This window comes from Haemorhous mexicanus, chromosome 31, assembly GCF_027477595.1.
Source record: "Haemorhous mexicanus isolate bHaeMex1 chromosome 31, bHaeMex1.pri, whole genome shotgun sequence".
NCBI classification, from domain to species: Eukaryota; Metazoa; Chordata; class Aves; order Passeriformes; family Fringillidae; genus Haemorhous; species Haemorhous mexicanus.
The window spans coordinates 1,246,280-1,307,227 of NC_082371.1; the positions used below are offsets into that span (position 1 = coordinate 1,246,280).

At 58.2% G+C, this 60,948-nt stretch overlaps 8 protein-coding genes across 10 annotated transcripts; 3 read left to right on the top strand and 5 right to left on the bottom strand.

Annotated features, from left to right (window-relative positions):
* Positions 1-2,002: 2,002 nt before the first annotated feature.
* On the bottom strand, positions 2,003-8,729 carry LOC132340289 (ras-related protein Rab-11A-like). Its single transcript, XM_059871169.1, has 5 exons — positions 8,624-8,729; positions 4,197-4,392; positions 3,921-4,114; positions 3,558-3,638; positions 2,003-3,322 (listed from the first exon to the last, which is right to left on the bottom strand). Exons 1-5 carry the CDS (start codon positions 8,661-8,663, stop codon positions 3,183-3,185), a joined length of 651 nt encoding a protein of 216 aa, XP_059727152.1. The 5' UTR covers positions 8,664-8,729; the 3' UTR covers positions 2,003-3,182.
* Positions 8,730-9,468: 739 nt separating this feature from the next.
* On the bottom strand, positions 9,469-13,122 carry RAB25 (RAB25, member RAS oncogene family). Its single transcript, XM_059871282.1, has 5 exons — positions 12,823-13,122; positions 11,729-11,924; positions 11,427-11,620; positions 11,186-11,266; positions 9,469-10,167 (listed from the first exon to the last, which is right to left on the bottom strand). The coding sequence occupies exons 1-5, from the start codon at positions 12,860-12,862 to the stop codon at positions 10,037-10,039; spliced, it is 642 nt and encodes a 213-aa protein (XP_059727265.1). The 5' UTR covers positions 12,863-13,122; the 3' UTR covers positions 9,469-10,036.
* A 1,049-nt stretch (positions 13,123-14,171) lies between these two features.
* On the bottom strand, positions 14,172-16,111 carry LAMTOR2 (late endosomal/lysosomal adaptor, MAPK and MTOR activator 2). The gene is made up of 4 exons (XM_059871283.1): positions 15,958-16,111; positions 14,870-15,032; positions 14,666-14,755; positions 14,172-14,398 (listed from the first exon to the last, which is right to left on the bottom strand). The coding sequence occupies exons 1-4, from the start codon at positions 16,023-16,025 to the stop codon at positions 14,342-14,344; spliced, it is 378 nt and encodes a 125-aa protein (XP_059727266.1). The 5' UTR covers positions 16,026-16,111; the 3' UTR covers positions 14,172-14,341.
* A 334-nt stretch (positions 16,112-16,445) lies between these two features.
* Positions 16,446-29,260, top strand: UBQLN4 (ubiquilin 4). 2 transcript variants are annotated; one of them, XM_059871276.1, is made up of 11 exons: positions 16,446-16,632; positions 18,488-18,639; positions 20,788-20,993; positions 21,310-21,572; positions 22,668-22,826; positions 23,494-23,719; positions 24,087-24,226; positions 24,675-24,758; positions 25,361-25,476; positions 26,084-26,261; positions 28,059-29,260. In XM_059871276.1, exons 1-11 carry the CDS (start codon positions 16,477-16,479, stop codon positions 28,209-28,211), a joined length of 1,833 nt encoding a protein of 610 aa, XP_059727259.1. In that variant the 5' UTR covers positions 16,446-16,476; the 3' UTR covers positions 28,212-29,260. The 2 variants fall into 2 exon arrangements, with proteins under 2 accessions (XP_059727259.1, XP_059727260.1); XM_059871277.1 differs by lacking the exon at positions 24,675-24,758.
* Positions 29,261-33,349: 4,089 nt separating this feature from the next.
* LOC132340347 (G patch domain-containing protein 4) lies at positions 33,350-35,849 on the top strand. Its single transcript, XM_059871278.1, has 7 exons — positions 33,350-33,522; positions 33,923-33,996; positions 34,079-34,171; positions 34,375-34,482; positions 34,590-34,687; positions 34,797-34,847; positions 34,949-35,849. Exons 1-7 carry the CDS (start codon positions 33,447-33,449, stop codon positions 35,541-35,543), a joined length of 1,095 nt encoding a protein of 364 aa, XP_059727261.1. The 5' UTR covers positions 33,350-33,446; the 3' UTR covers positions 35,544-35,849.
* On the bottom strand, positions 35,841-38,035 carry NAXE (NAD(P)HX epimerase). Of its 2 annotated transcripts, XM_059871279.1 has the most exons (6): positions 37,766-38,032; positions 37,419-37,527; positions 36,919-37,029; positions 36,661-36,774; positions 36,428-36,575; positions 35,841-36,347 (listed from the first exon to the last, which is right to left on the bottom strand). In XM_059871279.1, the coding sequence occupies exons 1-6, from the start codon at positions 37,951-37,953 to the stop codon at positions 36,145-36,147; spliced, it is 873 nt and encodes a 290-aa protein (XP_059727262.1). In that variant the 5' UTR covers positions 37,954-38,032; the 3' UTR covers positions 35,841-36,144. The 2 variants fall into 2 exon arrangements, with proteins under 2 accessions (XP_059727262.1, XP_059727264.1); XM_059871281.1 differs by lacking the exon at positions 36,919-37,029 and having other exon boundaries at positions 37,766-38,035.
* Positions 38,036-38,314: 279 nt separating this feature from the next.
* On the bottom strand, positions 38,315-43,973 carry TTC24 (tetratricopeptide repeat domain 24). Its single transcript, XM_059870912.1, has 8 exons — positions 43,941-43,973; positions 40,997-41,630; positions 40,702-40,914; positions 40,496-40,624; positions 40,251-40,372; positions 40,017-40,133; positions 39,167-39,225; positions 38,315-38,414 (listed from the first exon to the last, which is right to left on the bottom strand). Exons 1-8 carry the CDS (start codon positions 43,971-43,973, stop codon positions 38,315-38,317), a joined length of 1,407 nt encoding a protein of 468 aa, XP_059726895.1.
* IQGAP3 (IQ motif containing GTPase activating protein 3) lies at positions 43,653-60,048 on the top strand. Its single transcript, XM_059871224.1, has 38 exons — positions 43,653-43,996; positions 44,934-45,021; positions 45,361-45,517; positions 45,786-45,863; positions 46,046-46,122; positions 46,261-46,328; positions 46,569-46,682; positions 47,504-47,682; positions 47,950-48,037; positions 48,298-48,461; positions 48,648-48,735; positions 48,869-49,032; positions 49,187-49,347; positions 49,595-49,719; positions 49,886-50,046; positions 50,220-50,310; positions 50,390-50,557; positions 50,668-50,810; positions 50,879-51,049; positions 51,352-51,435; positions 51,931-52,002; positions 52,557-52,626; positions 52,948-53,156; positions 53,351-53,503; positions 53,616-53,779; positions 53,917-54,141; positions 54,226-54,366; positions 54,830-54,914; positions 55,193-55,425; positions 55,519-55,651; positions 55,932-56,034; positions 56,180-56,321; positions 56,485-56,572; positions 57,202-57,417; positions 57,528-57,694; positions 57,850-57,951; positions 58,314-58,422; positions 58,652-60,048. Exons 1-38 carry the CDS (start codon positions 43,972-43,974, stop codon positions 58,763-58,765), a joined length of 4,920 nt encoding a protein of 1,639 aa, XP_059727207.1. The 5' UTR covers positions 43,653-43,971; the 3' UTR covers positions 58,766-60,048.
* The last annotated feature ends 900 nt before the right edge of the window (positions 60,049-60,948 follow it).

Sequence of the window (60,948 nt, forward strand, 5' to 3'; positions counted from 1 at the left end):
CAGTATGGGATTTGCTCCTGAGTTAAAAAGCAGCGTTAAGCAAACATGAAAGGCAATGGGCATGAGGGCTGGCAGCTCTGGCAGAGATGGCTCTGTTCCCAGCCCCAGGCAAGCCAAGGAAATCCCCAGGGATGCCCAGAGCATCCCCCTGCTGCTGCAGAGGACTTCCTCTGGCTCTGCCCTGGTATCAAAGACACCCAGGCTCCAGTTGCTGCCTCGGGACTCTGGCAGAGCAGCTCCAGTGGGATTTCCCACTAAAATGAGCCCCAGGGCACGGGGTCCCTGCAGAGCTGATCTCCCCCAGGGCAGCACAGCCCTCCCCAGCCCTTCATGGCTTTGCTTGCACAGCACCACGTTGGCTTCCTCTCCTCAGACTGCTGCACAAGTGGGTGTGTGCCCGCTCTCCCTGGGCTCTGGGGCTGGCACAGCTCCTGCCCCACGCTTCTCCCACCTCATGCTGAGCCAGCTGGGCATGGAGTCCCCTGGCATTGCCACGCCGACTCCGCGGCCCTTCCATTCCAAGTCCATTCCCTAGGATTTTTATTTTGTGTTTGCCTTTTTTTTTTTTTCCTCTTTTCTTTTAACATCATAGGAAACCTGTAGTCGGGATTGTTACTATTGGAAACCGATCACATGTTTCATCCAGGTATTTTCATCTCTCTGGCATTACACAAAAATAAAAGGCCTGAGAGAGAGATATAACCGAACATAGAAGTAGAGTTAGGCTTGTTGTCTGAGTTTTGAGGCATATAGTATAATGGGAGAAGGAAAAAAAATTAAAATAAAATAAAATTAAAATAATGATGTTGCACAACTTGTAGAAAACAAAGAAGGGAAAGGGTTAATGTATTAAATGTGCTAAATTACATTAAGAACTTAATTTTATTAAAGTATTATTACTTAAGAAACTTGGTATCTGCTCTTGATTTGTGTCCACACTTCAGGAAGGGCCAGGAGCAGTGGTTGGGAACAAGGCTCTGCTGGGCTGAGTTCCAGGGCAGTGGGGCTGGACCTCCCTCTGCCACCCCTCCTGCATCTCCCACCAGTCCCACGCTTTTGGCAGCACTTCTTGGGGTTCATTAAAGCCCTTGTGAGATGAGGAGCCTCCCGAGGCAGCTGCTTCTCCCAGAGCTGGGGCTAGCAGGTCCCACATCTGTGAGCCACCCCTGTGCCACATTTCACCCTTCCCACTTCTTCATCCCAGCAGAAAACACCCAAAAACTGCAAAGCCTGGAACAAAACTGAGTTGCCGAGCTCAAAGGTGCCTCCGTGAGTCTAAATGAACTCACCAGCCCTGTGTCCCTGCCAGTGCCTGGCTGATGGCACATCCCATGGCAGCGGGGCCCGAGGGACACTTGGCACAGCCCTGTCCCTTTGTGGAGCAGCATCCCTCCCCCCGTGCCCACCTCTCCAGCCCCTGGGGCTGACATCACCTCTTGGCACCGTGCTTTGCTGTGGGCAGATGGTGTGGGAGGAGGTGCTGCTTGGCACTTCCTGCACGTTCCCAGGGCTTTTCCAGCTGAGGTGGGCATGGGGTAAAGCACAGCCTGTGGGGCAGTGGCCACCATCCATCTGGGGACAGCCCCCAGCTGCTGTCAGAGCCAGGGGATTACACCAGAGCCAGCTCAGGGATCAGGCAGTGCCATGGGGTAGGAACACGGTGCCAGGGGGCTGGAACCAAGGTCAAGGTGCTGCCAGGGCTGGGGTGGCTGCAGTGGGTGGATAAAAAGGGGCACCCATAAGGTGTGGCAGCTTCTGCCCCCTGTTTGTGTATCCCCACACTGCCCCTGTGCTGGCAGCAGGATCCCACCTGTTCTAATCCTGAATTTCAAGCTCTCCCCTCTGGCCTCCCAGCAGGACACCCCCGTGCCCAGGGTACAGTCATATCTGCCTCCCAGCCCTCCTCCTCCTCCTCACCCTCCATTGCCTGTGGATGGTTCCCAGCTGCCCCACGTGAGGCTGGCACTGCTCTTGCCTCAAGGAGAGACCTGGCAGAGAGAGAAAAGGTTTCAACAGCAGCTTTATTTGGGGATTTTGCCTCAATTTCTGTTTCATTGACAAATCATGCCCCAGGGGGGAACCATGGCCCGGATCCTACTGGCACAGCCAAGAGAGATGCAGAGACTGGGGGCAGCTGTGGAGAGAAAGATCCCCCAAAACCCCCCTGACAGGGGACCCCAAAACCCCACCGACAAGGGCCACACTCCCAGTACTGGGTCAATGGGGCAGGCCTTCCCACCTGCACCCCTTGATTGACACCTGCCAATCACCCCGACAGCAGCACAGGGCTCAGCAGAGTGTGTCCCAGTACCCTGGGGGGTGGCTGCTGTCCCCCAGGCAGGGGACAATGCCACTGCCAGCCTGCTGCTGCAGCAGGCACTCCATGCAGTGGTGGCCTGTCCCCAGGCTGGGCCATGCAGCCACCAGCCACAGTGGCCAGACACGGGAGCAGGGCAGGGCCAAGCTATGCCAGGGGCACCTGGAGGGGGTCCCCAGTGCTGACCCTGGCTCCCCCACAGGGAGCTGTGCAGAGGGACCATGTACCTACCCTCAGCACATCATCCCTGAAATCCCTGGTGTCCCCTGTCCCCTCCTCGGGGCTTCCCAAAGGCCAGACCCCCCCAGCCCCTGCTCCCATCTCTTTCCATGGAAGAGTCACAGCTTTTCCCTTGGCTGGGGTCACAACACAGAAACAGTGTCACCCCCACACCCCTCCCTGGGTGCCCCAGCAGTGCCCAGAGGCACTCCCAGCTCTCGGTGCTGCAGGGACAGGGCTGGGCACTACAGGACACATCACTGCTGGCTTCACCAGGCAGCAGAAGGATGCACCCAGTGTCCCCTCCACACCCATCCCACAGGGCAGCACACAGGGTGTCACCAAACAGGAACTCACCACATTTGGGCTTGTTCAGGGCCACCCAGTGACTGTGCCTGCAGGGCTAAAGGGAGCAGGGACACAGGGGACGGCATGCCCCCAGCCTTGGGGACAGAGGGAGACTCCCTGCTGCTCTGCCTCCCCCTGTTTTTGCTGGTCCTACCTAAAGCCAGGCAGAGCAGCACCAGGGCAGGGCGATGGTGCACACAGCAGCAGGCAGAGCTCGCTGCCCTGCCCAGGGCTGCAGGCTGAGCGAGACACGGCACCACCATGTGCTGGGGGGGCACGCTGGGGGCAGCCCAGGGGCTCAGATGTTCTGGCAGCAGGGTGCCTGCCGGCCCTCCTGCTGCGTGGGCAGCACCTGGATGGGTTCAATGGAGGTGGAGGGGCCGAACTCAGACTCTGGCTGTCCTGTGATCTGCCTCTGCGACACTATGCGGTAGATCTCTGCCAGAGAGAAGGCAAGGGGAAAAGCTCTTTAGGTAAGTATTTCAGTGGGGGATCTGCTCCCTCCACAAACACACAGCTCCAGAGGTGCAAATTCCCATCTCTCCCCATGCAGGGGAGCAGATTCCAACCCAGACCCCACCCGGTACATCCAGGCCCCCAGAGGTGTCCTGAGAGGACACGATGTCCAAAGCCATCCCTACTCCTGTCCCTCCCTTTCCTGGCTGCCCCTTACCCGAGAGGATGTTGTGGAAAGCTGTCTCCACATTGGTGGAATCCAGGGCAGACGTCTCAAGGAAGGACAGCCCATTCTTCTCTGCAAGAACAGCGTGAGCTCAGGTGGTTGCCAGGATCTCCAGCCAGATGGGACTGAAGCAGGGCAGGGCCAGACTATGCCAGGGGCACCTGGAGGGGGTCCCCAGTGCTGACCCTGGCTCCCCCACAGGGAGCTGTGCAGAGGGACCATGTACCTACCCTCAGCACCTCATCCCTGAAATCCCTGGTGTCCCCTGTCCCCTCCTCGGGGCTTCCCAAAGAGTCACAGCTTTTCCCTTGGCTGGGGTCACAGGGAGGGGCTGCACAGGATGGGGGAAGATACCTGCAAAGCTCCTGGCCTCGTCGGTGGGCACAGCCCGGAGGTGCCTCAGGTCACTCTTGTTGCCCACCAGCATGATGACAATGTTGGCGTCAGCGTGGTCCTGCAGCTCCTTCAGCCAGCGCTCTGCATTCTCATACGTCAGGTACTTGGCAATGTCATAGACCAGCAGAGCTCCCACTGCCCCTCGGTAGTACCTGGGGACAGGGAGGGGACAGGGAGGGGACGGGGTCACGGCAGGGCCCAGGTAAGGCCCTGGGCTGGGAGAAGGAAACTCACGCAGAGGTGATGGCGCGGTAGCGCTCCTGCCCGGCCGTGTCCCAGATCTGAGCCTTCACTGTCTTGTTGTCCACCTGGATGCTCCTGGTGGCAAACTCCACCCCGATGGTGCTCTTGCTCTCCAGGTTGAACTCGTTGCGGGTGAAGCGGGACAGCAGGTTGCTCTTGCCCACCCCCGAGTCCCCGATGAGCACAACTGGGGGGGCACAAACACGGGGTCAGCTCCCCCAGGCAGGGCACCCACCCAGAGCCTGGCAGGGATGGGAATCCCCCCCATCTACCCCCCCACCAGCCAGACCCCACCTCCATCTCAGCCAGGAGGAGCTGACAGGTGAGGGGTGAAGGTGCCTCCACCCCTCCCAGCAGCACCACTGCTGCCTGTAAATACCCCTGGAGAAAATCCCTGCCATTGCTGGGAAGTGACCAGAAGTTTCTGTCCCTGGAGGATGGGAAGCACCATATGCACTGATGTACCCAAAATGGGCCAAAAAGCGGGCCAGGACTGTGCAGGGAGAGCCAGGCCAGAGGCCAGGCAGAGCTGGGGCTCCTCTTGCCCACCCTGTGTGCCCTGCAGCACTGAGGGCACACTGGAGGACTCAGAGACAGGGTTTGAAAGGAAGCACCCTCCTCCTCTGCTGCTGCTGCTCCAGCCCATGAGCTGGGAAGTCCCTGGGTGTGGGTTAAATGCATTTTGTGCCTGTCCCAGATCAGGCTGGTTCCTGTAAAACCTGGTGAAACAGGCTCTGGGGAGCTTTATCACACACCTCCCCAGTCAAGTTTGTTGAGTTTATGACTCAACAGGTTTTGGTTTTATTTTTTAAGTTATATTTCATTCCTTCATTGCCTATCCTGCTCATTCCCCAGGTGCACTCAGACACTTCACCCACCCGTGGGAGTTGTCTCCCCAGCAGGGCTGAGGTCACAACCATCCAGTGCCCAGGCTGGGGAGGACACAGGAGCAGCAGCACCAGCAAGGGGCCCCGGGGATGCCCCACACTGCAGGAGCCTCAGCAAGGCACTGAGCCCAGGCTCAGCAGCCACCATCCTGCAAGGATGCTGTTGCAAAGCACAATGCACATTGCAGCTGTGCAAGGCCCCCCCTGTGCTGCTGGAGGGGCTCAGGATGCCTGAGGAGCAGCTCTGGGCATGGCTGCTCCTCAGACCCTTCCCTGGGGCCCTGTGAGGAGCTCCAGGCCATTTCCATCCCTGCAGTGAGACTGGAGGATGGCAGTGAGGACAGAAAGTGCCAAATGCTTTTGTGCCTGGGCTAGGGGGTGCTGCTCCAGCTCCTGCAGCCATTCAAGCTCAGAGATGGGGGGCTGCTCACCCCTACAGGCTGCAGCACCCACCCTGCATCCCTGGTGTGGCCCAAAGCCCTCTGGAGCCTGCCTTGGAGCATGGCACTGCCAGGATGGGGATTGTGGCAGTTGGGCTGGGGAAGTAGCTGCTCCATGGCCTGGGTAACTCCTTCCCTGCAGCTCATAGATGTGGCTCCCCTGCATGGTGCAAAGCCTCCACCAGTGCAGCCTCTGACAAAACCCTCAGTGCAGGGCAGCCACCAAACAGGCTGGTGCCAGGAAACCCAGCAGGAAGTGGAGCAGCTCTCTGGGATCACTGGGGGAAGCTGGAAGAGCCCTGCAGGCAACCACTGTGTCAGAACAGCCAGTGAAGGAGGCAAGGGCAGCTCCTCCACACAATGGTTGGGGTGGATGGGACTGTAAAGCCCATCTTGTTCCTCCCCTTGATCCACTATCCCAGGCTGCTCCAAGCCCTGTCCAGGTTGGCCTTGAACACTTCCAGGGGTGGGGCAGCCACAGCTGCTCTGGGCACCTGTGCCAGGGCCTCACAGGGGAAAATTCCCTCCCAGTATCCCATCTAACCCTGCCCCCTGGCAGTGGGAAGCCATCCCCCCTGTCCTGTCTCTTCAGGCCCTTGTCCAAAGTCCCTCTTCAGCTCCCTTGGAGCCCCTTTAGGCCCTGGAAGGGGCTCTGAGGTTTTCCCAGAACCTTCTCTTCTGCAGGCTGAATGACCCCAGCTCCCCCAGCCTGGCTCCAGCCCTTGGAGCATCTCTGTGGCCTCCTCAACTTCTTCAAGGAGCTCCACACCTTTCCTGTGCTGGGGGGTCTCACCAAAGTGGAGCGGAGGGGCAGAATCTCCCCCTCACCCTTTTCCCAGCTGCTGGGGAGAATTCTCAGCTGCTGCCCACTGCAGGGAGGTCTGAGAGGACCATAGCAGCCTGGACTACCCTGGCCAAGGCAGCAGGAAATGCAGGCCAGGCTTGTTGGCACTTTCCCAGCTTCGAAGTTTTGATCTGAGCTCGGTTTTTTTTACCAACAGGAAATTGCTGCTTCCCCAGCCCAACTGCCACAATCCCCATCCTGGCAGTGCCATGCTCCAAGGCAGGCTCCAGAGGGCTTTGGGCCACACCAGGGATGCAGGGTGGGTGCTGCAGCCTGTAGGGGTGAGCAGCCCCCCATCTCTGAGCTTGAATGGCTGCAGGAGCTGGAGCAGCACCCCCTAGCCCAGGCACAAAAGCATTTGGCACTTTCTGTCCTCACTGCCATCCTCCAGTCTCACTGCAGGGATGGAAATGGCCTGGAGCTCCTCACAGGGCCCCAGGGAAGGGTCTGAGGAGCAGCCATGCCCAGAGCTGCTCCTCAGGCATCCTGAGCCCCTCCAGCAGCACAGGGGGGGCCTTGCACAGCTGCAATGTGCATTGTGCTTTGCAACAGCTGATGCTCCCATTTCAGTGGATAATGCTGCTTCCAGCTGTGACAATCTCCCTTTTCTCATGGGGGAGAGCTGCTGGACCCTGGGAGCACTGGCCCCTGAGCACTGCATTCCCCTTTGACTTTGCTCCTGCTTTGCAAGGGATGAGCTGCCCTTGCATTGAAATCTGAGTTCTCCTACTCTTTTAAGGACTCCAGAGACCACCCTGAGATGCAGGAGGGGAATGAAGAATGTGTGGTGAGCTGCTCCCAGCCCTGGCTCCTGTAGAATGACAGGGCATGGACAGACACAGGAGCACCACGTGCTGAAGGCCCCTCAGAGCCACGCAGCTCACACAGCACCGGCTGGGAAATGCAGAACAAAGCGGCTGGGAGAGCTGGGAGAGCCCCTGCCTGGGCATCCCACTCCAGGCACCACTCAGCATCAGAGTTTCCCCCACACCAGGTGCCAGAGTCACTCCAGGCAGGAGGATTTTCCTGGGCAGCAGCCAGGGGAGGTGAGCAAGGAGCCAGGGGCTACCAGAGCATGGCTGGCTGGAATTACGTCCTGTCGGTGGCTGGAATTACTTGGGGCCTTGCGGGCAGGCCTGTGTGGGTAGGCTGACTCACAGCCACCCACCGGTGAGCTCACACCCTGGGTTTTACGGCTCAGGAGGCCATGGCATTGCCAAGATGTCCCTTTGCTTCCCCAGCACCTGCTTTGGCCACAGCAGATTGCAGGGAAGCCTGGCACGCACAGGGATGGGGGTGCTCAGAAATGCCAACGTCGTGTCTCCAAGAGCTTGTCCCTGTCCCCCACCCTCCCTGGGCACAGCAGTGAGGTCAGAGCACAACCAGCACCAGGAAGGATCCCTGGATCCTCTCCCTGCACTGCAGCTGGGGAGCAGCCCGGCTTTCTCTCCTGGGGGAGATCACTCAGCTCTCAGCTGTGCTCCCTTCACCCAGCACCACAGAGCAGGGCACCCATGGGTGCTCAGGGGCTGACACGGCACCCACAGAGTCCCACAGACCAGCCCTCCCCAGCACCCTGCCCAGCCCACAGTCACACTGCCACGGCCACAGCTACATTGCCATGGCCACAGTCACCCTGCCACAGCCACGGCAAACCCACCATGGCCACAGCTACACTGCCATGGCCACAGCCACCCTCCAGGGCACTGCACACTCTGGCTGGGGCTGCAGCCCCTACCGCAGGAGTCAAGAGCTGCTTAATGAGCATCGGGACCACAAACCAGGGGAGCAGCTCTAGCAAACCCTCCGACCACCTCAGCCTCACCAGCACCCACTCTCCTTCACAGCACAGTGGAACACCACAACAAGCCCCCCATCCCATCCTGTGAACTGGGAGCTGAGTGTTCTATCCCAGTCCAAGCCCCAGCTCCCCATCCCCTGGACTGGGAGCTGAGTGTTCTATCCCGGTACAAGCCCCAGCTCTCTGTCCCATGAACTGGGAATTGAGTGTTCTATCCCAGTACAACCCCCTCTCCCCCAATCCATGAACTGGGAGCTGAGTGTTCTATCCCAGTCCAAGCCCCCCTCTGTGAACTGGGAATTGAGTGTTCTATCCCAGTACAGCCCCCTCTCCCCCCATCCCCTGGACTGGGAGCTGAGTGTTCATCCCAGTCCAAGCCCCAGCTCCCGTCCCACGCCGGGGGGTGCCGGCAGCGGGCTCAGACCGGGCACGGGCAGCAGACGCACCTTTGAAGAGATAATCGTACTCATCGTCCTTGCCTCGCATCTCGCCCAGCACCACAGCCCCGCTCCCACTGGGCCAACTGGGATTTCCGGGCCTTACCCAGCCCTGCCAGGGGATGTCCCCAGCCACCCATTGGTGGCCACAGCCTTTCCTGCTCCGCACCCATTGGCGGCCGGGGCTGCCCGTCACACTCAGGTGTGCTCACCTGGGCCAGGTAAGGGCGGCAGGGACACGCCACCACCTGTGTGCGCTCCTGATGGGGACAGTGCGCCCCGCACAGAACCGTGGGTGTGACACGGAGCCGGGCTGGCACGCCGGCTGTGGTGCAAAGGGAAATCGAGTGAAGACGCGGAGAATCCAGCAGGAATTATCCCGATTCCGAGGGGTTTCAGATAACCGGCAGAGGCTGCGTCATCGTCTGAACTCATGAAGTTCAAACAGGGGACCTAAACTTGGAAAGGCTGATGGGGAGGGGGCACAGGGGGCATGGCTTTAGGGTGGGAGGGGGCACAGGAGGCATGGCTATAGGGTGGGAGGGGGCACAGGGGGCATGGCTTTAGGGTGGGAGGGGGCACAGGGGGCATGGCTATAGGGTGGGAGGGGGCACAGGGGGCATGGCTTTAGGGTGGGAGGGGGCACAGGGGGCATGGCTTTAAGGTGGGAGGGGGCACAGGATGAGTCCAGCTTCAGGGTGGGAGGGAGTGCAGGGGCGCCATGGCATCGGGATAGGAGGGGGCACAGGGGAGCCGTGGAATCTGGCTAGGCTGCTTTGGATCTTCAGCACATTATGAAGGTGGGGACCCAGGGCGTCGACCACAAACACGCAGGAATTCCAGCTCAGTAAATCTGCATTTCACAAGTCCTTTAATGATTTCGTCACGCCCCTGCTGGACACAGAGCTGCTCCCTGCCCCATGGCACCGGGCCCTGCTGGGACAGCCAAGGGCTGAGTGCTGCCACTTCACACCTGAGAGCAGTCCCTGCTGGACAGACACCTGTAGTCAGCCTCATCCTCAGTGCACGGCACAGGGTGGCCCTACAGGAGCAACCCCAGGGCCAGAGGTACTCAGAGAGGCTCCTGTTGCTGGCATCATCCCTCCCAGAAACTACTGGCTTCTTCCCCAGAGGTGCTTCAGGGATGTCCTGGTCATTTTGCCCTGCAGGTCCAGAAGGGCTGAAACGGTGCGTGACAGTGGCGATGCTAATGAGGGCCCAGCAAAAAATGCAACAGAGAGAGAAGAGCTCCTGGAACTGGTGCCTCTCACTGTTTATGGCACAATTTGGCCCCTGTCCAGGCTGCTGGACCCCACTGCACCAGGACAGGGGTGGCACTGCAGGCAGGGTGACACCAGCTTGTGCTGGTGGCCACTGGTGTGTCCCGGGGTTGTGGGGTTCCCTGGGGACTTCCTGGGGTGCTCAGAGGGCCACGCAGCACGGGCGCCTCTCTGCCTGTGCCGGGGCTGTGCTTGCAGGGTTCTCACTTGCAAGTGACACCGTGTTGCTTTGGCTGCTCCTCTGCTTCTGCTTCTGCACTTTGTAGAAGATTTCTGCAAAAGAAAAAGTGCTGGGGGGGTCTGTGTGTCAGCCAAAGCCCCCTGGGTATGCAGGGACAGCTTCAAGCCTGCAGCCCCCACTGCTCAGTGTGCTGGTGGCTCTCCTTCACCTCTACACAGTACAGGGGTGACTTGAGGGGTGGCAAGGTGTGGAGGGATAGAATGTAAGAGAAGGGTGCAGAAGGCAATCTCAGCCCTGAGGAGTCGTAATCATACTAATTACCAAAGATCAGGAGCAGGCCTGCCCTTAATAAGCCACAGCTGTGCCCAATAAGGATGAGTGCTATAAAAGAGTGGGTTAGATGGTCAAGAAGACAGCTGGAGTTTGTTGGCTGTGCTGTGAGTAGCTGTCCATGAGAAATCACCAAGAACGTATGGAACTTTTGCAATAAGATAAAAACAACAAGGGACAAGGCGTGCATCCCTGTGGTGCTTGGGGAGCACCCTGTGCTTGGGCCATTTCCTCTTGCCCAACCTGGGATTAGTGCTTCACCCTATGCTGGGGCTGGCAGCTCACAGAGCCAGGCTGGCTCAGCACGGCATGGCATGGAATAGTACTGCATGGCTTGGCATGGCACAGCATGGCATGGCACACCTCACTGCTTGGATGCTGCTGGCTGCCATTCCTGGAGAGCTGCTCTTGGACTCCATCCCTGGCCCCCTGGGTCCCCACAGCCGGTTTGGCAGGATGCTGGAGACACTAAGTAATGAGCCCAGGACAACAGGAAGGAGACTGGAGATTACGGGGGAGAAGAAGCTCCTGGGGCTTCAGGGACGCCCAGGGGCCGTGAGAACAAAGCTTTGGGTGTGGGGAGTGAAACGCCCAGCACCAAAGGCTGAAAGCCAAAGCAGACAGAAAGACAACACCAAAAGGGCTCATGAAAATAGCCCCAAATAGCTCAAGTAGAGCAGGGAGAGAAGTGATGCACATCATCTGCCCAGCCCTGCATCCTTGAGAAAGGGACCCTGCAATGCCCTGGGACCTGGAGCACCACGGCACCAGTGCCTGTACCTTTCAGGATGGTCTCGAATGCCTCCTCAACATTGGTGGAGTCCAGCGCCGAGGTCTCAACGAACAGCAGCCCGTTGTTGTCTGCAAGGAGAGGAGACCCCTGAGATGATGCAGACCCCAGTGAGGACATGGCTCCAACCTGGAGCACCTTTAGAAGTGTTCAGGTGCCTGCACTGGTGCAGGTCCATGCTGTTGGGGAGGTTCTCAAGCCCCCAGCCCCGTAGGGGGTGCCAGCCTGTACCTGCAAACATTTTTGCCTCCTCCATGGGCACCTCTCGAGCCTGTGCAAGGTCGGTCTTGTTCCCCACCAGCATGACAACGATGCTGGCCTCGGCATGGTCATAGAGCTCCTTCAGCCAGCGGTCCACCACATCGTACGTCTGGTGCTTGGTGATATCAAACACCACCAGGGCACCCACAGCCCCCCGGTAATACCTGTGGCAGAACCTCACCATCATTCCCTGCTCCAGATCCCCCCCAGCATCCATCCTCACCCGTGGGGCTGCAGCCCAGCCCTAGGAGAGGCAGGCTCAGAGTCCTTACGCGGAGGTGATGGCGCGGTAGCGCTCCAGCCCGGCCGTGTCCCAGATCTGAGCCTTCACCGCGGCGTCCCCCACCAGGATGGTGCGCGTGGAGAACTCCACGCCGATGGTGGTACGGCTGTCGTGGTTGAACTCGTTGCGGGTAAAACGAGACAGCAGGTTTGTTTTTCCCACCCCAGACTCCCCAATCAGCACAACTGTGGAAGGAAGGAAGAAATCTCACTGCCCTGCCCCAGCTACCAGCACTGGTTGCACGGGCATCACTTGCTGTCTGGTGACCCCAGACTGGTGGCAGAGGCTGGGCAGCTGCATGGGTTTAACCCCTGGTGGGGTCACTCCTTCAGCAAACAGGGTCCCCGTGAGAGCCCAGCTGTGCTCCCTAGTGCTGGTCAGGGGGGGTCATGGCTACTGGCCTCTGGACAGTAGGAGCAGGGAAAGGATATTGTGAGCCCTGGGTCACCCTGCTGCAGTGGACACCCAGGACAGGTGGCACACCAGAGCCTGCCTGTCCCCACTTGCCCAAAGGGAGCACTGAGCCCCAGCAGAGTCCAGCCAATAGTACCTGGCAGTGACCAGGAGGGCCCAAGGCGCTCAGCACGGGAGGTGTGAGGCTGTGCCCCCATTTCTGCAGCTCAGCTTTGACCCCCATGTTCTCTGCACGTGCCACTGCCCAGGTCACTGCAGCAAATGACTTTTCAATACCCACTTCTCTCGGGGCTTACAGGTTCTCGGGGCATTTGTCTCACACACTCAGCCCCAGCTTTCACAGCCCCCCTATCCCATAAGAGCAATTTGCCTGGCGCTGCACACCTTCAGCCTTGGGGTGAGTGTGGATCTCCCCAGGTCTCTGCGGACTTTGCTGCCACTCACCAGCCCTGGCTGGCCTCGCTGCTCTCAGCAGACCGTGCCTGCCCCCAGTCCCCTGACCCTCCGTAGCTCCCGGTGCCCACCACAGCTGCGGGGATAGTCAACAACGCCCCAGCTCAGGACACAGCCGCCCTGCGGAAAGAGCACCCTCATTCCCTCCCCGCAGCCCCTGGATTTCTGCTCCCCTCCCTTTGGGGAAGGAGGGGTCGCATGGAGCGCAGGACTCACCCTTGAAGACAAAGTTATAATCCTCCTCGGCGCTGCCCATGTCGCCCCGGCCGCCGCCCGCCCTGCAGGGCCGCCCTGCCTTTCCTCCTTCCCGCTGCCAAGCCCCGAGCACACGGCGGGGCGGGCCGGGCTCCCGGAGGCACCGAGGGAGGGCACGGAGCGACCGAAGGTTCCTCTCTGCCGGGAGCGAGGGGGGTCCGGGACAGCGGGGGGTCCGCGACAGCGGGGCGAGAGAGGCCGAGCTGGCGACAGCGCGGCCGCTTGACTCAAGGGGTGGGACTGGGTGTCGCAGCGCAGGTTGGGCAGGTAGTGTCACCCATGGGACCGTCACGGGGCGGCTGGAGGAGGAGCCAGGGCACGATCCGGAGTGCGGGCAGGCTGGGGCGGCGAGGGCAGCACCGACAGCACGGGCAGGGTGGGCACGGAGGGTGCGAGGGCAGCACCGACAACACGGGCAGAGTGGGCACGGAGGGTGCGAGGGCAGCACCGACAGCACGGGCAGGGTGGGCACGGAGGGTGCGAGGGCAGCACCGACAACACGGGCAGAGTGGGCACGGAGGGTGCGAGGGCAGCACCGACAGGACACGGAGGCATCATGGAGAGCACTGCAGGGACGGTGTCACCCTGATTTCTTAAGCCTTCTGATGTTTACATTCTTGTAACGAACTTTTTCACACACTTTCTGTAAATAACTTATTGTTTTGCGTTCTTTTATTAAGGAGGAGAAATTTGATGGATTCTTGCATTGTCCAGTGTCATCGGAGAGGTGGCACTGTCACCCTCCAATCCACTGTCACTTTTGGAAATCTATAAATGTTGGAGTCAGAAAATAAACGTCCCTTTTTTGCCCTGAGAACAGCGGTGTGTGCGCGTCGTGTTATTTGGTGTCCTATAGTGACAGGGAGGGTGCGAGGGCAGCACGCACAGGACATGGGGGGCATCACAGGAGGGTGGCACACCGGGACGGCAGCGTGGGGAGGGGACAGGTGCGATGGCATCGGGGGCAGCGATGGCAGCAAAGGCAGAGCCGGGCACTATGGGGTGCGGTGGGATGGCAGCGAGGGCAGCTGTGCCAGGAGCAGAACCCTCGCTCAGCCCAGCTCCCGCCGCTCTGAACGTTCCCTCGCCTCTGCTGCCATCGTGTGAAAGCCAAGGAAATAGGGAGGGGAAGGAGCCCCCACCACCCCCAGCTATCCCAGTGTGACCAGCAGGGCTGTGCCAAGCTCGGCTCCCTCTCCTTTGACAACAGCCCCTTGCAACTTCTTGTCTTTCCCCAGGGCAATGGGCACCCCCCAAACACTGCCCAGCCCGGCTGTTACCCCTCAGCTCCCCCAAACAGACACAATGGACACAAGCATCAAACACACTTTATTCATCCCAGCTTCTGGATTCCTGCCACCTTATTTTCCAGACCACACTGGAGCTCTGGGATGCCTGTGGGGCCACTCACGCCCAACCCATGGAGCTGATGGTGATGCTGTCAGAGCCCAGTGGCACCTCAGGGCCCTCCACTGCCTGCTCACGATGCAGCCACCTGTGTGAGAGGCTCCTCCAGGTACTGGACCAGAGCCTGTGCCTGCAAGCAGAGAATGGCACGAGCCACGCTCAGGTGGGTTTTGCAACACGTGTGCCCACTGCCCGCTTGCTTATTGCAATTTATATTTCAGTTTAGAACCTTAAAAAGGTGTCATGCGGTGCCTGGGCAGGCATGAGGGACAGAGGAGTCTCTGCATGGTGCAAAGAGTGTCCCAGGCACTGCAGCTGCCTCCAGCCCTTCCATCCCAATGCTCCTCCTCCCCACACCAAAGGAGGGATGCAGCTCTGCAGACTCCCCAGTCCTTACCTTGGCTTTCAGCATCCCAAATCCGACTGTCTCCTTGGCGTACATGCAGAGCAGCAGGTTTGCCACCCGTGTGATGGCCACTCGCCCCTCCTGCCCAGGGAGAAACAGCACCTTTGCACCCCTGCTTGGCCTGGACCCCCAGCAGGGTCCTGGCACCACAGGCACATCCCCAGGGAGGGCAGGGCAGGCTCCAGGCCCACATACCATGCAGTCCATGAGGATGAATTTGAGGTTGTCCTCATTGAACGCCTGGTGCCCGTTTTTGTCGTAGGCCACCCAGATGTTGCTGGCGATGGCCGCGGTGACCCTGGCATCAGTGTCCCCATAGCCCGAGTAAGCAAGCAAGGAGCCCTCGTTGTTCAGCAGCCTGGCAAGGACATGGTAGAGCAAACTGATGCCTCTAACACCAGACCTCCTTTCAGCACCAGGGGAAGAACAAACCCCCCCCACCAGTCCCAAGCACTGCTCCCAACACACTCCCACTGTGCAGGGGTTTGGCAAGGGTGGGGGCTTCAAAGACAGAAAGCTCTGCAGTGTCCCCAGGCTCGAGCAGGGCAGTGCAGGGCTGTGGTGGATCTGTCTGTTGAAGCAGTAGGACCTGCCACAGGCTGGCATGAGCCTGGGGGACAAAGACTGTGCACAGCCCCAGCTCTGTGCATGGCCCTTGCACTGTGCACGAGGCATCCCAGCACCAGACATCAGGAGCCCCACACACTGGGCACAATGCCAGCACCATCTGTAGCCCAGCTCCATGCAGGGTGCGTGGTCTCAGTCCCACACCTGCCTCTGGAAGGGCCCAGCCCCTCGCCTTCCTCGGGCAGGGACAGGGAGCATCCCCGGGCAGGGGAAGGAGCATTCCTGGGCAGGGGCAAGGGAAAGGAGCAATTCCCGGGCAGAGGCAAGGGAAACGAGCATTCCCGGGCAGGGGCAGGGACTGGGGAAAGGCGGGCAGCATCCTTGAGCAGGGGCAGCATTCCCAGGGCAGGAGCAGGGAGCATCCCCCGGTGCAGGGAAAGGGGCAGCACGGCCGAGGCAGGCTCAGGGACATGGGCAGGAGCAGGGAGAGGGTCTGGAGCAGGAGCAGGGGCAGGGACGGGGGAATGGCAGGCAGCATCTCCGGGCAGGGGCAGCATCCCCTGGGGCACGGACAGCGGCAGTACCTGCAGGGGTAGGTACGAGGGAAACAGTCCCGGGCAGGCAAAGCATCTCCCCGCAGCGGCGTCACCCCGCAACACGGAGCGCCCGGTCCCCGCTCGGGGAAAGCCGCCCCCCACCCGGCCCCCCGCACTCACAGCGTGCTCTGGACGCCGCCGGTGTTGGCCTGGCTGAGCACCTGCGTCAGGGCCTTGGGCCGCAGCATGGCCGCCGCCGGCACCGCGGGGCGGGGGTGCGGCCGCACCGGGCGGGGCCGTCACGGGCCGCGCCGGGCCCAGAGCATTCTGGGGGCTGTAGTCCCGCCCGGGCCCCGCCGCCGTCCCCGCAGGCGCCGGGACTCTAGAGGGGCCCCGGCAGCAGAAGGGAGCGCGGGGCAGGCGCGGGCCCTCGGTGACCGCGGGGATCGGGGATGGGGCCGGTGAAAGAGCGGTCGGTGGGGGCACCGGCGGGTCCTGCAGGCTGCACCCTCTCCCCAGGCTCTGGCCGCCTCTTTCCGCTCCCGTTCCGCCTTCGCGCCGCGCTCCGTCCGCCCGCCCCCCCGCTGCCGCTGTTCCTCCGGCCGCCTGGAGGCGCTGTCTCGAGGCTGAGGAGGCGCTGTGGCGCCGCTCCCGGCTCTCTGTGGTGGCGGTGGCCCGGGCTGGCGGCGGGCGGCGAAGATGGCGGAGCCGAGTGGCGGCGGCGGCGGCGGCCCCGGCCCCGGGTCTGGCGGGGAGGGCCAGGCAGGGCCCGGCGGGGCGCTCATCCGCGTAACCGTGAAGACCCCCAAGGACAAGGAGGAGATCGTCATCGCGGATGGCGCCTCTGTGCGCGAGGTGGGGGCGGGGGCAGGCCGGGGAGGTGGAGAGGCCTGGGGGGCGCTGCCGCGGGTGCTGAGGGGCGGGGGCGGCTGGTCTGCGGGGGCTGAGGGATCGAGGGGTGCGCTGAAGGGTTTTTGAGAAGGGACCTGAGTTTGGGGCCGGGGAGGAATTTCGGGCGCGCGTGAGGAGCGGGGGAAGGGTGCTGTGGGCTGGGGGGCGGTCAGAGGGTCCGAGGAGCGTCTTGGAGACCCGGATCAGGGCTGGGGCTGCGTTCGGGGGCTTTTCGAGGCAGCCCGGGCCTTTGGGCCTTGCTGGAGCCAGGGTGGGAGGGAGCGGGGAGATCTGAAGGAGGGCGGGTGCTAGAGGCCTTTGGAGGGGTCTGGAGGTGGTCTGGGGGGGGCTCACCTGCGGGAGGGGTCGTAGGTGTCGAAACCACAGTAGTTGAGGGACTCGGAGAGCGGCTTTGGGGGTGGTGGCAGTGGGAGGGATGTGAAGGACCGGGTGGGGTCTGGGGGCTCGGCCCGTGGGCTGGGCTGCGGGGGAGAGTGTTCCCTGAGCGGAGGGGTGGGAAAGGTGCTGGGATTGTGGGCAGAGGCGCATGGGTGCGGGGGGCTGCCGGGCGGACATCTGGGGGTCCTGGCGTACATCTGGACTGCTCTGGAGGCAGGTTCCGCGGGCGAGGGGCCGGGCAGGTGTTTGGGGCCGACGTTGGACGAGGTGGAGGAAAGGAAACATCGGATGGGCTGGGGGGGGTTGTGGGGATGGGGCTGTGCACCTGCTAGGGAGCGGGAAAGGACTGGGATTGCCAAGAGCTGCGTTTAGCAAAGGCTGGGATTGGCAGGGGCGGGCTCTAGGGCTGGTCCTGGCATTGAGGAAGTGGCAATGCCCACTGGGACAAGGTGTCATGGGCTCTGCGTTGGGCTGGCTGCACACTTTGGTTGGGCGTAGGGCACGAGGTCGGCGTGTGAAGGGCCTGGCAGGGATCTCTGGGCAGCAGTTCATGCTGTGGGCAGGAGCTGTGCACGTGTGGCCCTCCTGATCCTTTCCCTCGGGGGGAGCCCCTTGGTAAGGGGGGTGTGGAGTGATGGCTTTGTGCAGGGAGGGCACAGACAGGGTGATCTGGGGCCAGGGCTGTCTGTGCTCTGCCTTGCTTTTAGAGTTCTGCTGCAAAGGCTGAGAGCTCTGAAACCAGCATGTGTTTCACTCTCCATCCTGGCCTTCCCCTCTGAATTCCCTTTAGTTTGTGTTTTTCAAGTGCAGGGCTTTATTTCCTCCAAATCAATCTGGAATGCCCCAGCAGGGCCAGCAGTGAGAGTCTTGCTTGCAGGTGTAAATCCCAGCACAGCACTCAGTAAGAAAGAGGTGTCCATGCCCTGTGACATGCTCACAGGGAATTCAGTTGCAGAAATAGGAATTGGAGAAGACCTAGTTTATTTCCATTGGCTGATAAAGGATTATTGCCTTTTCCATAGAGCTCTGTCCTGTATTAAATCAGAGTCTGGCTTTCCTTAGGAGAAAAAAAGGCTCAAATGAGCAGATGAAACCAGTTCAATCATTCAGCATTAATGGTGTGTTTGGGTTAGGCCTGAAACACAACTGGTCTGGCTTTGGAAGCCTTCAGCTCTTCTAAGGGAATGGCTCAGTTTTTTCTGAGATTTACACCATAGTTTGTGATTTCAGAGCTTGTCTTTGCTTTGGTTTGGTTTTCATTAACAGCTCAGACATCATCAGCACCTGGTGACTGTGTGGTACCTTCATGGGCTCTGAGGGCTGGCCAGTTCCTTGGGCTGCTCCCAGAGTGGATGTGAGCCCTGGAGCTTTATGCTGCTGGTACCAGTCCTTTGCCTGAAAAATGCTGTTTGTTTTTCAGTTCAAAGAAGAGATTTCTAGACGGTTTAAAGCCAAACAGGATCAGCTGGTTCTGATCTTTGCTGGGAAGATCCTGAAGGATGGAGACACGTTGAATCAACATGGGATCAAAGATGGGCTCACTGTTCACTTGGTCATTAAGACTCCGCAGAAGTAAGAGCTTGGTCTTGGGGGGGCTGGGGTCAAATGGGGGTGGGAATAACTGATTGTGATGATCCTGGTGAGCTTTCCCTGCCCCAGCTGTGACACACAGCAGTGGGGTTTGTCACTAACCTGTCCATGGATGACACAGCTGTGATGGTGTATGGCAGGTATCTGGAGGGGCTGCTCCTTCAACATTACTCGTGTGTGTGTGTGTGTGCCTTGGAAGAACCCATCAGAAATGGATGCTGGTTCTAGCAAACCAGCAAAAGTTCTAGGAAAAGTTGCTGATACAAGAAATTACTTTCGCAGTGAATTTGTGTTAATACCTGGGTTTTCTGTCACCTCCTCAGGCTCTCTGAGGTGCCACAGGAGGCACACATGCCCTGTGTGGCCCCTGCAGGCACAGCTGCCCAGGCTGGGGCAGGCAGTGGATGCTGTACAGGCCCGGGGCACTGTGGGGTTCACTCATGGGTGCACCTGGGCAGTTCCCTGTGGGGATGTGGCTCAGGAGCTTCAGGCCTACAGACCTCGGGGTCCTGCAGGTTTAGCTTTTCCCAGCACTTTCCAGAAGGGTGGTGGGCATGGAAGGGTTTTGGGAACAGCTGCTGTGCTTTAGTTGCAGCCACATTTCATTGATCTTGGAAGGCCTTTCACAGCCTCAGGCTCTGGGCACAGTGAGCCCCAGCTCCCAGGAGCTCCAGGGCTGTGTCTCTGTGCAGTTCTGCTGTCCCTGGAGGAGCTGCATTAATCAAGATAGGTTCTCCCCCCCTTTTTTTTTCCCACCTGTTCTTTTACAAACACAAGGAAGTTTGCTGCCAGATTCTGCAGCCTCTCCTTGGATTCTGCCTCTCCAGATAGCATGAGAGCCTGGTGCAGTTTCTGCTGTCTCCACTATAAATGTGCTATCGGTGAACCATTTCAAAGAGGGAGTCAGAGCTGTCCTGGGCTGCTCATTTTTCTCCTGCTAATAGTCCTAGAAGAATGTTTACTGAAGACATTACATTCCTGTGGGAAGAGGCTGAGTGAAACCAAGTGCCCTTTCTCTGGCTTCCTTCTTCCTTTCTTGTTCAGCTTCCCATTTGCTTTGTTTCCCCACTCTTTGCTTCTCTCAGTGACCAGTGATTTTCAGCAGCAGTCAGGTTAGTCTTGACAGTGGACAGGGGCCTTCAGGGTTGATTTTTCAGGTTCTAGAAGAGTGAAAAAGGAAAGGAAGATAGAGAAAAAGAACAATTATTGGTTTGGGGGAAAAAAAATCAGGAAATAATTATTCTTACTGTCAGAGGGATAATAGCATTATTGAGGTGAGTAGAGTGAATTTTGTGGTCTAATTTAATGAAAGCTCTTCAACACTAGTCCAGGGCTCACTGTCGTGACTGCAGAGGCTTCAGAAAATCTTTAAATGTTCTCCTCCAAATTCCTGTAACACTCTTGAGGAGAAACTGTGGTAAGAAGGTACTAACCTGAGTTGGTGTATTCAGCAAAGCTGATGTTCAGCACCTGCTGCGTGGTGGCTTACAGCACAATGTCTGTGTGGGTGGGTTAAAAGAAACTCCAGACAACTTGTGTTGGAGCAGGAGCCTTGCATCAAGGTGCAGCCAGTGGCAGAGCTGGGAATTTGGAGCCAAGCTGGCCTGAAACGTTCCATGGCTTTGTGAGACAGGTGCTGGCTGCCTCGTGCCTCAGTTTCCCTCTTTGTACAGTAATGCTGATGCTTCTTTTTGCCCCAGAAGCACTGATAGGAATATTCAGAAGTGAACATTGTTGTTTACCCCATGCACTAGCCCTGCTGTAACCTCCTGTGGTTTCTGTGGGAGCAGCAGAAGGATTTTGCTGTTTGAAGCACACTCATTGCCCAAGGATATGGCTGCAGTAAATAGTTCAGTGGGATTCAAGGAAGAGCTGGATACAACTCAGGGTAAGACCCGTCCAGGCGCTCTGCATGGGCCTGGACATGTCAGGGGCTGCAGTGCTTCAGGATGGGAGGCAGATTCCAGCAGATGGAAGGCATCTGGGAGCGCAGCTGTGCATCAGTGCAGGCAGACATGGGGTGGAAGCTGGGCTGGCTGCTCACCGTGGGGTGCACATCCTGTGTCCCCGCAGAGGGCTCCCCTTGCCCTTCCCCAGTACCAGGAGTTTAATACTTTTTATCCTTTGCAGGGTCCAAGATTCAACATCTGCTGCTTCTGCCCCCAATGCTGCTTCTGCCCCCACTGCAAGCCCTTCTTCTCCTGCTGCCCCATCTCAGCCCTCCACATCCAGCAGTGCTGGTCCGGACGCAGGGAGCGGCAGCAGACGGAGCAGTGGGTCAGGGAGCGTGGGAGGCCCTGGAGATGGAGGCCCCAACAGTGCTGCATCCATCCTGTGTAAGTGGGCACTGGGAGAAGAAAGGATTTTCTGGGATTACACCATGGAGTTGGGATTCTTGACCCCTGCTGTTGTCTCTGCCTGCCATGGGCTTTGCATGAATCACTCCCATGGCACACCTCTGTGTCCCTGCTCGAGGCAGTGCCACTTGGTGAATAGTGTGTGTGTAGGGATGTCCTTACTCAGAGCTGTCTGCCATAGGAATACAGGGTACCCCTGGATTTGTGGGGATGCAGTTCAGCTGCTGTGCCTGTCCTCTTCTGCAGTTGCTGACAGTTACTGACTCATTCTTCCCGTGTGTTGTTCCCTCTCCAGCTGGCTTCGGTGGCATCACTGGGCTGGGCAACCTTGGCATGGGCTCTGCCAACTTCATGGAGCTCCAGCAGCAGATGCAGCGGCAGCTGATGTCCAATCCAGAGATGCTTTCCCAGATCATGGAGAATCCCTTGGTGCAGAACATGATGTCTAACCCTGACCTCATGAGGCAGATGATCATGGCCAATCCCCAGATGCAGCAGCTCATGGAGCGAAATCCAGAGATAAGCCACATGCTCAATAACCCAGAGCTCATGAGGCAGGTGAGTCACACCAGGGCTCAGTAAAGAGTGTTGAGGAGAGTCTTTGTGGACCAACATCAGTGTCTGCACTGCAGAGGAGGAGTGGGAATGCCAGAGCAGTGGTTTTGGAGATCTCTTCCTTCCTGCTGTGAGCTCCCCACAAACAGATGGTGGTCTTGAGTTATGTGAATACTAAATACTCAACCCACATCCTTGCAACTCTTTTCTTTCTTCCAGAGCTATTGAATTCGTGGTGTATTGGGAAAAAACGGGATGCTGGGATTTTCCTAGCGAGGCTACTGTGTTGTGGTTCAGGAATGGGTGTAAAAACAGTGCTGGAGAAGTGAAGCTACTGCAAAAGCTCTTTGTTTCTCTCTAGTCCTCTTGACAGATTATGTAGAGACTCCAGAGCTGTACAGTGAATGTTTCACTACCTGTATCAGTGGGGAGCATTAGTGTAGGCTGGGATCCCAGAGGGCTGTCATTTTTCCCTGAGCAGAGAGTACCCATGTCCAAGAGGACTGACTGTCTGGAAGACCAAAAGTTCATTGTAAGGGAATCCTAAGGTGTCAGTGAGAATCTGGGTGTTAATACCCATTAACAGGACTCTGCTGTTTACTGGGAAGGCTTGTCAAGAGGGTTGTGCTGAACAGGCCTCGTTTCCATCTGCTTCTCAGTCATTCTGCTTTCAGCTGTGTTGGCCATACATGAAATTCTAGAGCTGCAGGACTAAATTGTGATTAATCTGTACTTGAACAGTTTCTCAAATGAGACCTGGATATTTTTTGTTCAGGGGAGACCCATCAAAAGTCTGGAGAGGGTGGAAGGATCCACCTTCCTAGTTGTTGTATGTAGTCCATCCAGTCTGAGTGGGAACATATGGGTGTTGGGTGTTTGCATGTCCTGATACTGCTTAGGAACAGAACAGTCTCATCGAGCTGAACTGAGGCTGAGAAGGAAGAGAGCTGAGCAAGGCTGTGGAGGAGCCTGGATCCCTGGTCTCTCTTTGCTTGGACAAATGATCTCTTTGCTCTCTGCCTGTGAATTGGGTTTAATTATCCTCTCTCTCTCCTGGGAGAGGAGCTTGAGCTTTCCACCTTTTCGTTCTTCTCCCAGACGATGGAATTGGCTCGTAACCCTGCCATGATGCAGGAGATGATGCGGAACCAGGACCGTGCTTTGAGTAACCTCGAGAGCATTCCAGGAGGATACAATGCCCTGCGCCGGATGTACACAGACATCCAGGAGCCCATGTTTAGTGCAGCCAGGGAGCAGGTATGGCTGTGTTCTGTGAGTGGGGTGTAGTGTGGGAAGGGAGTCTTTCCCTGTCCCCTCTGCTGATGGGGCAGTTTTCCTACAGCATGGCTCCACTCCAGGCAGGCACTGGTCGGAGAACATGGTGCAGTGCCTCTCGTGACATGGGTTGAGGTGTCAGAGGAGAGACCTGCTCTGGCTCCTCCAGTCCCCCAGCAGGCTGGATGCCAGCCCTGACTGATAGGCAGACCCTGTCACTGTTAGCCCAGCCCTCTGCTCCCTGGATTAGCTGGAGGCTGACGCCTTCAGAATGGAGCTGGCTCAGGTCCAGCTGGCTGGTAGTGCAGGAGGAGGGAGCACGGGCCTGGCTGCAGAGGGCTGTGCAGACATACTCCAGTCCAGCATTACCTACTGCTATGTCCGGGTGCTGGTTTTACAAGGGCATTTTGAAGCCCTGCATTTGGGAGCTGAATCTGGGGCTGTGGCCACTCCTAAGCCTGGTCTTTTTCTGAGTGAGGTGTGTTGTGGATTGCAGATTTCTCAGGAGGCGGATCATGGCGCATGTTTAGCAAATTCTGGACTTGGCTGAATACGATCGGCTGTTCCCTGGCTCGCTCAGTGCTGGGGTTGGTCTGCTGGGACTAACTGATTCCATCTGTTTCTTTTTTTTTTTTTTTCTTCTCCCTAGTTTGGCAGCAATCCTTTCTCTTCCTTGACGGGGAATTCTGACAGCTCGAGCTCTCAGCCTTTGCGGACGGAGAACAGAGAGCCATTGCCCAACCCCTGGAGCCCCACCCCCCCTGCTTCCCAGAGTCAGGCACCCAGCAGTGAAGGGAGCACGGGCTCAGCAACCACCCAGGGCACCCCAACTGTGTCCAACCCCTTTGGGCTGAATGCTGCCAGCGTCGGCGCTGGTACGTAAGGGAGGAGCTGGAGGGTGCTGCTGGCTGAGCAGGTCACCCAGGCTTCTTGGAGGGCTGGTTCCTCTGGCATTTGAGCCTGTCTGTGGCTGTTATCCAGAGGAATGGGTCTAGCCCACTTGCAGACATCAATTAATTATTCTGATGCACTTGTTGGACGGTTCCTTTGGGAACTCTGCTGTCCCTGAAGCTCTCAGGAGCAGGAGAATGGCCAGCTGAGCGCTGCCATGGCTGTCCACAGCCCTGTTTGCTGCTGGCCAGGAGTACAGGCAGTGCTGTCACCTGTCACATTGTGTTTCTGGCAATGCAGTGGTGCTCAGGCTCATCAGGGGTTTTCCTTTGTCTTCCCTTCCCCTTGCAGGCATGTTCAACAGCCCAGAGATGCAAGGACTCCTGCAGCAGATTTCTGAAAACCCTCAGTTGATGCAGAATATGATCTCTGCCCCCTACATGCGGAGCATGATGCAAACTCTTGCCCAGAACCCGGACTTTGCAGCACAGGTAAAAGTGTTGCAGTTACCTGCTGTTGCCAGGCAGGCCATGAGCTCAGTGTGAGGTGTCAGTCTGCTGTTGGGGTCAGACTGGTTCCTCCTGCAGACGCTGGAGCAGAGTGAATTCACAGTTTGGTTGTATTTCTCAATAGCCAGAAGGCAGCCCCAGCTCTGAGCCCAGTGTGTTTTGCAGAGCCTCTAACACAAGAGGTGGCTCTCAGAGGGACATTGGAATGGCCCTTCTCTTTGCCTGTGGCCAAGTGGCCCCTGTTCAACACTGCTGTCAGGAATTGAGCTGTCCCATTTTGATTCCTCCATAGCAGGGGAGCATGTTGAAAGCCCAGGGAGGGAGTCAGGGGCCCCATGAGTGACCTGTTCTTCATGGCTTAGTTGCATAGGGTTTAACAGCAAGTGGCAGCAACCCTCTGACCCTACCTACATGTGCTGTCTCTTGCTAGATCATGGTAAATGTCCCCCTCTTTGCTGGGAATCCACAGCTTCAAGAACAGCTCCGCCTTCAGCTCCCTGTCTTCTTGCAGCAGGTAAAGGCCTCTGGCTGGCCCTGTGCTGCCCTCAGCCCCTGGCTCCAGAGCTTCTCCCCCACTGTGGGACAGGCAGGATCTCAGCTGCTTGGTTCAGTGACTAGGAAGCATGTGGGCTTGGGGGGCTGGGCTGAGGAAGGAAGGGGGTTGCACAGGGGAGACAAAGAGGAAGAACATGGTTAGAAAAGGTGGTCTGAATTAACTCATCTGAGTTACTGAAAGGTGGACTCCAGATTAGGCTTGTTAAGCTACTTGGAACCCCTGTGTAGACAGTCTCTCACTGTGTTGAGTTTACAAAAATGACACAGTTAGTTGCGCTAGAGCAGCTGGTTCTTAGGTAAATCAGAATCCAAAGGCACGTGTCCCCAGTTCTAATCTGATTCAGCCAGGTCATTTAGGAAACTTGATGTGAGTTCTGTGAGTGTCCCTGCAGGTGAGCCCTGCAGTCTGGAGCCTCGGAGGAGGATCCAGACACGAAGGGCAGCGCTGGCCGCGGGCAAGAGGCGCAGCTTGGCGCCGGCCCAGGTGTGACAGTGCTGGAGCTCTGGCTGCCTGAGCTCTCACTGGTTGGTACCGTGGTGTGTCTCTGCCTTGGTCCCCAGATGCAGAACCCAGACTCGCTGTCCATCCTCACCAACCCCCGCGCCATGCAGGCCCTGCTCCAGATCCAGCAGGGACTCCAGACGCTGCAGACGGAGGCCCCCGGATTAGTGCCAAGGTATGGAGCGCTCCAGAGCAGACTGCCATGCCCAGCACCAGCAGGCAGAACTGGCTCTGCATTCATCCAGGACATCTGCTTAGGGCAGTCTGTCATGGGGACTTGTGCTGGTGTGTGCCTGCAGGCCCCTCTGAGCAAGCTAATTGGCACTTGCTGCTTGCTTGTCCTTCACTGGGAAGTCCTTGACCCTTTGTTTTTGGAGAAAAGGTTTGGAATGCACTTGGTCCTTCCCCCATCTTTTGTTTGCTGCATTTAGTGTGGACTGAACTCAAGAGCTTTATCTCTGGAGAACAGTATGAGATGGACAGACACACACAAGGCTGGGTGGGTGTGCTGGGGCAGGCTGATCTACCGGCAGTCCTCAGCTCTCTGCTTACTGTCACCATGGGTCATGCTCCATCACAGCAGTTCTCTGCAGGCTTCTGTTAGCTCTGCTCACTCCCAGTGCCATGGGTGACCAGAACATGGATGCAGCTGGTTCAGTTTGCAGAGCTGCCCTGTAGCAGGGCCCTCAGTGATGGCTAGCCTGCTGGCTGCCCTGCTGCCCCACTCTGGGGGGATGCCCAATGCCAGCGTCATCCTGAGCATGCTCTGCCTCCCTCTGCAGCCTTGGCTCCTTCGGCATGCCCCGGATGCCCCCGTCCTCCACAGGAGGAAGCACAATCCCGGAGAACCCCGTTCCCTCTGCTTCGACGCCGGCCAGTGCCTCTCCAGCTGGGGGTGGTAACCCTCAACAGCAGCTCATGCAGCAGATGATCCAGCTGCTGGCCGGAGGAAGCTCTCAAGTACGTAACACCCAGGGGGTGCTGGCATGGGCAGGGAGGTCTCCAGGGGGGTCCCCACCTCACCCCACTCAGGGGATGTGGTCCCCAACAGTCTCTTGTTTCTGTGGTGCTCTAGGCCAGGTTTGGTGTTGGGGTCTGGCTGACCCTTTGGGGTGTTGAACCTTTTAAGAGGTTTAAGCTCAGTGTGCTGGGGATCCTTCTGCCTGCACTGCTGCCACTGTCAGTACTAAACCAGGACTGACTCTGGTGTGGCTGCTGTACCACATCCCAGGGGGACGTGGAGACTGTCCCCACACGACCTTGAAGCTGAACTCAGGGTTCCTGCTTTGGCTGCTGGCAGTGCTTTCTGACTCCAGGCTCTGTGTGTTCTGTGTGTGCTCTCTGACTCCAGGCTCTGTGTGTTCTGTGTGTGCTCTGACTCCAGGCTCTGTGTGTGCTCTGACTCCAGGCTCTGTGTGTGTGTGCTCTGTGTGTGCTCTGTGTGTGCTCTGTGACTCCAGGCTCTGTGTGTGTGTGCTCTGTGACTCCAGGCTCTGTGTGTGTGTGCTCTCTAACTCCAGGCTCTGTGTGTGTGTGCTCTCTAACTCCAGGCTCTGTGTGTGCTCTGTGACTCCAGGCTCTCTGTGTGCTCTGTAACTCCAGGCTCTGTGTGTGTGCTCTGTGACTCCAGGCTCTCTGTGTGTGCTCTCTAACTCCAGGCTCTCTGTGTGCTCTCTAACTCCAGGCTCTGTGTGTGCTCTCTAACTCCAGGCTCTGTGTGTGCTCTGTGACTCCAGGCTCTCTGTGTGTGCTCTCTAACTCCAGGCTCTCTCTGTGTGTGCTCTCTAACTCCAGGCTCTCTCTGTGTGTGCTCTCTAACTCCAGGCTCTGTGTGTGTGTGCTCTCTAACTCCAGGCTCTGTGTGTGTGTGCTCTCTAACTCCAGGCTCTGCGTGTGCTCTGTGACTCCAGGCTCTCTGTGTGTGCTCTCTAACTCCAGGCTCTGTGTGTGCTCTGTGACTCCAGGCTCTCTGTGTGCTCTCTAACTCCAGGCTCTGTGTGTGCTCTCTAACTCCAGGCTCTCTGTGTGTGCTCTCTAACTCCAGGCTCTCTCTGTGTGCTCTGTGACTCCAGGCTCTCTGTGTGTGCTCTCTAACTCCAGGCTCTGTGTGTGCTCTCTAACTCCAGGCTCTCTGTGTGTGCTCTCTAACTCCAGGCTCTCTGTGTGTGCTCTCTAACTCCAGGCTCTCTCTGTGTGCTCTGTGACTCCAGGCTCTGTGTGTGCTCTGTGACTCCAGGCTCTGTGTGTGCTCTCTAACTCCAGGCTCTGTGTGCTCTGTGACTCCAGGCTCTCTGTGTGCTCTGTGACTCCAGGCTCTGTGTGTGCTCTCTAACTCCAGGCTCTCTATGTGTGCTCTGTGACTCCAGGCTCTCTGTGTGTGCTCTATAACTCCAGGCTCTCTCTGTGTGCTCTGTGACTTCAGGCTCTCTTTGTGCTCTCTAACTCCAGGCTCTGTGTGTGCTCTCTAACTCCAGGCTCTGTGTGTGCTCTCTAACTCCAGGCTCTGTGTGTGCTCTCTAACTCCAGGCTCTCTGTGTGTGCTCTGTGACTCCAGGCTCTGTGTGTGCTCTGTGACTCCAGGCTCTGTGTGCTCTGTGACTCCAGGCTCTCTGTGTGCTCTGTGACTCCAGGCTCTGTGTGTGCTCTCTAACTCCAGGCTCTGTGTGTGCTGTGTGACTCCAGGCTCCGTGTGTGCTCTCTAACTCCAGGCTCCGTGTGTGCTCTCTAACTCCAGGCTCCGTGTCCTTCCCCTCACAGGCGCAGAGTCCCGAAGTGCGATTCCAACAGCAGCTGGAGCAGCTCAATGCCATGGGCTTCATCAACCGTGAGGCCAATCTGCAGGCGCTCATCGCCACCGGTGGGGACATCAACGCAGCTATCGAGAGACTGCTGGGCTCCCAGCCTTCCTAAACTCTGTCCTGCTGCCCCACAGACGTCAGCACATGCATCCATACACATGCACAGGGGATCTTTCCGGAAAGCCCGCCATCATTTTCATATCTGACAGCTGTCCATGTATTTAAAACAAAAAGATACAGCTTAACCCTGACCTTCCTACTAAGTTAAGATTTCATGTTGAAATGCTCTTTAACTGGCTTGTATGTGGATTCCAGTTCTCATCGTGGCCACAGAGACTTCAGATGTGTATTTTTTCCTAAATATGCCCTGTCTCAGACACTCTTCTCTCTCTCTCTAGATGGTAGAGGCGATACTTCTAGTTACTTACCTGAATGATTGTGTTTTGAGTAGCTTGATTTTAACTGTACATGATTCCTTCCCCTAGCCCTCCTTTCAGGCAAATATTTAAAAAATTGAGCCAAGTTTGGGGATTGGTTATTTCTCTCAGTGTCTTATTGGGAATGGATCAAAAGAAAAATTGAAATTACCTGAGAATTTCTGATGTCATTTGTCTTAATGTTTCCTGGGATGAACCGAGCCCGTGTCCCTCACTCACAGGTGCCTCCAATCTCCTGGTAGAGGGTTAGTGGGTGAGAAACCTGCATTTGAAGTGTGGCCTCTACACTTTGGGGGTGGTGTAGTGGAACCCAGGGGTATGCAGCGACCAGGTGTGCTGTTCTTGAGCTTGAGTTGAAGGTGCTTGCAGAGGAAGGTGTTTGGAAGGTGTGTTTCTGCCCAAGTCATGTGGTTCCTGGTCAGAGGTGTCCAGGGGCATTGATTCCTGTGCTCAGTGGGCTCAGTTGTACAAGTGTGAAAACTAAAAAGGAAATGGAAAAATAAGCTAACGGTCTTTTCGCTTCACTGGAAAATGTTGAAGTTCATGTTCTTCCCAGTTTAGATCCATCCTCCGCCCCCCTTCCATTCTGGTGTGTTTGAATGTTCAGACTGCCCAAGAGACTCCCCAGGACCAGCAGGGTGGTATTTCCCAGGAGCCTCCGTGGCTGTGTAATTTGCATACACCATTTTTATCAAAGGAAAATAAATGCGCACAACCATCAGTCTCCCTGCATCCCTGTCTCATCCTTGTCTGGGCCACTTCCCAGTTACTTGGGATGAATCTGTGCTGTCCTGTTCCCCGAGCTCAGCTCAGTGCAGGCACGGGGTGTCACTCCCTCCCTGCTGGCCAGGAAACCTCTGACACTTGAGGAATGCTGCTGTAGCTTCCCAAACACCGGCCCTAAAGTGCCGGGTTGGGAGCTCCCTTTGAACTAGAATTGGCAATTAGCAGCTGTTGGAACTGTTGAGAGCTGGGAGTCAGTGTTACTTGAGTGTTTTGAGTTTCTTTCAATGTGGGAGGATTGGGCAGAGAGGAAACAGGAGGTTTGCTGCATACCTGTAAAACCTGCTGCACCCAGTTGGAACTGGGATGGATGGGTGTTGGTGTTGCTGAGAGTGTAGGTGGTGGTGGTGGAGAAAACAAGGGGCTGGAACCACTCCTGCCTCTGTGTGTGCATCCTAATGAGACTGCAATCCCTCGGAGGAGGATTTAGAAAGCAGCTTTAGCCTCTTCTGGAGGCTGTGCACAAACGTGTGCAGTGCTTTGTGCAGCCTCTGCTCACACGTGGGAAGTTTGCACAGAGCTGGGTAGGGATGGGACTGGAGCTCCCAATTGGCACTGGTGAGGTCAGAGCTCTTCCCAAGTCTACTGATTGGCCCCTTTGCAGCTCAAAAGAGGCTCCTGAAAGTGCCTGTGTGAGCCTTGAGATCTCCTCAGGGTCCCTTGATGGCACTAAAGTCTGCACAAGCCAGCTCTTGTAAGGAATGTGCTTGTGGGGATGGAGGGATGGATGGATGGACGGATGGATGGATGGTGCAAGCAGGGAAGGGAGGGTGCACAGGGTCACAGGGAGGGGGGATATAGCCCCATGGTGAGTTTGAATCCCTGAGGAGCAAAATTAGTCCCAGCAGTGTTTCTGGCCAGGAAGAAATGGTCCTTGCACCCCCTCAGCATGTCAGCAAGGTGTGACGTGGTGGTGTCAGTCACCACAGTGCAAGGGATCTGTGTGTGTGCTGGAACGGGGCCTTGGAGGGATGGAGCAGGTTGGTGACTCCAAAGCTGGCTGGAAATAGTCCCTGCAAAGGGGAGGGATCCTGCGGCAGTGTGTGCAGATGGCTGTGAAGCACTGAGGGGAGTCCACAGGAGTCTGAGAATCATCCCAGAAAGGTTTGGGCAGGAAAAGCCCTCATAGCTCATCTCATCCCACACCCCTGCCATGGGCAGGGACTCTTCCCACTATCCCAGGTTGCTGCAAGCCCCATCCAACCTGGCCTTGGACACTGCCAGGGGTGGGGCAGCCACAGCTGCTCTGGGCACCTGTGCCAGGGCCTCCCCATCCTCACAGGGTACAATTTCTTCCCAATATCCAATGTAAGTCTTTTGGTTTAAAACCCTCTTTTGGTTTAAAACCATTTCCCCTTGAGTCATCCTTAACTATCCATATAAAAAGACTTTGTCCATCATTTTAGCCAGTTCTCTTTAACTCCTGAAAGGCCATGATGAGCCCTCAAAGGCCATCCAGGTCTTGGTGTCTCTTGCTTGGTTAAGTGGGAAAATAAATTTCTCCTGTCTCTCCATGTTGTAGCATCTGCTCTTGTGCCACTTTGGGATGGTTCCTCCCCTGCTGCCAGCGCAGCAGCCAAGATGCTGAAATAGAGACACAGGGCAGGCTGCAGCCTCTCGTGCCCATCCAGTGCCACCTCCCCCCACAGCTGGCAGAGCTGCCCGTTCCACGCCGCTCCCAGGGGCTTTGCTGCACTGCTCTGTACAGGAAGGAGAGTTGGAATCCCAAACCTTTCTGGGATTCTCAAACCCTTCTGGGCCTGCAGCCTCCTCAGGGGTGGGACAGCGAGCCTGGGATCACTGGGACAGGGCTGGGAGGTGGATGCGGCTGGGTCTGGTCTCTGGTACCCACGGGGTGCAGATCCTTCCCAGGCTCTGGAGGAAAAGGAGCTTTGAAGGCTGGTGGGAAGGAGCCTTTGAGTGAGATGTTAATCCCCTCCAGAGCTTTCCCTAATCCCTGGTAATGTGCTGTTCAAAGGCCCACTTCCAAAGGAACCACTGCACTTTCTCACTCCCATATCTCTCCTTCCCCAAGGAATTGCCCAAAGGTGTTCTCACCGACTGTTTCCTCTCATTTTCCTCTGATAAGTAGAATTAATTCTTTTAAAGCATAATGAATGAAGCAATTTCTGGAGCAGGTAGTGGGAAATCCAGCTGATTGATTGGGAGAGATTTCTGCTGTCAAGGATATATTTGTACTTCATTCCTCCCCCTTCCCCTGGAGGGGATCCACAGCCTTTCCCCTCAGTGTCCCAGTGCAACACTTCCAACTTCGAAATCAAACCTCAAAAATGTGGAGGAGAGAACGGTGGCAGGAAGCCAACACCTACATTCCTTTCAATAAACTAGGGGTTTTGTTACCAAGTCCCATGGTAGGGGCAGCTTCCTGTGGCCACAGCCCTGACTGTGGAGGGGCAAGTTCAAAGTGACTCAAGAGAAGGTCAGTAGGGAAAAATCCTGGGCTTAGGAGGTCGTGGGGTAGGGCAGCTTGAAAAATGTCTGTCTGTCTGTCTGTGTGTGCACAGGTCAGCTCTGTGTGTGTGTCAGTCTGTCTGTGTGTGCACAGGTCAGCTCTCTGTGTGTGTCTGTCTGTCTGTGTGTGCACAGGTCAGCTTTGTGTGTGTGTGTGTCTGTCTGTCTGTCTGTCTGTATGTGCACAGGTCAGCTCTGTGTGTGTGTGTCTGTCTGTCTGTGTGTGCACAGGTCAGCTTTGTGTGTGTGTGTGTGTGTCTGTCTGTCTGTCTGTGTGTGCACAGGTCAGCTTTGTGTGTGTGTGTGTGTGTGTGTCTGTCTGTGTGTGCACAGGTCAGCTTTGTGTGTGTGTGTGTGTGTCTGTCTGTCTGTCTGTCTGTGTGTGCACAGGTCAGCTCTGTGTGTGTATGTGTCTGTCTGTCTGTGTGTGCACAGGTCAGCTTTGTGTGTGTGTGTGTGTGTCTGTCTGTCTGTGTGTGCACAGGTCAGCTCTCTGTGTGTGCCTGTCTGTGTGTGCACAGGTCAGCTTTGTGTGTGTGTGTGTGTGTGTGTCTGTCTGTCTCTCTGTGTGTGCACAGGTCAGCTTTGTGTGTGTGTGTCTGTCTGTCTGTCTGTCTGTCTGTCTGTGTACAGGTCAGCTCTGTGTGTGTGTCTGTGTACAGGTCAGCTCTGTGTGTGTCTGTGTGTGCACAGGTCAGCTTTGTGTGTGTGTGTCTGTCTGTGTGTGTGTGCACAGGTCAACTCTGTGTGTGTGTGTGTGTCTGTCTGTCTGTGTACAGGTCAGCTCTGTGTGTGTCTGTGTGTGCACAGGTCAGCTTTGTGTGTGTGTGTCTGTCTGTGTGTGCACAGGTCAGCTCTGTGTGTGTGTGTGTGTGTGTGTGTCTGTCTGTGTACAGGTCACCTCTGTGTGTGTGTCTGTCTGTCTGTGTACAGGTCAGCTCTGTGTGTGTGTGTGTGTGTCTGTATGTCTGTGTCTGTGTGTCTGTCTGTGTACAGGTCAGCTCTGTGTGTCTGTCTGTCTGTGTACAAGTCAGCTCTGTGTGTCTGTGTGTCTGTGTCTGTGTGTCTGTCTGTGTACAGGTCAGCTCTGTGTGTCTGTCTGTGGCACACCCAGCAGGGCTGTGTGCACGGCTCAGCAGGTGAGGAGGGCGGGTGTAGGAGGTGTGTAGGAGGTGTAGGGTGTGTCACCTTCACACACACGAGTGTGCCTGAGTGTGCCCACGTGCCTGTGTGTGACACGGCTGCAGCTGTGGGTACAGGTAGGTGTGCACACGTGTGTGCACGGTTTTGTTCGTGTGAGCACACCTGCGTGTGTCCCGTGTCCGTGTGTCCCCATGCCTGTGTATCCCACGCCTCCATGTTCATGGGTCGCATGTCACCATGTTCCCTATGTCCCCGCGTTCCCCCTGTCGCCCTGACCCTATTCCTGTCCCCATGTCCGTGCGTCCCCCTGTCCCCATCCCTGTCCCCATCCCCCTGTCCCCGTGCCCCGCCCCGCTCTGCTCTCGGCGCATTCTCGTCTCCGCCCCTCGCGCATGCGCACAGCCCTTCCCGGGCGGCCCGGCCGTGACTCCGCCCCGGCCTCGTGCGGCGGTGCCGGGACACGCCGGGACCCTCCCCGGGACACAGCGGGACACACCCGGACCCTCCGGGCCATGAGCGCCCCGGAGCCTCCGGGCCGCGGGATGCTGTTCGCCGAGACCCAGCTGAGGCGGCACGGCTGGCGCCGAGGTGGGGCCGGGCAGGGGTCCCGGCCTGTCCCGCCCCATCCCGGCCCCCCCTGAGCGTCCTTGGCTGTCCCCAGACTCCGATCCCCCCCAAAGCCCCCTATCCCCCCGTGCTCCCCAAGCCCCATCTTCCCCAGCTCCCTCCAGGCCCCAGTTACTCCAAACCCCGGGACCCTGCAGCCCCCGGTCCCCACCCCAGACCCCAGTGATCCCCAGAGCCCCGGGACCCTGCAGCCCCCCGGTCCCCACCCCAGACCCCAATGGTTCAATGGTTCTAGAGCCCGCCCCTCGCCCCCCTCCTTCCTGCAGGACCCGGTCTGGACCTCTCCCCACCCTCTGGGTCCTGCAGCCCCCCAGCCCCCGGTGCCCCGGGCCGTGCAGGGGTGACGGTGCCTTGTGTGCAGGGCAGGGGCTGGGCAGGCGGGAGGACGGCATTGCCGAGGCCATCCGGGTGAAGGTGAAGTGCGACACGGCGGGGGTGAGTCCCCATCCCTGCCCGGCCCCGGCCCGGTGCCCGCTGCCCAGCGCAGCCATCCTGGCAGCTCCTCTGCACCCCGCAGGTGGGACACGACGCGGCGGAGCCCTTCACCTTCCACTGGTGGGACCACGTCTTCAACAAGGCGGCTGCCAACATTGCTGTAGAGGCCGGGCAGGTTGGAGGGCTGGGGACAGGGACGGGGTTGAAGGCAGGGGAGGGTGTTGGGTTCCTTCGGTGACTCCTGTAGTGCCACCGTATCCCCCAGGCCCTGTCAGGAAGCAGCACCTTGCACAGGGGCTGTGGTGGTGGAAACGTGCTGCTGGAGGGGCGAAACCCCTTGGACAGATGATTTCCAAGCCTTTGCCTTTTCCCGCCCAGGATGGCATCTCTGTGAAGGCACTTTCTGAGCAGGGAGGCAGCATCAGCAATAAGAAGCCACGCAAGGCTGGCAGCAGCGGGAGCCTGCTGTACGGCCGCTTTGTGAAGGTGACTGGCCCCAGGAGCCTGGGGGCTGCCTGGCCCCCAGGTCGTTGGTGCTGTGGCCCCCAGTTCTTGTTCCCCTTTCTCACAGTCCCTCTGTGTCTGTGCTGCAGTCAGCCATGCTCACAGCCTGTGGGGAGGAGTCTGTAAGAGCCAGCTCTGAGAGCAGTCAGGAGGAGGAGGAGAAGCTGGACCTCTCTTCGGTCAGGAGGTGAGGCTGAGCCCCATCCCTTGACAGGGAGGGATGAGGGCTGAAATGAGCCCTGCTCCACACCGTGTTCCCCCCACGGATGGGTGACGGGTCTTGTCTGTGTCCCCAGGCTGACGGACGAGGAGCTGGTGCAGGCGTGCAGGGGCCGCACGGCACACAAGTGAGTGCCCGGGGGGTCAGGGCTGCCCCTCCTCGCAGGGGCTGTTGGGCAGGCTGGGCTGCAGAACCAGTGCTAGTCCTCGCTGCCTGGGGTCATTGCAGGGGTGCCCGTCACGGCCTGACCATGAGTGCCAAGCTGGCGCGCCTGGAGGAGCAGGAACGAGCCTTCCTGGCCACGTACCGGCCACGGGAGCAGCAGCAGGAGCCCCCAGAGAACAGCCAGGGCAAAAAGAAGAAAAGGAAACAGTCCAGGGATGGAGCTGAGGTGCCACAGAGCCAGGAACCAAACACAGAACAGGAGGAGGTGTTGGAAGAAGAAAAGGTTGTGAAGAAGAAGAAAAAGAAGCAGGGGCCAAGCAGAGAAGAGGAGCTGACAGGAGAGGAAGAGGTCATGAGGAAGAAGAAGAAGAGGAAGGTGATCGTGGAGCCATGTGGAGAAGATGTATCAGGAGAGGAGGGGAAGGTCATGAAGAGGAGAAAGAAGCCAGAGCTAAGCGCAGAAGAGGAGGTGGTGGAAGAGGATGGGAAGGCTGCAAAGAGGAGAAAGAAGAAAAAGAAGAAGAAGCAGGAAGAGGAGGACGAAGAAAAGCCAGCTGAAACAGATGTACCTCTACAAGATACAGATGAGCTAAACTTGGGACACAGCCCAACAAAGAAGAGGAAGAAGAAGAAGAGGAGGAAGAGGGAGCCAGAGTGAGCAAGTGACATGGCTGCCATGCTGTGCAGCTGCCAGTCCCACCTGGCTGGAAGGGTCCCGATCCTGGTGCTGGTGGGTGCCATGGGCTGCTCTGAGCTTGTTCCAGAAGGAGCCCAGCACTGTGACCCAGCTGCCTGGGGATGCTGAGCTAGGAAAAGTTGGTCTGGAGCTGGATCAAGCTTTACTTCAGGAGTGACCCTGGTTCCCCTCAGGCCCTGGGGCAGGGACCCATTTGCCATGGGCCTGTCATAGGACACAAGGACACACCCTGCAGAGTAAATAAAAAATACTAAAGTATTTTTTCAAGGGCATGAATAAATCTTTATTGTGATCAGATTATCCCAACGTGTGAATGGTGCCATGAGTGGCAGAACCCCAGATCACCTTTACACCTGTAGCACTTGCATTAGGCAGCAGCCCCAAAGTGAGCTTCCCCTGCAGCCCCTCACCACTCCCACCTCCTGGGCCTTTCCATCCTGCAGGCTCACACCAAAGCCCAGTGAGGTGCTGAGCACCCTCCTAGCAGAGGCTTGGGCATAATTTGGCCCTGGTGTGCAGTGCTGAAGCCGGGCCTGGCCCCCCAGCCCCTCTGGCCCCAGCTCTAGGTGAGCTGCAGGACGCAGTCTGTGCCAGGGTAGGCTGGCAGGTTCAGGGCGTATTTCTCCTGGAGAGCAGGGGGCACAAACCTGCCCCCGAGGAAGTGGTACCGGCCCGTGAAATGCATCGCTGCCTTCTTGGGCGCCGTCAGGGAGATGAGCATGTCGGGCTGGAGGCCGTCTGCCTTCCCCTTCTCCACGTCCCAGCCTGCAACGAGCCACGGCCAGGCTGGAGCTGGGAGCACCCTGGCCAGGCACCTTCCTGCGGCAGGTGCAGCCACAACTCACCTGAGGGGATGTCGATGCTGGCGATGGGCACTGTGACGCGCTCCAGAGTGCTGAGGATGGTGCCAAAGGGCTCCCGCACCGCTCCCGTGAAGCTGAAGCCAAAAATGGCATCCACCACCAGGCCGTAAAGCTCGTCAATGAACTCAGCCTGCGGTGAAGATGGTGGCAGGTGAAGGGCAGTCCTGGCCACAGCTCCAGGGGCAGGTCCTGCCAAGCTGGGGGCTGCTCCTCACCTCAGTCGGGAACTCGGGGAGGAAGGGAATATCCATCTTTTTGCACTGGGTGGTCAAACCTTCAAAGAGGGGCTTGCTGGAGCGCTTGGGGTAATACACGGTTGGCTGGTAGCCCTGCAAGAGCAGAAGGAACCTGAACTAATCCCACTCTGGCATCAGCAGCAGTCAGAGGAGTGGGACCCTGGAGCCCACAGGTACAGGGGTGCACAGGGACCAGCACCCTCACGAGGACCCTGGGGCTGCCTGTGCAAGACTCACAAACATCTTCAGGTGCCGGGCGCAGACCAGCCCATCACCGCCATTGTTCCCTGGCCCGCAGACCACCAGCACAGCAGGCTGGCTCGTGGTGAAGGAGCTGGGTGGGTAGGCCTGATAGGGGGCAAGAGGTACGGGGTTATGATGGGGAAGTGGGCCCACACCATAGGGCCAGGATTCACAAGACCCCCAACTTGGGACTGGTATGCTCAAGGGGCTGGGACGATTCCCAGCATCACCATCTGCCTCCCTGGTGCCCACCTTGGTGGTAGCACAGCTTGATACACACTGCTAGAAACCCCAGGACCCTCCCTTGGCTCCCAGGGTCCCCAGCTTGTCGATGGTGGGGATAGCACTGCCTGTAGTGCTGGAACTCTCCCCAGGACCTCCACCCACCTCCCAGGCACCCACCCTTGCAGTGGCACAGCTCAGCCCACGATGTCAGGATCCCCACCTCGCTGCTGGCAGTGGCACAGCTCAGCCCACAGTGCCAGGACCCCCACCTTGGCAATGGCAGTGGCACAGCTCAGCCCCGCCAGCTCCATCAGCTGATCTACGCTGAACTTGTACTCAGTGAAGAGCTCCTGGTCGATAGCCTGGGCCTCCGCCTGCCTAGGGTGGGACATGGCAACCTTGGGTACCCCAAAGCCCGGCCAGGCCCAGCCCGGGGGCTGTGATCCCCTCGACTTTGCGTGGGCCGGCTGGGGGGACACACAGAGCCGAGCCCCGTGTACATCCGCACCCCCTCCCCGACCCCTCCGCACCCCTCTGCCCGCCCGTACCCGGCCCGGTGCCCCCTCGGCCCCTGCGGGCCGCCTGCCTCCTCTCCCGCCTCCCTCCTTCCTCCTACCCGAGGAAGCGGAGCCCCGTCGGGCCGGCCCCCGCGCTCGGGACGTGCATGGCGCGGCGGGGAAGGCACCGGCACCGCTCCCGCTCCCAGCCCCAGCCCCAGCTCCAGCCGCGGTACCGGCACCGCCCGCCCGCCCGCGCCGCCGCCACCAGCAGCCCCAAGCCCAGTAGCGCCCGCGGGCTCGGCATGCGGCGGGTACGGCCCGGTACGGCCCCGGAGCGGGCACGGCCCGGTACAGCCCGGTAGAGCCGGAGCTCCACCGAGCAGGCGTGGGGCCGCCCCGGGGCGGAGCGCCCTTCACCGCCCGGGGAGGAGCCGCGCAGAGGCCGCGGTCCCTGCAGGCCCCGGCGGCACTCCCCCGTTCCCCCTGCCCCCGCCGAGACTCCGGGGTCTCTCCAGCCCCTTCATTTCCTCCCCGGCACCCCGACATACAAAGGATGGCGGAAACGGAGCGGGGTCAGAACCGTGTTGGCTGAACGGCCCAACCCCCCTCCGGTTTGGGCCTGCACAGGCCCCCCGAGAAGCTGCGTTTCCCCGGTGTCCTCCCGGTCACACGAGGCTGCAGATGAGGGACAGAGTCCTGGTGCCCCTGCGGGGTCTCCGGCGGGACCAGCAGCCGGCAGCAGTGGCAGTGTGGTCATTGTCATGGCTGCAAGGTCACAGAGGCGTCATGGGGAGTGAGGGTGTCCAGCAGGATGAAAAATAGAATAATCAAATCACGGAGTCACTGACTGGTTTGGGTGGGAAGGGACCTTAAAGCCCATCTCATCCCACCCCCTGCCATGGGCAGGGACACCTTCCACTATCCCAGGTTGCTCCGAACCCTGTCCAAACTGACCTTGGACACTGCCAGGGATAGGGCAGCCACAGCTTCTCTGGGCACCTGTGCCAGGGCCTCACCTCCCTCACAGGGAAGAATTCCTTCCCAGTATCCCATCTTTCCCTGCCCTCTGGCAGTGGGAAGCCATCCCCCTTGTTCTGTCCCTTCAGGCCCTTGTCCAAAGTCCCTGCCTAGCTCTGTTGGAGCCCCTTTAAGCACTGGAAGGCAGAAGTGGGCAGGAGGTTCATACCAGGGGACTGGAAACCACCCTTACATCTGCTGCCCCATCCCTAGGGCACGGTTTTGGTGTTGGCTATGAGGTACCAAAATCACCGGCCCCTGTGACTTTTGGCTTGGGGTCATGTCCATTCCAAGAAACAGCCCTGCTAGGGACTCCACTCGTGAGCCCTCCCCTCAGAGGACACTCTGGAGGCCAAACCTCCCTTGCCCACTCCCCCAAGGCACCACCTACCTCTCTGGAGGCCTCTGATGGAGGGTTTGGTGCCCTGTGGGATGCAATGTGAGACCCTCAGGCCTGGGCTCACTGCAGAAGCGATGTTCTGGTTGTCTGTGGTACTTACAGAGCTGGAGGCTGGCATGGGGCAGCTTGGCCAGGGGCAGGGGGCTGGTGGTTCTCATGCTGAGAGACAAGTGAACCTCGTGTGGGGCTTCTGGACAGCTCCCCTGTCCCATCGTGGCTGGATCCTCCCTAGGATCCAGCTGGAATGATCCCAAACGCACTCCCAGAATTATGTATCTTTGAAAATCTCTGGATTTTCACCATTAAACAGGAGAGGTCCCTTGTGCTGCAGAGGTATTTGGGTGCCAGGGGCTGTACTGAGGTGCCTCCCACTTGCCCACCCACCTGTTAGCCTGGGGCTCACTGTGATACCCTGGAGCTGAGCTGGAACCATCGTCATCCTCCCCAGAGGTGCCCAGTAGGCCACTTGGGTCGCAAGGCTCCAGTGTGAGACCATCAGTCAGGGCCATTCTTGTGCCTCCAGGACAAACAGGCAAGAACACAGTATCAGACTGTGCCAAAGACTCAGCTCCACCAGGAATTGCCTGATGGCTCAACCCCACATTAATTTGCAGCCTCTCACCTGAATACCTGGGATGTGCTCTTGGGGTACACCAATACAGCTCATCCTCAGTCTGGGTTTTCTCCCTGAAAGACATGGAGTGAAGGAAGCCTTGTCTCCTGGTTGATCTGGAACCTCATTCCAGAGGAAGAAGAGAGAGGATGGCAGCTTTCCTACTCACATCTCTCTCCCCTGGAGCTGTGTCCTGCTGGCTCGGGGCAGTGTGGAGCAAAATCGCAGCTGGCTGGGCTCCTGATGGGATTAACATGTGTTAATCTGCCCCCCAAAGCCCTACTGGGGTCCCAGTTCCCAGTCCTCCAGAGTGTGTCATGCCCTGGGTGATGCTCACCAGGGCTGGGCTGGGTGCCCAGCCCCCCTGGTAAGAGAGGTGGCTGAGGTGGAGTCGGTGCTGGATGGCATCTGTGAGCTTGTGCACGACCCGTTTGTGGGCAGCTCTGGGGCTGTCCTGTGGTGGAGAGAACCTGTATGTGTGATGGGCTAAGTGGGTGTGCCCCTGGGCTGAGGCCAGTGCCCCATGATGCACAGGAGGGTCGGGCCCTGGGGTTGCCCCATCACGCCTTACCTGACAGCGGGAAAGCAAAATCAGGGCCTCCTGATAGTGCCTGATGGCTTTCTGGGGGTCTCCCAGGTGCAAGCACGCTGCACCCAGCCCCTCGCACGCTTGCCACTGCCCCTGCAAGTCCCCTGGGAGGCAAAGGGCTGCATCGGTGCCTGCACTGCTCAGCCGAGATCCCCGGCAGGCAGCGTTACCCAGCCTGAGCCCGCTTGGCTGTGGGATGCTGCGGGGGCACCTGTGTCTCCCCTCACCCGAGTCCCGGAAGGCTTGCAGGGCGTGCAGGTAGCTCTCGGCGGCAGCCCCCTGCTTCCCGAGCTGGCTGCAGGCGTATGCCAAGTTCCCAAAGCTCTGCCCCTGAGCCCTGCGGTTCCCCAGAGCACCTGGAATTGGGAACAGGGGCTCCATGCCGAGCTGGCCCATGCGGCACAGCCGAGGGCAGGGACGGCGGGTGCGGTACCGTGCAGCGCGGCCGCACGCCGGTGCCAGCCCAGCGCGGCGCCGAAGCGGCGCAGGGCGTTGAGGGCAGCGCCCAGGTTCTGCAGCAGCGCAGCCTCCTGCTGCCGGTCCCGCTCCCCACCGCACAGCCCCAGGGCCTGCTCGAAGTTCTCGGCAGCCAGGGAGAAGATGTGGAGCTGCGAGTAGCCTAGGCCGATGTCGTTGTAGAGTTTCCCTGGGGGCAGAGAGAAAAAGCAGGCGTCGGAGCTGCTCCGCAGGGCCCTACGAGGGGAGGGAGCGGCGCGGCGCGGCGTTACCTCGCAGGGCCGGGTCGGGGATGGATTCGCAGAGTGAGCGGCACCGGGCGAGGACCCCGGCGATGTCTTTGTTCCGGAACTGCCGGCTCTGCAGCATGGAGCCGCTCGCCCTGCTGAGAGCCACGGCCGCGGCCCCGGGGCTCTCCGCTGCCGCGTAGGCCTGCGCCGCGTCCAGGAAGCACCGCGCGGCCCGCGCTGGCTCCCGCATCCCCAGGTAGCAGCAGCCCATCTGCACACAGGTCCCCGCTCGGCTGCCAGCCTGCGCAGCAACAGCGTGGCCGGAGACTTTCTCAAAACACTCCAGAGCCTTTGGAAAATCCTGGAGCCCTTCGTGAGCCGCCCCGACGCTGAAATAAAGGCTCCCTGAGTGGTCCCCGCTCTCCGCCTCTGAGGGCTGGGACTGGAGGAGGAACTCAAAGCCCTTTCTGGGCTTCCCAGTCTCCACGTAGGCAGCCCCCAGGTTGAAAGCACAAGCCCTGTGGAGCTGAGGGCTCACTGAGTCCCTGGAGAGGAGCAGGGCCCTCCTGAAGCACCCCACTGCCTCCCGCCCGGCACCCAGGGCCAGCGCCCGGTGTCCGGCTCGTGTGAGGCCCTCGATCACACCCACCCGCCCTGCCACCTCATCCCCTCCCTCCTGAGCAGCTGCCCTGGCCTCAGCCTTCTTCTTCTTCCAGCTCTTCTTGCAGCTGGAGGGGGCTGTGGGGGCTGCGGGGTGTGTGGGGGCAGTGGGAGCAGTGGGGTGTGTGGGAGTAGTGGTGTGTGTGGGGGCAGAGCGGGCAGTGGGGGCTGTGGGGTGTGTGGGGGCAGAGGGGGGAGTGGGGGCTGTGGGGTGTGTGGGGGCAGAGGGGGGAGTGGGGTGTGTGGGGGCTATGGGGTGTGTGGGGGTAGTGGGGGCAGAGGGGGCAGTGGGGTGTGTGGGGTCTGTGGGGTGTGTGGGGGCAGTGGGGTGTGTGGGGGCAGAGGGGGCAGAGGGGTGTGTGGGATGTGTGGGGGCAGAGGGGGCAGTGGGGTGTGTGGGGTCTATGGGGTGTGTGGGGGCAGTGGGATGTGTGGGGGCAGAGGGGGCAGAGGGGTGTGTGGGATCTATGGGGTGTGTGGGGGCAGTGGGGTGTGTGGGGGCAGAGGGGGCAGAGGGGGCAGTGGGGTGTGTGGGATCTATGGGGTGTGTGGGGGCAGTGGGGTGTGTGGGGGCAGAGGGGGCAGAGGGGTGTGTGGGGGCAGAGGGGGCAGTGGGGTGTGTGGGGGCAGAGGGGGCAGAGGGGTGTGTGGGGGCAGAGGGGGCAGTGGGGTGTGTGGGATGTGTGGGGGCAGAGGGGGCAGTGGGGTGTGTGGGGGTGGTGGGCTGCCCTCCCAGGTCAGCAGCCTCTTCTGAATCCATGGGCAGGGGCAGCAGCCTGCCTGCAAGAAAGAGAGGTGCTTAGGCAGCCAAGGCAGCGTGACCCAGCCAGCAAACACTTCAAACAAGCAGCATTATTTTATATTATTTAGGAAAATTAGGGATGTCTTGTAGCCTGCTTGCTATTAAGTTTCAGAAAGGAAAAAGGCCTTTCCATGGAGAACCCCACAAGCCTTGGTGGCCACGAGAGAGGAAAGAGGTCACTGCGGGAGGAGGAGGTACACCACAGCATGGAGTGGGATGTTGCTGGGGTGCCTTTTTTGGGAGGCAGAATAATGGGTTGCACACACTTACTGTTTGCTCTTCAGGTGCAAAGGTTGTTGACAGCAGGGAGCAGAGAGACGAGGCATCCCCGCCGCTGCAGCCGCATTGCTGCCGCAAGCCAGGGCTCTGCTGCGGGGATGGAGGATGTCTGAGGCACCTCCAAGCTTGGGCTGCCTGGAAAAGTGCCTGGAGCAGATCACAGCCCCTGGTGATGGACGGCCGGCTTCTGAGACAGGAGCGTGGCAGGCGGTGGCACAGGCTGGGACAAAGCCAGGCCTGTTCCTGGGAAAGCACATCCCACAATGGCCCCGCTGGCTCCAGTTTCATCCCTGTCACCAGGGCGGTGTGCAGTGCCATGGCAACTCAGTGCAGCAGTGCCAGTGTGAGCCCTGTGAGGGATGGATGGATGATGGATGGGAAAACTATGTGGTGGACAGGACAGCCATGTAATGGATGGCACAACCGGCTCCTTGCTGTCTCAACAGCTCATGGCAGGTGCTGGGGGCTTGTTCCATGGGGGGGCAGATTCATGCTTTGGACTGGGTTGATGGATGGGCTCAGAGCAGTGAGGGTACAGGGCACCCCGGGGTCGGGTGGCACGTCTTTGGTGTGGCACAGAGCCCGTGGAGTCGTCCAGCAGCCCTCGCTCGGCCCTGCACCCATGAGTTCCCCCTGCACCCTGGTGTTTGCCCAGCCCCTGCACCCCAAGGCTCCCCCTGCAACCCGAGGCTCCCCTCGCTCTCTCGGTGTGTGTCACTTCCCGCACCCCCGGTGCTCCCTGAGCTCCCCAGTGTGCGTCCCACGCTCTCCCCCACGGTGTCCCGGTGCCGCCGGTGCCCCGGTGTGTCACTGTAGGACACGAAATAACACGATGTGGACACGCTGCTCTTTTCAAGGTAAAAATGAACTTTTTAATTTCTGACTCTAACATTTAGAGCTTTCCAAAAGTGACAGCGGATTGGATGGTGACAGTGCCAACTCTCCAATGACACTGGACAAAACAGCAGTCCATCAAATTTCTCCTCCTCCATGAAAGAATGCAAAACAATAAGTTATTTACAGAAAGTTCGTTACAAGAATGTAAACATCAGAAAGCTCAGAAAATCTTAAAAAGTCAGGGCGACGCCGGTGTCCCGGGGTCCCCGTGTCCCGCTTTCCCGGGTTCGGGGTCCTGGGGTCCCCGTGCCAGCTGTCCCGGTGTCCCACTGCCGCCGCTCCCCAGTGCCCCGCTGTCCAGCCCGGCAGCCCCCGCGCGGAGCCACGTGGGCGGCGGGAGATTCAAACCTCGGGCGGAGCCACCGGAGCCACCGCGGCCATGGAGGGAGCGGGGCCGGGGCGCTGTGAGTCACAGGCACCGGCACCGGGGGGCTGCGGGTGGGGCTGCGGGCACGTCTGGAGGGGCAGAAGGGTGAGGGGAGCAGGAATGTCCGGGGTGCAGGGGGACGGGAGGGGGACAAGTCTGGGGTGCAGCGAGCTGGGGGAGGACAGGTAAGGCTGGGGGGACAGGGGGATGTGAGCGGACAGGTAAGGCTGGGGGGACAGGGGGATGTGAGCGGACAGGTAAGGCTGGGGTGGCAGGGGGATGTGAGGGGACAGGTAAGGCTGGGGTGGCAGGGGAATGTGAGGGGACAGGTAAGGCTGGGGGGACAGGGGAATGTGAGGGGACAGGTAAGGCTGGGGGGACAGGGGAATGTGAGGGGACAGGTAAGGCTGGGGGGCAGGGGGCTGTGGGGATAGGTGTGGGATGCACATGGGGACAGGGACTCTGGGTATGCAGTGGGATGGGGGGAGCAGTCAGATTTAGGGGTGCAGGGCATTGAGGGGGAACAGGCAGGTCTGCGTGTGGGTAGAGGGACAGTGGTGGCAAGGTGCCAGGCCCCTGGGGACAAACTGGGGGGGACATACTTTGAGGAATTGTTTGTTGGGAGGCAGCTGGCTGCCCCCCAGAGGTTGTGGGTGCCTCCAGCATCAGCAGCCCTGTAAAAGGACCCCAAACCTGTAGCTGTGTTCCCCACCTCCTCCCCGGATGCTTGCTCTGTGCCCTCCCCCACTCCAGTGCCAGCTCTGATGGCCGTTATTTGGGAAAAAGGGAAATTGGAAATTTTCCTCCCACTGCCGGAAGGGCTGGGAACTGTTACCTTGGTGCCACTCCCACTCACAGGCTACTGCACCCAAAGCCTGGCTCCCTTTCCCAAATCTTAGTTTCAGTGGCCATGGGGGGCATCAAAAAGCCTCCCTGAGCAGGGGGCTCTGACGGGAGGTCCCCTTCCTGCCCAGGTGAGCGCCTGACTGCCGATGAGATGGACGAACAGAGGAGGCAGAACGTTGCCTACCAGTACCTGTGCCACCTGGAGGAAGCCAAGCGGTGAGGCTGCACTTGGGGAGATCCTCGAGCTCACATTTGGGGAGAAAAGGGGTGCTAAGGGGTGGGGAGAAAAGGGGGACAGGTGGAGTGGATGGGGAGTGGCTATAGTGCTGGAGAATGCTGCTGTGGCTTTATGGCTCCTCAAAGCTGGTTGGGGGATTGTGTTTTTTGTGGGGGCATACTCAGCCCTCCATCCAAACTAAAAACCACCCAGCAGCAAAAGCCTCAGAGCTGAGCTCCCCTGCCAGGGAGGATTTACTGGAATGTGGCTGGGAGGGGGATGTCCTTTGGGTGCTTTTCTCTGGGGGTCTGTGATGTGCTCTGTCCCTGCCCTGCCAGCTGGATGGAGGCCTGCCTGGGTGAGGGGCTGCCCCCGCCCACGGAGCTGGAGGAGACCCTGCGCAATGGGGTCCTCCTGGCCAAGTTGGGCCACTGCTTTGCCCCTGCTGTTGTCCCACTGAAGAAGATCTACGACCCTGAACAGACACGGTACAAGGTAAGGCTGTGGCACCAGAGGGAAAGTGTAGTACCCCTTAGGGTGTAGCCCCAAACCTTTCCCTTGCTGGTGAGTGCAGAGTGAGGAGGGACTCACTGACCGCAGACTGTTCTGTAGCAGGTGGCTGCAATGGGCTCCCTGAGCTGGGGATCACAGGCATTGCCTCTGTCTTTGACCTCCTGCATTGGCTGGGCTGCTCTGGGGGCAAGGGGGGCCCCAGGGATGGGAGAAAGTGGGGTTCAGCCTGACCTCAGCTTCTCTCTTCCAGACAGCCGGGCTTCACTTTAGGCACACGGATAACATCAACTACTGGCGTGATGCCATGAGCCACGTGGGGCTTCCCTCGGTAACACCTCCCCTCTGCTCTCCCCAGCCAAGAGGCACACTGGCCTTTGCCTTGTGGCACTACTGGGGGGGTGCTGGTATGGCAGGGGGGCTTTGTCTTTGCCCCCCCACTCTTTGACATCAGCCAGCCCTGGGGACTGTCTCGATGCCATTGCCCCTGATGTGTCTCTGTCTTGCTGGCAGATCTTCCACCCAGAGACCACTGACATCTATGACAAGAAGAACATGCCCCGGGTGGTCTACTGCATCCATGCACTCAGGTGGGTGCCCTGCCCTGGCTCTCATGGAATGTGTTCATGCTCATCAGCCCTTTGGTGGTGTCACCCGTCAGCCTCAGGTGACACAGAAGCGTCAGGAGGGAGAAGCAGGTGATGTCACCGTGTGGGTTTGTATTTCAGCTTCTACCTCTTCAAGCTGGGGCTGGCTCCTCCGATCCAGGACTTGTATGGGAAAGTGAAATTCACAGGTATGTGCAGGGAGACCTAGGCTGGGACTTGCCAAGGGGGGGTTGCCACCAGTGCTCTGGGGTCCTGTGGTAGGAGGGATGTGTGAAGTGAAAGTCTTGGATGTGTTTTGTCAAAACTGCCTCAGTTTTGGCAAAAGCCCCAGTGTGGGGGTTTTCTGCACCCCTCTCTGCTGGCTGCCCCTGCTCCAGTACTGGGCTAGGGGGCTGGTGCTGAGCAGTGCTGCCTCTGCTCTGCTCCAGAGGAGGAGATCAACAACATGAAGCGGGAGCTGGAGAAGTATGGGCTGCAGCTGCCCGCCTTCAGCAAGATTGGAGGCATTTTGGCCAACGAGCTCTCAGTGGATGAAGCAGCAGGTGATGGCTGGGGAGAGGGGCTGGGTGTCAGTCTGTAGCAGGATCTTCGCTCAGCTACTCAATTTTGTATTTGCGGGTTCCCAGATGAAGGGAGGAATGATGAATCTGACTCCATGTTCTTAGAAGGCTGATTTATTATTTTATCATACTATATTATATTAAAGAATACTAAACTAAACTATACTAAAGAATACAGAAAGGATACTTAGAGAAGGCTGAAAGATAATAATGAAAACTCATGACTCCTTCCAGAGTCCTGACATAGCTTGACTGTAATTGGTCATTGAGTCAAAGCAATTCACATGAAACCAATGAAACAACCACCTGTTGGTAAACAATCTCCAAACACATTCCAAAGCAGCAAAACACAGGAGAAGCAAATGAGATAATATTGTTTTCCTTTTCTCTGAGGCTTCTCTGCTTCCCAGGAGAAAAATCCTGGGCAAGGGGATTTTTCCAGAAAATATGACAGTGACAACTGAATGCCAAATTTGGGGCCAGCAAACTGGGAGGGGGTGCCCTGGGAGGTGATGGTGGTCTGGGATGCAGTGGGAGGCACCTGGTTGTTCTCTTTGAGCCCAGCACAAGTCTGCAGGTGCTGGCACAGCCATTGCTAGGCATAAGCAGCTGGGGTTCTGCATTCCCTGGGCTTGCTGTGAGACTCCCCAGGTGCTGGGGACTGCAGCTGGCCTTCTGAAGAGGGCGGGTTCACACCATCGCCCATGGAATGTCTTGTCCCACTGCATGCAGGGATAAAGCAGACGGTCCATCCTGCCCCTCCGTGACCCCTCTCACTCACCCCCTCCCTGCCTCACCTGCAGTCCATGCCGCGGTGCTGGCCATCAACGAGGCGGTGGAGCGGGGGGTGGTGGCCCAGACCATGGAGACCCTGCAGAACCCCCACGCCATGCTGGTGGGACTGCGCCAGGAGCTGGCAGGTGCCTACCAGGAGGTGCTGCACCAGGCCAAGCTGGAGAAGGGCAGCAGTGCTAGAAGCAGGGTGAGGAGGGCACAGGGTGCTCTGGGGTGGGTGGGAGAGGAGCAGCCCCTTTGCTGATGGGGAGGTGGAGGGAGACCATAGGGGGCTTGCTGGCTGAAACATGGCCTGGGAGCCCTTGTGCTGAGCAAAAGATGGGGGAGATGATTCTTCTTTGGGGGCTAGTTCACCCAGGGGTTGGGAAATGAGCCCAGGCATCTGCAGGGGACCCTACTGTGCATGGTGGAGTGTGCTTGGGCAGAAAGCTCAAGCTGGGGAGTCCCTGTCCAGTGCCCACAGGTGATCCTTGAAGGAGAGGATGTCTACGACTGGTGTCTGACCCAGGCTGAAATCCAAGGGAACATCAACAAAGTGAACGGTGAGCAAAGCTGGGCCTTCCCTCTCCAGGGCTTATGGTGGGACCATGGTAGCCCTGGGCATGGGGAGAGTGGTGGGCATAGCAGAAAGAAGTCTGCTCAGGCCAGCCTCAAACCTAGTGGGAAGAAGGGCTGGGCGTGTTGCATTTCCAAGGAGAAATTCAAGTGATGGGTATGCAGGCTTTAGCCATAGCTGCCTTTTCTCCCTGGAGCTGGGGGATGATTTACCTGCTCACCTCTGGGGTGACTTGGCCTCTTGTAGTGCGTGGAGCTCTGGAAGAGGTGGACAATGCCCTGGAGAGACAGGATGTGCTGGCACTGCACTGTGCACTGCAGGACCCCAGCCTGCCCCTGCGCTGCATCCAGCGTGACAACCTCGAGCTCTACTTGGAGCAACTCAGCATGGACCGGGAGGAGAAGGCCCTGGTAGGGGCTGGCAGGAGCCTGGGGTGCAGGGTGCTGGTGCTGGGGGGCAGCCCATGGTCCCCAGGAAGAAGGAGGTCCCGTGGGCTGGGGAGTTGGCAGCTTTCTGCCAGGGGTCTGAGCAGAGCTGCTCTGTCAGCACAAACATGGTGAGCTGTGAGACCTGACACCCCTCTCTGCCTGTTGCAGGAACTGGGCTACCTGGAGCTGCTGGAGCAGGAGGAGGTGCAGGCAGGGATCCTCACAGCGAACCGGCGGGATGAGAAGGAGCGAGCCAGTGAGTGCCTGGGTGAACTCTTATTGCAGGTTCTGCTGCCCAGTGCTGGTGGGCCTGCTGACAGCCTGGCCCTGAGACAGGGCACAGCCACTTCCTGCAGCCCCCCTGTGCCAGCCCCCTGTTTGTCCCTCAGTGCTGCAGGCCGTCAGCCAGATCAACGCTGCTGTCCGCCGAGGGATGCCAGCCAAAACCTTGGAAGCTCTGATGGACCCTGCAGCCCAGCTGCCTGATGTGCACACCCCTGCTGCTCCCCTGTACCAGCAGCAGCTGGCCCTGCTGCAGAGCCAGCACCCACGGGTGAGAGACACCAGGGATGGGCCATGGGTGCCCTTGACAGTGGGTGGGGTGGTCCCTCTGCTAGGACTGGGTTCCTTTGCTGCTGCTCCCCTGGGGAAGCTGGGCCTGGAGGAGGAGGTTATGGGGGTTCAGTGTCTCTGCCTGCTCTGTGCAGGGTGAGTTGACACAGGAGGAGTTGTTTGTGGCTGTGGAGATGCTCTCAGCTGTGGCACTGGTTAACCAAGCCCTGGATGCCAGGAACCCCAGCAGGCTCTGGAGCAGCCTGGTCAGCCCTGCCCTGGGCCTCTCAGGAGCTGAGGATGCAAATGCACAGCGGTGAGCTGGGCTCTGCGTTAGGGGTTGGTGTGAAGAAATCTTGTGGAAGGGGCTGGTCAGGGGGCCTGGGCTTTTTGTGGGCTTGTTCCAGCAGCCTCCCTGTCCTGTGTCCTCCCTCTCTGCTCTGAAGAGCTGGGCAACTGGCTCTGACAGGTGCCCTCTTGCTCAGAATGCACCAAACCCTCCTTGGAATGCATTGAGCCCTACTCGGAATGCCTCAGGTCATTGCCTTGTTTCTCTCCTGCAGGTACTTTGATGACTTGTTGCAGCTGAAAGTCCAGTTGAGGAAAGCAGGAGCTGAGTTCCTGAGCTGGAATGACATTCAGGACAGCATCAACAACACCAATTCATCAGTGCAGGATGAAGACGACCGTGAGTCCTGCCCACACGAGTTTGGGCATGCAGGGGGTCGCAGATATCCTGGGAGGGAGGTTACAGTGGGGACACCAGAGAATCTCACAGCACCCTGGGCTGTGATTCCCTTGGTGCCCGAGATTGGAGGGGTTGAAAGGCATGTCCTCCCTTCCTTGCCCTTCAGGAGCCCGTGTGCTCCGGCTGCTGAACGAGGCGCTGCTGCAGGAGGACCCCGAGAAGACGCTGGCGGCGCTGCTGCTGCTGCCCACCCTGCCCGACATCGCCCTTCCCACCGCCCCGCGCTACCACAGTGTCCTGTCCCAGGCACGGGGGCAGAAAGTCCAGGTGGGGTGGGGGTCATCAGCTGTGGAGACCCTCCATGGCAGCATGGTATCCCCCCGGTACCCTGCCTTGGTCACAAGACTGTGAAATAACCCCCCCCTCCCCACCCTAGCAATGCAGCATCTGCTCAAAGGGGGCTGCCCAGCTCACTAGAGCCCATCTCCCCCATCTCACAGGCCACGCAGGACAATGGAGCTGCTCTTGGGTGGGAGGAAATCCAGGAAGGGGTCTGCCAGGCCAACCAGGACACAATGGCAGCCAGGAGGAGTGAGTGCTCTCCCCATGTGGGTGCTGCTGGAGGCTGGGGGACAAAAAGGGGCTGATGTGAGCCCCTCTGCTCCTGCAGTGGCTCTGGGCATAGCTGCCATCAACCAGGCCATCAAGGAAGGGAAGGCATCACAGACCCTGAGGGTGCTGTGCAACCCTGACGTGGCCCTGCGTGGGGTGGTGAATGCCTATGCTGACACCTACCAGGAGCAGCTGGCGGCTCTGATGGCCACCAAGAGACCAGCAGGTAAAACCCTGCAAAACCTCCCCCGCCCTGGGAGCCTGGGGTGCACCCCTGGCCAGGGTGTTCAGGGGGAGCAGCACTCTGCAGCAGCTCCCATCCATCCCGGCATGCAGGGAGCACGAAGCCATACTGGGTCCGGCACAGGCTGCTGGATGGTGCTGAGTACTTCCTGAACCTGCAGACCTTGGAGGGCAGCTGGCAGTGCCCACGCCATGGCAGCTTCAACAGCACGCATCTGAGCCAGGAGGAGATGCAGGTATGGGCAGGACGGGCTGGGTGGGCACCGCTGGCACTGCTGGGGCTGAGCTGGGGCTGTCCTTGCAGTCTGTCATCAGCCGAGTGACGCTGGCCCGCGAGCGGGAGTGCCTGTGGGCATCCAGGGAGGCCCTGGTGGTCAGGCTGCAGGCGCGGCTCCGCGGCTTCCTCGTTCGCCGGCAGCTCGCGGCGCAGCGCCATGTCCTGCAGGAGCAGAGGCCAGCTGCCATCAGGATCCAGGTGACACAGCCAGGACCTGTCCCTCCTCTGAGCACAGCCACACAAACCAAGGGCAGCTGCTCGCAGCACTTTTTGGCAGGCCCTGGGAGGGGCAGCGCTTGCTGCTCTGTAGTTTTACTGCCAGGACCCCTGAGGTGCTGCAGAGAGCAGTGAGGGTCTTGTTTCCCTCACGGTGGCTGCTTTGGGCCTGGTTTCCTCTTTCCCTGTGCTGTGTTGTTCTCTTTCTTCATGTGCTCCCTGAAAAACCAATGGAGTCACAGTGACCTCACTCAGGTCTCTCTACCTGATCTTCTTGTGCCCAGGCTTGCTGGAGGGGGTACAGGCAGCGCAGAGCTTACCTGGACAGGCTGCACTACCTGAAATCCAACACAGAGGCTGCAATAAAGGTTTGGGAGATTCTTTCTTCAGCCTTTGTTCTCATGTTGGGCATTGTCACCTGCTTGTTCAGCTTGTGAGGGTGGCATTTACCCCTGCCCAGCACTGAGGAGCCAGGGGGGGATTGTGGCAGCTGGGCCAGGGCAGTGTGTGAGTGGACAGGGGAGAAAAAAATCATAGAACAGAATTGTTACCATGGGCTCACTGAGGCTGGAAAAGCCCTTGAAGATTACTGAGTCCATCTGTTCCCTCAGCACTGCCAAGGCCACCACTAACCGTGTCCCCAAATGCCACGTCCCTATGGGTGTTAAATCCCTCCCAGGATGGTGAACCCACCACTTTGCTGGGCAGCCTGTGCCAATGCCTGACCACCCCTTCTATGAAGAAATTTTCCTTAATATCCAACCTAAACCTCTCCTGGAAGTCCTCATGATTTTTTCCCTCCACCCATTTCCTTTGGCCAAGCAAGTCCTTCCAGAATCCAAATGTTTGAACATCTCTCCCAGATCCAGGCAGCTGTGAGGATGTGGCAGGCACAGAGGAAGTACCAGGAGAGGCTGCGCCACTTCAGGCAGAATGTAAGGGATGGGATGGGAGTCAAACAGCTCCTGGGACCGTGTTGGTGGGGATGCAGGGGGAAGATCTGGAGCAGTTGGATCCCTGTCCCTGAGTGCTCACAGTGCAGCTGGAAGAACTGATTCATCCTGGCAGGGGTACAGATGGGAAGGAATAGGTACCTGGTGGGTCTGGAAGCCAAACTCTCAGGTTTTGTGAAGTGTGAGGAGAGCAAAACCACTCCAGTTCCAGAAAAAACAACAATGACTTCAAGATGCCCATTAAAAGGGGAAGGAATTTTGGGGGGAGAAAAGGGGGGGGTGTCAGCTGTGGGAAGTGAAGTTGCACCCCTTGAGTTGCTGCAGCTTCTGATATCCAGGGAGTGGAGGGAAATGACCACTGGGAAGGGCAGAATCCCAAAATCTCTCCTGTTTTGTAGAGACCTGCATCCCAGGCCTTAATACATTCCTGGCAGTGGGACCAGGCAGTGATGTGCTTGTCCAGCACTCCTTCACTCCCCACGTTTGTTAGGGACACTGTGGAAAAGCATCTCCCACCCCCTTGTTTGTCTTGGCAGATTAAAGCTGTAATTAAAATCCAGGCTTTTGTGCGAGCCAACAAGGCCTGTGGGGATTACAGGATGCTGGGTAAGTGCCTGCTCACTGCTGCTCTGAAGTGTGATGGCTAATTGGGAAGGGGACCCTGTCTCCTCCCTTGCTGGCCCTGCACAGTGGGGAAGCAGTTATGGGTAGGCCCCTTGGCAAGGACGGGAGTGGCAGAGCCTTGGTGGTCCTTGGTCATCAAACTTCCTGAAGGCCGTTGCATGGTATGGCCTTGTGTTGTCCCATGTCCTGGTGCAGCAAGAAGATGCTTTTTGGGCAGGAGTATGGGGTGTCTGAGTGACTGCTGGGGGTCTGAGGGTCTGTGGTGGGGGAAATGATTCATGGCCTTACTGGGCATTGCTGCAGTCCACACCAAGAGTCCACCCCTGAGCGTCGTCCGGCGCTTCATCCACCTGCTGGAGCAGAGCCAGCGCGACTTCTGGGAGGAGTCGGAGGTGCTGCGGCTGCAGGAGGAGGTGGTGAAGAGGATCCGTGCCAGCCGGCAGCTGGAGAGCGACCTGGACCTCATGGACATCAAGATTGGGCTGCTGGTCAAGAACAGGATCACTCTGCAGGTAGAGAGAGAGGGGGAGGACTTGGCTGCCTCATGCCATCCTGCCCTCCATGGCATCGCAGCTTGGACTTGTCTCTGCTTCACTTTTTAAGCAGTTGGAGGGGTTGGGGAGCACTAGGATGCCTCTGGCTCTCCCAGAAACTGGTCAGAATGCCAGAGCCTTAGGCAGACCCCAGTGCTTCTCTCCCACCACAGGAGGTGGTGTCCCACTGCAAGAAGCTGACCAAGAAGAACAAGGAGCAGCTCTCAGAGATGATGTCCATGGACAAGCAGAAGGGGCTCAAGACGCTCAGCAAGGAGAAGAGGCAGAAGCTGGAGGCCTATCAGCACCTCTTCTACCTGCTGCAGGTGGGGCTGGGGGGCTCTGCTGTGTCCCTCACAGCTGGGGGGGCAGTGCAGGGACCTGGCCCCCAGCTACCCCACGACATCTGGGCTAGCTTGGTGCCTCTCCTCCCTGCAGACACAGCCAGTGTACTTGGCCAGGCTGATCTTCCAGATGCCCCAGAACAAGTCCACCAAATTCATGGAGTCGGTGATCTTTACGCTTTACAACTACGCTTCCAGCCCACGGGAGGCTTATCTGCTGCTGCAGCTCTTCAAAGTGGCACTGCAGGAGGAGATCAGGTGGGTGTCCTGCTGTGGCAGCAGGCCCAGGGAAAGGCTGAACTGCATCAGCTTGGATGCTGTTATCTCTGCTGCCTCCTGCTTGGAGAACACACCGATCCATCCCCTCATCCTATCGTCCCCATCTCTATCCCCAGCTCCAAGGTGGACCATGTCCATGACATCCTGACGGGCAATGCCACGGTGATCCGGCTGCTGGTCAGCTTCTACCGCAACACGCGTGGGCAGAGCGCCCTGCGGCACATCCTGGCTGGCCCCGTGCAGGAGGTGCTGCAGGACAAGACTCTCAGCATCAACACGGACCCCGTGGACATCTACAAGGCGTGGATCAACCAGACTGAGTCTCAGAGTGGACACAGAAGGTCAGAGCCTGAGTAAGAAGGCTTGGCTTGGCCACAGGGTGATGGGCATTGCGATGGTGATGGGGTCCTGTGCTGCCTTCACAGCAAGCTGCCCTATGAGGTCAGCCCTGAGCAGGCTCTCAGCCACCCCGAGGTCCAGAGGAGGCTGGACATTGCCATCCGCAATCTCCTGGCAGTAACAGACAAGTTTGTCTCTGCCATCACCTCTTCTGTGGACAAGATCCCGTGAGTATCCCCGTGGTTTCTGTGCACATCCCAGGAGTGCTCTTGGCTCTAAGGTGTCTCCAGCAAGGCCTTAGAAAGGAGGTTGGATTATGGGGGGGCTTCCTGGCCCCTTTGCTGCTGCAGGACTGAGTTACTGCACTGCCAGCAAGGGGAGCCCCAAATATCAGCAGCACCTCATGGGTTGGCTTCTTTTTCTGCTCTGTTTCTGGGCAGTTTACTGCTGACATTGAGATGCATGCCAGCTTTGTGGTCATCTCAGAGGATGAAGGCCTCCTCCAGAGATGCCTGGGTTGGCAGCAGGGTGGGGGGAGGGAGCTGAGGGGTGCTGTAGCTGCCAATCCTACCTGTGGGCTTCTCCATCACCCCAGGGCTGGGGGCTTGCTGCTTCTTGGATCATGGGTAGTAGGACTGGGTCATCAGGGTGGATTCACATGCTGATGGTCCTCTTCCTACCTGTCCTCAGCTATGGAATGCGCTACATCGCCAAAATCCTGAGGATGTCCTTGGTTGAGAAATTCCCCAAGGCACCAGCAGAGGAGGTTGATAAGGTAGCGTGGGACTGGGCCACCCCACAGTTTGGTGGGGTTCAGCTGTGGCTGTACATGAAGAGCCACAATAGGTGAAGTCCTCTCGACTTAAAAACACCTCCAAGTCAACATTTTCCTTAAGCCACTAAGGAAATTCCAAGGCTGAGCTTTTCCCCTGCACTGCCATCTCTTCCACAAGGGTCCCACCGTGCAGAGCAAGGATGAAACATCCTTCCCTGCTGAGGTGTCACCTCCTTGGGCCCTAACCCAAATGCACCCCAGCCTGTCTCATGTCCTAGGTCGTGGGGAACCTGCTCTACTACCGCTTCATGAACCCAGCAGTGGTGGCCCCTGATGGCTTTGACATCGTGGACCTGTCGGCTGGGGTGGCCCTGCGTCCCGAGCAGCGCCGCAGCCTGGCCTCCATCGCCAGGGTGCTGCAGCACGCTGCCGCCCACAAGGCCTTCCAGGGGGACAGTGCCCACCTCTGCGGGCTCAACCAGTACCTGGAGCACACCCACAACAAGTTCAGGTGGGCCCCAGGATGGTGACGGGGGGGGAGGGGGGCTTGGAGCCCATGGCAGGGGTTTGGGGCTGAGCAGAGGAGAGGGGTCCCTCCCTGCAGGAGGTTCATCTCTGCTGCCTGCTGCGTCCCTGAGCCTGAGGAGAGGTTTGACATGGATGAGTACTCAGAGATGGTGGCAGTGGCCAAACCAGTCATCTACATCACTGTGGGGGAGCTCATCACCACACACAAGGTCAGGGCATAAAGCTCATGGCAAGCTCTGTTTCCTCTGCTCCCACCCCCTGGGCTTTCTGCTGAGTTTCCTCCCATTCTTCTGTATTCCACCCCTGGCACAACTTCCCTCTTCCTGACCCTTTTTTCCTCTTCTAAGCCAGGAAATAACCTGGATTCTGCAGGTTTGTCCTTTTGCAAACCTCCTATCTTCTCCATCCCCTCTTGGGTGTGAAGGGTGGCCCTCCCTCATTTCCATTTGCATCCCCCTTTGCCCCTGGTTCATCCCTTGCACTGTCCAGCTCCTGCTCGAGCACCAGGACTCCATCACATCACACCACAGTGACCCCCTGCACGAGCTCCTGGAGGATCTTGATGAGCTTCCTACAGTCCAGTCCCTGGTTGGTAGGTTGGATTCTGGGACCTGATGGGAGGAGGGTGGACGTGGGCACACTTTCCTTGCACGAAGCTTGAGCTGGATTGCTTTGGGCATGGGAAGCCAGCCCTCTGGAGCCCAGCACAGCTAGCAGGGCTCTCTGTGCCCTCACAGGGGAGAGTGTTGCCAGCCTGGGAGACAGCAGTGCTGAGCAGCTCTCCCAGCTCAGCAGAACAGAGATCTCCCTCACCCTCACCAACAAGGTGGTGCCAGTGGCCAGCAGCGAGGAGAGTGATACAAGGAGCCTGCTGCTGAGGTGAGGATGGGCTCTGTGGGCATCAGAAGGGTACTGGGGGTGTTGGAAGGGTACTGGGGGCTGGGATGCTCAAGGAGGGCAAGAAACCCTTGGGCAGCAACTGAATATTGGGTGGAGTGTGATGGTCTGGAGCGGATGCCTGACATGTCCCTCTGGTCTCTAGCACCAAGCAGATGCTGGTGGATTTGATCCAGTGCCAGCCAGAAGATTCCCTCCCAGACATCCTGTGGACACCAGCATCAGAGCATGAGGTGGGATGTGTGAGGCTGCTGCTAGGGATGAACTGAAAAGCTTTGTGGGCAAAGGGTAAAAAAGTTCTCAGCAAAAAGCTGCCCTGCTCCTCTCAGAGGTTTGGCCACTGCTCTTGTGATCCAGCCGTGCCTGGACTCTGGTTTTCTGAAAAATCACCTGTTCTGGGCCAGGAGAGACCCACATCAAAGCATGGGTGAAGGAGTTCTATAGTAAATTCAAGGCAACCCCCGTGGAGGGAGAAATGATGCATCTGACTCCATGATATCAGAAGGCTAATTAATTACTTCATTATACTATATTATTCTATACTATATTACACTACATCTAAGCTGAAACTGCACAAGCACTCAACTGCACAAAATCTTGTGACTGTCTGCTGACCGACCGTCAGGACACAGTTTGCAGAGCTTGGTCAAGAAAACAAAACACCATCACTTTGGGTAAACAATCTCCATATTGCATTCCACTTTGGCACAATACAGGCGCAGCAAATGAGATAAGAATTGTTTTGATCATTCTTTTCTCTGCTTCTCTCAGGTTCAGAGAATGTAAATCCCACAGAGTTCGGTTGTTCCGTCTCTGTATCCCATTCCAGCCGTGTTCCAGGCTGACCCCTTCTCATCCCTAGGAAGCTGCCCACGAGCACCTGGTGTGCCAGCGAGCTCTGCAGGATGCCCAGCCCTCTGCCCAGCAGCTGAAGCACCGCCCCTCCCTGGCTGCCAACAGCCAGCTCTCCATGGAGGAGAAGAAGCGCAAGGTCATCCGCAACCTGCGGCGCCTGGAGAGCCTGGGGCTGGTGGACTCTGCCAACCAGTACCAGCAGCTCGTTGATGAGCTGGCCAAGGTGTGCTGGGGGATGCTGAGTTGGGGATCACCCCTAAACCCCCAGAGGTCCTGCTCTGGTAAAGCTGCTTGTGACATCCGTTGGTTTTCTGGCCCTGCTGTTTCCTCCAGGACATCCGGAACCAGCGGCGGCACCGGCAGCAGCGCCGCAGGGAGCTCCTGAAGCTGAGGCAGACCCTGGAGGGCCTCGATGCCAAGACTCTGTTTTATGAGGAGCAAATTGATTATTACAACCAGTACATCAAAACCTGCCTTGACAACTTGGCAGCCAGCAACAAGTGCGGTTCCTTACCAAAAATCAGTAATTTAAAAAAAAAAAATGTTATTTGTTTTCATTGCTCTCTGGTTGTTGTGAGTCCTGGAGATGCTGGGAATCCAAGGGGTCATGGATGGCCAGAGATGAGCTCTCAGCATGTGATCCCTTCTCTTCCAGGGGCAGTGGGAAGAGCAAGAAGCTGCCATCTCTGCACTACACAGCAGCCCAGCTGTGGGAGAAGGGGGTGCTGCTGGAGATCCAGGACCTGCCACCCAGCCAGTGGGTAACCCTGCTCCAGGGGAGGAGCTCCTGCTTGGGGTTATTCAGTGCAGGGCCAGGAGCTGGACTTAATGCACTCAGTGATCCTTGTGGGTCCCTTCTGATTCAGGATATTCTGTGATTCTATGAAAACTTGGGCAGGTAGAGGAAAATAACCAAGGAGGAGGATGCACGTGGGCCACTGTTGTCCTGCCATGTGGGGCAAGTTGTTTTGTGTAGGAGAATGCAGGAAAGTTGGGATTTGCAGTGGGGTTTGGGCTGTGGGTCTGGTCTGGCTGCTGTGCTGAGGGGGTGCACTGGGTGGGTGACCTGGTCCCTGGCTGTGTTAAAGCTTTTGGTAGTGAGTGGCTCTGTCTTCTCAGGCTCAGGAATGTGGTTTTTGACATCATCCCCTGTGAGGAATCAGGGAGGTTCCAGGTGAGAGCCAAATTCATGGGGATCGACATGGAGCACTTCCAGCTGCACTACCAGGTGGGGAGCCTGTCCTGCAGCTGCTGGGGCTCAGAGAGATGGGGACAGCCAGGGCACGTGGGGGCTGGCTGGTGCCCCCACACCTGCGGCTCTTGTGGGGACTTGGAGCCCGTGTGGAGCCCTGCCTTGAGCTGTACAGCTCCCCCTGCAAACCCAGCTCCCTGTGCTGGGCACCCAGGAGGGCTTCCCTGGCTGGGCACAGTGGCAGTGACAGTCCCCTCTCCCACAGGACCTGCTGCAGCTGCAGTACGAGGGTGTAGCAGTCATGAAGATGTTCCATAAGGCCAAGGTCAATGTCAACCTGCTCATCTTCCTCCTCAACAAGAAGTTCTTCAAGAAGTAACTGGGTCAGGGGTGGGGCTAGAGGGAAGGGGAGCAATGGAAACCTGCCAAAGAGAGCTCAGGGTTGGTGGTTCCAGGGCAGGGGAGCTGCTGCTGGCCATGGAGCTTTCCTGCATGGGTGCGGTGTGCTTGAGCATCTGCAGCCAGCAGTGCCTGACTGGGGAGCACAGGGCCCAGCCCAGCCCTGGGCACCCTGAGCTTGGTACTAAACCAGTGCCCAGCCTCCCTGAGGAGGGTGCAGCTGCCAAAGCTTTTGTAGCACGTGTTGCTTTTAACATCTATTTTATCTGGGTATTTTGGCTGTTTAATTCCTGTGTTGCCAACAGCCAGCTGCCCACTCTGTATTTCTGGACACTACACAGGTTTAACTGATATAATACAGGTATCTAATTTATCTATATCTATCTATCTATATCTATATGTATGTATATATTTCTTCCTCACACTAAGGCTTGGGAAATGTCAGAATCAGTCTTTATATGGAGGAGCAGTGAAAGCTCAGAACAGAGAGGCAATAACTGCTTGTGAAGACACCTGTGAGCTCTTCCTTAGTACATTGAGGTGCAATAGAAAAATTTTAATTTTAAAGATGAATTTCACTGCTCTTCAGCCAGGCTGTGAAACACAAGAGAGAGGCTCAGTGTCACTGGTGTCCCGTGGGTGCTCTGAGGGACTGGAGCAGGGACCACATCTCTGGACCACTCTGGTGCCTGGCAGCTGCTGTGGAACAAGCCCACAGCAGCATCTCAGCAGGGATGGTGGTGTCTGTCCCCTCTTGGTTTGCTCTGCTGCTGAACCAGTTTCCAAGTGTGGGACAATGACAGCGTTTGGCCATGGCTGCATTTAAAGCACTTTCTCTCCATGTGAGCTCCTTCTCCAGCCCCTTCCATGGAATGGGAAGGGAGCTGCTGGCAGTTCCAACCTCCTCCCACCCCATCTCCTTCAGGCATGGCAGCAGCAGGTCCCAAAGCTGCTCTGCAAAGGAAGATTTTTGGGGGATTGGAGTAGGAATCTGCCTCACTGCTCAGTAACTGCTGTGGGACCTCGAGGCAGCTCAGGGGTACCTGATCTATTGGCATCTCAGGCTCTGTCTTGTCTCTGGAAAGTGATGTTTGTTTGTGAGGTTTTTATGTGTTTTTTCTTTGTCTCCTCTCACAGAAATGCTTCAAACTATGCTCATTCTATCCCCATCCATGCTGCATTCCTGCTGTGCTGCCTCTGCTTGTTTACTCTAAATAAAGATGTATCAGAAATAAAAATAAAGATGTATCAGAAAATGCAGAATTTCTCTGGATGATCATTTCCCTGTGCTCCTCACCTGCCTCTCTCTTTGTTTACCAGGGTGTTTGAGGCTGGTGACATTCCTCCAGCCCCCTGGTCCCAAAGCAAGGAGACCCCTCAGCTCCTCACGGCAGTGCAGAGTCAGGTGCTGAGGCACCAACTCAGCTCTTGCACGGGGAATTTAGGCCACTTTCAGACACACTTAATTCTTAAATAAATACTATGATTACGTCTCCTAAAGACTATGATTATATCTCTACAGGAATGAAGTGGGATCAAGCTGCAGCACTTTTCTGTGTTTAAAATAGGACCAGGCTGCCGTTAACCTGTTGGATGCTGCACCATCTGCAGGGACAGGATCCCGGGGAAGTTGCTGCTGCACATTACCCATTACCACATGGGTTTTTATCTTCTGGTTACCATATTTGTTTATTTTTTCCCCTCCTTGCCTTTAGAGGAGGATCCAGCACGTCTCTGGCTGTGGCTCAGGGTGGTTTGCTGCTGCCAGCCACTGGCTTTGCACCAGCAGCACTTGGCACGCTGCAACCCCTTGTTTGGGGTGCTTTGGGGATGGAGGGGAAGTAAAGAGCTCCACCTAAAAATACCAGTCCCAGCTACTCACAGTTGCAGCATGGGCTGGAGGGGACTCGGTGTTGCTGTGGAAAAGCTGATTTTTTTTTTGGCTCCCGGGAAGTCGTGCTGTGGCCAGCCATGACTCAGACACAGGGTGCCACCTCCTGCCTGCTGCCCACACGCTTTGGAGACGAGGTCGGAGGGGAAAATGAAGCCCTGGGAGTGCTGGAGGAGGCCTGGCTGGCTGAGCTCCTCCCGAGGCAGCTCCACTAGATGTCATTGCAAGCTGGGGAGAAGCGCTCGGTGCCGGGCCAGCACAGCCCCGCCGAG

Bases quoted from the DNA above. Each gene is read 5' to 3' on its own strand.
- LOC132340289 (XM_059871169.1), bottom strand. From the start codon at position 8,663: ATGCGAGGCAAGGACGATGAGTACGATTATCTCTTCAAAG. The intron at 4,393-8,623 runs GTGCGTCTGCTG...GTGCCCCCCCAG, and splicing joins GTACGATTATCTCTTCAAAG to TTGTGCTCATCGGGGACTCG. The intron at 3,323-3,557 runs GTAAGGGGCAGC...TCTCTCTGGCAG, and splicing joins TTTCCACAACATCCTCTCGG to AGATCTACCGCATAGTGTCG.
- RAB25 (XM_059871282.1), bottom strand. From the start codon at position 12,862: ATGGGCAGCGCCGAGGAGGATTATAACTTTGTCTTCAAGG. The intron at 11,925-12,822 runs GTGAGTCCTGCG...TTCCTTCCACAG, and splicing joins TTATAACTTTGTCTTCAAGG to TTGTGCTGATTGGGGAGTCT. The intron at 11,267-11,426 runs GTACAGGCTGGC...CTCTCCTTGCAG, and splicing joins GGAGGCAAAAATGTTTGCAG to ACAACAACGGGCTGCTGTTC.
- LAMTOR2 (XM_059871283.1), bottom strand. From the start codon at position 16,025: ATGCTGCGGCCCAAGGCCCTGACGCAGGTGCTCAGCCAGGCCAACACC. The intron at 14,756-14,869 runs GTATGTGGGCCT...CTCCCTGGGCAG, and splicing joins TCATCCTCATGGACTGCATG to GAGGGGCGAGTGGCCATCAC. The intron at 14,399-14,665 runs GTAAGGACTGGG...CTCTGCTTGCAG, and splicing joins TTGGGATGCTGAAAGCCAAG to GCACAGGCTCTGGTCCAGTA.
- UBQLN4 (XM_059871276.1), top strand. From the start codon at position 16,477: ATGGCGGAGCCGAGTGGCGGCGGCGGCGGCGGCCCCGGCCCCGGGTCT. The intron at 16,633-18,487 runs GTGGGGGCGGGG...TTTGTTTTTCAG, and splicing joins ATGGCGCCTCTGTGCGCGAG to TTCAAAGAAGAGATTTCTAG. The intron at 24,227-24,674 runs GTAAAAGTGTTG...GTCTCTTGCTAG, and splicing joins ACCCGGACTTTGCAGCACAG to ATCATGGTAAATGTCCCCCT.
- LOC132340347 (XM_059871278.1), top strand. From the start codon at position 33,447: ATGAGCGCCCCGGAGCCTCCGGGCCGCGGGATGCTGTTCGCCGAGACC. The intron at 33,523-33,922 runs GTGGGGCCGGGC...CCTTGTGTGCAG, and splicing joins GCGGCACGGCTGGCGCCGAG to GGCAGGGGCTGGGCAGGCGG. The intron at 34,172-34,374 runs GTTGGAGGGCTG...TTTCCCGCCCAG, and splicing joins TTGCTGTAGAGGCCGGGCAG to GATGGCATCTCTGTGAAGGC.
- NAXE (XM_059871279.1), bottom strand. From the start codon at position 37,953: ATGCCGAGCCCGCGGGCGCTACTGGGCTTGGGGCTGCTGGTGGCGGCG. The intron at 36,576-36,660 runs GTGAGGAGCAGC...TCTTCACCGCAG, and splicing joins TCCCCGAGTTCCCGACTGAG to GCTGAGTTCATTGACGAGCT. The intron at 36,348-36,427 runs GTGAGTTGTGGC...GGCTCGTTGCAG, and splicing joins CAGCATCGACATCCCCTCAG to GCTGGGACGTGGAGAAGGGG.
- IQGAP3 (XM_059871224.1), top strand. From the start codon at position 43,972: ATGGAGGGAGCGGGGCCGGGGCGCT. The intron at 50,811-50,878 runs GTATGGGCAGGA...CTGTCCTTGCAG, and splicing joins TGAGCCAGGAGGAGATGCAG to TCTGTCATCAGCCGAGTGAC. The intron at 54,367-54,829 runs GTGAGTATCCCC...ACCTGTCCTCAG, and splicing joins TCTTCTGTGGACAAGATCCC to CTATGGAATGCGCTACATCG.
- TTC24 (XM_059870912.1), bottom strand. From the start codon at position 43,973: ATGGCCGCGGTGGCTCCGGTGGCTCCGCCCGAG. The intron at 40,915-40,996 runs GTAACGCCGCGC...CTCTGCCCCCAG, and splicing joins CCCCGACCCGGCCCTGCGAG to GGAAACTCTACAACGACATC. The intron at 40,625-40,701 runs GTACCGCACCCG...TCCCAATTCCAG, and splicing joins GCGTGCGGCCGCGCTGCACG to GTGCTCTGGGGAACCGCAGG.